We start from the raw sequence: 72,089 nt of genomic DNA, 5'->3' as shown, positions 1-72,089 counted from the left end.
TGCAAAGGACCAGCCTCCTCATTTTCCTGAGACTTAAGAGGAGGGACTTGTCCAGGGTTACACAGAAAATAAGTAGCAGAGCTAGAGCTGGGATTTGAACTCAGGTCTCGGAGTCCAGGTACCATGTTCTTTCCACCACACTCTACTGTCTCCCTGGAAGGTCACTCCTGGGGCTCTTTCTGTTGCTTCTGATACCATGAAATGATCAGTAGAACCAAATGCCTCCCCCGTGGCCAACTCTGTAGTCATTCAGTTCCTGGGGGAAGATGATCATGTTGCATCCTTGCACCCACTGTGCACATTGCCTTCTTGAATGGGACATTCCTCTAATGTGACCTTTTTATCAATATCTTTTGTTTTATGTCTTCTCTGTTTCCCATCGTCTACTCCCCTCACTCTGACCCTCTTTGAATTCTTCAGTCAGGAATCTTGGCACTAAAAATATGGGCCTTTGTTTCTAGGAGAAATTGGAAATTTCCTAAAGGTGGTCAGTTAGCCCAGTCTTCTACTGTTCAATTCTGGGCCCAACTCATTTTCCTTTTGTACTGTGTCTGTGTGTGTGTGTGTGTGTGTGACCATCTGTGTATTTTTGTTCAAGGGATTACAAAATGATAAATGGCACAGCGCTAATGACAGATGCTTAAGGAAGAAAGAGACACCCAGTGACACACTAATAGAAAATCTCTCTGTTAATGGTTCATCTAGCTACACATCATAACCTCGACTACAAATACTCCTGGATTGAATTTTGGCGGAACTTAAGCGTCCAGGAATGAAACGTGGTACCTGCGTTTTTCTCCCTTCCTCCTGTTTGTACATATCCCCCACCTCCCACAGCTCGAGTGGCAGGGATAGAGGCAGTGGGCCTGCTCGGCTTTTGGCTTTCAGGACTAATGGAAAAGACTAATAGGATTGCTAGTCTGTACTCTGGAAGTGATCTGGAAATAATGGTGGACACCCTCTCAGACTTCACTAGATGCCTCATGAGTGGGACAGGGAGTTACCTTTATGGGGAAACATGGATACAAAGGAACAGATTCAATGATCTTGCCGTCAGCGTGACAGAATGAGGCTGAACTTGCTTTCGCTCCTGAAAGGGAAAAACAAAACTGCCAGCAATCCATTTCTCTCTGAAGTTTTGGTGGACTACAGTTGAGAATTCTAGCAAACCTTTTCCAATGGTTTTCCCTTTGTCCTCTCAGAAAAATTGCAAACACGTTACATAAAAGAATCCATACTAGTCATTGGAAGGGCTGGAGGAAGGTTAGGAAGTGTCAGAAGAATGAGTGGGATCAGTGAGGGCCATGGGTGCCATATAAACAACCCAGCTTTGCAGTCTGTTCAGATCCTGCCTCGGCACTCCCAGCCTGGGCAAGATTTGAAGGCCACCCTTGCTAGAGCCTTGCCTTCCTCTTCCATACAGGGAGGGCCTGGGCCAGATGTCTTTGCAGTGGCCTTCCAGCTCTTGGGTCTATTATTTTATGATCTCCCCATCTCTTAATGTTAGTCTTTGCTCCAGATCCTAAAATTTTATGAAAAGCCAACAGGTGGGCAATGGGTAAGAGAAAGAGAAGAGCAGGACACTACGTTTATGGTTGCATGTTGATGTTTCCCAAGAGCCTAGGAAATGATCCAAAGAAGATTGCTTGTGGGGGAAAGAGATAGCTCTTTGATGTCATTTTCCCAGAGAACTCCTGGGTGAGCAAACTCCCTCTCCCAATGCTGACCAGTCAGCCCCTGTTATTCAACAGAGAGAAGCTTCTAAGAATAGATTTAATTTTCTTTCTGTCTTTGGTATTTATATCACCCACATTCCCTTAGTACATCCCCCTCCCTCTGTCAATCAGCAGTCTTATTAAAAAAGAAGAGGAAACAAACGACTCAACACAACTGACTACCATATTCCCAAAGTGTGACAGAACATGCCGTGCTCCACACCCATGGTCCCTCACCCCTCTGTGGTCATTTTTTGCCTTCTACCTATTGCAGTTGTGCTTATTGCTTCCCCATTGATATTTACTTTATTTTATAAACGCAGTTGATCCAAGTCCTTGCTTCTATGTCCTCATCATAGAGCCCACTAATATTCCATCACATCCATATATTACAGCTGCTTTCCCTACCACCTAGATGTTGTGCATCCAGTACTTTGCTCCCACAAAAATGGAATCTCTGGGTCAAGGGCAAGGACAGTCAGTTTTCTTCAGGTAGCTCCAAATCACCCTCCAGCTCTACCAACAACACCTTAGTGTGCCATCCCCTCTTTTGCCATCTGTGCTAATTTACTGCATGGTGAAACCTCCACCTTAGTTTGATTTGCATTTCCCTTTTTGTTGCCATCTAGAGAAGTACGTTGTTCATGTGTGTTCAGTGTGGTTCCTCTTGACCACTTATCTGTTGGGGTATGGTTCTGGTTGGGGTATGGTTCTGGTCTTAGGTCATATCTGATGGTCACATCCACCTCCTGCTTCTTATCCATAAAGTGTTTTTGTGGGAGATAATTAAGATTAAGGGATTTACCCAGGGTCACACAGCTAGGAAGTGTCTGAGGCAGGATTTGAACTGAGTTCCTCCTGACTCCAGGGCTGGTGTTCTATTGACCGTGCCACCTAGTTGCTCCTTAACCATGCCACCTAGGTGCCCCTTAACCATAACGTTGTTAGCCATTATTTACCACCTTGAATACGCTGGGCAGTGCTAGATGCTCTGTAAAGGGGAGATCTAAAGTTTGAACAAAAGCTTTCCTGATTTTTTGATGGAGGGATGTGAAGTGACCCCAGATGCCTATGTGTCTCAGTGTTACTTCTGGGAGGCCGGAGCAGAGAGATGTCATTGGCAGATGGGGGGAAGGGCTCCTGCAGGCCTAGTCCCAGCGGAGGTTACAGTGGAGCTGAGCTTTGAAAGGATGGCTAGGGATTCCTCTGGAAGGGATGGGGAAGGGAGATGTCTATTCTAGGTGCACGAGTGGAAAGCATGGGGCATACGTGTAGGTGATGGCCATTTTTGGTCCGAGGGTAGATTGTGTAGGGGAAAGGAATAGAAGATAAGGCTGGAAAGGCAGGAAGGCTGTAGTGGGCCTCAGGTGCTCAACACAAAAGGATCAATAAACTAACTCAGTCTTTTGACTTTGTACTCTAGCACCAGTAAAGTGCTTCACACGCAGACAATTAACAATAAATGTTGGTTGAATGAAACTCATTGAATCCAAATAATGCTTCCATTTATTAATAGCTCCTCCGCAGTACACATAAATTGAGAATGATTATAAATAGAAACATTCATCTTTCCTACTACAAACATTAACCTTGGTCCTTAATTGTATTATGTAACTCGTTCTTCAGTTTAAGGACCTAAGAAACTGTGGATATAATGTTGGGACAAGAGTCAGAAAGATCTGAATTCAAATCCAGCTTGAGACAATAGCTGCATGCCCCTGGACAAGTCATTCTTCCTGCCTCAGTTTCCTCATTTGTAAGGTGGGGATAAGAATAACACCTACCTCCCACTGGTGTTGTAAGGATCAAATGAGATAATATTTGCAAAGCACTTTGGAAACCTTAAAGTATTATATAAATGTTAGCTAGTTGATTAGTTTATTGTTGTTTTTATATGTTCAAATGTGTTTATGGCTTCACATGAGTCTTGGAAGCTCTCAGTAACACAATTTATTGTATTGCATTTAGTATAAGGCAACTTAATTTCAGGCTACATTGCAAGCAGAAGGCTGCTAAAATGCCATTAGTCACTTCTGCCATCATTGTGCAGCAAATACAATCCTTGAGGGGTCATAGTTCTAACCATAAAACTATTTAGTGAATCTCTGTCATGAATCACAAACTCAGTCACTTGACTTTCCCCAGAGTGTTATGGAGCTGTAGGTAAATAACAGGTATATGGCTTGCTTAGAGAGTCCAGTTTTGTCTGGCTAAATTTGATGAGGCTTCTATGTTTCATCCTTTTCCCACTCTCTTTCACGCTAAAAGTCATCAAGATTACACGTTATTCTGTATCATCCGGCTCCAGAATTAGGATAGACAGTGAGCACAGTTTAGAAGGAAGCAGATTTGGCTCAGGACAGAATGGGCTGGCTTGAGCCCTACCCTGAGCAATCTTAAAGAAGGTTGAATGAACACTTGTCAGGAATGTTATAGTCATTTGCCAGATGAAGGTTAAATCAGCTCAACCTCTCAGTATCTTTTCTGTGCCAGGATGATTTTGGACTGCCTCAGCCCAACTCACTGAGAAAACAAGGCTCTTTCTGGCAGGTCATCTTGACCCTGGATCCAGGCCCCACAGACTTCCCAAGACTCTGCCCTAATGTGCTCCATTTGTTTCAGAATATCTGACAATAGATCCCTTTAACTAATCTCTTTGCCCTGCTCATCCAGCCCAATTCAAAATTAGCTGGGCCTTCTTTTTTGTCCTGGAATAATTATATAGTTTTGTCTTTGTTTTTGTTCAAATTATGGAATTTTAGAAGTGATCTAATCTAGCCAATCAAAAAAATGTAATGCCTTTTTAAAAGTTACATTAATTTCTGAATATAGCCCTTCCCCTCCCTTTTCTCTATCTAGCACACCTTCTTTTGTAGCAAAGATTACAAAAGAAAAGGGGGGAAGAGGCAGTTTAGAAAAAAACAATAAAACACATGAACTATATCTGACAGTATTTGCAGTATTCCATACATGTTGTGTCTTACCTCCATAAAGCAGGGAGAGAACATCTCATCTTTTCTTCATGACCAAGTCCTGTCATTTCAATTCAACAGAATTAAAATTTGTTTTCCAATTCTTTTCGTTTATACGCAAATAGTGATTGAATAAAATATTTCTGGGTTCTGCTACAGAATTAGCTCTTTAATCACTTCAAATCATTCTCCTCATGTTTCTGAATTCTTCATGGTCATTATTTTTTAATGCACAGAAGCCGCCCCCTTGTATTCAGGTAAAACATTGTTGTTTAGCAGTTCCCCACTCTATGGACCCTTATCTTGTTGCTAATTCTTTGCTGCGACAAAAAAGTAGTATACTGAATATTTTGATATCAATCAGGCCTTTCTTTTTTATCATCCATCTTTTTGGGTCTTGGTCCCAGGAGCAGATCAGAGGTATGTACAAATTAATTACTTTCTTAATGTGATACTCCATATTGATTCCCTCAATGGTTGAAACAGTCATAACTCTCAACCACCCATGCATTTAGGGAGTCTGTCTTTCCTCAGCCTCTTCAACAATAATTCCACTCATTTGTCACCTTTGTCAATTAATGTATACTAGCTGCATTGATTTTGCTCATGTCAAAACATTTCATTCTCATTTATTCACAACCAAGTATTTGAATGTTTTCTAATTCCCTATATCCCTTTTTTAGTTAAAAATGTATGCTACACCTAGCCCATCACCTGCTTCTTATTCCATTCTCCTAATTTGTTTATATGCAGGTCACACACACACACACACACACACACACACACACACACACACACATATATATATATATGTGTGTGTGTGTGTGTGTGTGTGTGTGTGTGTGTGTGTGCGTGTGTGTGTGTGTGTATGGAAGTATTGGATTTAATGTAACTTTTGCCTAACTGCTTTTTAGTTTTTCCAGTATTTCTTCTCAAATAGGGAATTCTTCTTCAGGTAGTCAGGTTTATCTTACTCTAGGTTATTGAACTGATTTGTTTTTCATTCTTTCTTGGGATTCCTTTTTTCCTGCTTGAATCTTTAATACTCATCATTAGCACAATGATTGGTGCACAGTAGGCACTTAACATATGCAGGATTAGGATGCTTTATTCCACTTATTTCCTTTTCTGTTTTTCATCCAGTACTAAAGAGTTTTAATAAAAACACCACTTTATAATTTGAAGTTTGAAACTAATGTTCAACCTTGATTTCCATTTTTTGTCATTGTTTTCTTTGGTATATTGAACTTTTTATTCCTCCAGATAAAATTTTAAGTTATTTTGTCTGGTTATAAACCCCACTTTGTAGTTATACATATAAATATGTATGTATTTATTTACAAATTCATAAATAATTTTCCATGGTGTCATTATTTTAAGTACCCTGACAAAATCAATCATGAGCAGTGAATACTACTTCAATTATTTGTCATTTCTTTTTTCTGTAAATAGTGCCTTATCATTGTATCTACATTAATTTTGAGTGTGTCCAGACTTTTTTGCATTTCTTCATTCTTTGGAATCAGATTTCTGTTTTTTTTTATTAATTTCTCCTACATTTTGTTACTGCTATATAGAAATGCTCACAACTTTTGTCAGTTTCTTTATTTTGTTTCCATTTTTCTGAAACCATTCATTGACTTAGTTTCTTTTCTGATACTCTGGAGTTTTTGTACTGTGATTGATAAACTGTGTCTGTGATCTGAGAACTGGCTTTAGTAAGACTTAGGAAGCTTTATCACCCTGTTGGATACAGCTAGTCTTAAAGAGTATCTATTAAGTTCTATACAGGATGGGGAGAGTATCAGTGGAACAGATACCCTTAATTATGACATTCCTTCTCTGTAGTATCTTTTTTTTTCAATTTTCAATACATTTTTATTTTTCCAAATAACGTTTTGTAAAGATAGTTTTCAACATTCATTTTTGTAAGAAATTTTTTTACATTTACAAAATTTACAATTTTAAATTTACAAAAATTACATTTTTGTATTTGAAATTTTCTCCATCCATCCCTTACCGCCCCCCCCCCCTTCAAGGCAGAAGGCAACCTGATATAGGTTAAATATATACAGTTCTTTTAAACATACTTTTGCATTTCTCATGCTGTGCAAGAAAAATCAAACCAAAAGGGAAGAAACCACAAGAAATCAGAAAACAAGGGAAAAATGAAAATACTATGCTTCAATCTACATTCAGTCTCTATAGTACTCTATCTAAATACAAATGGCCTTTTCCATCCCAAGTCTATGGGAATTGTATCTTCTTTCTCAAAAGATTTTAAGAAATGTTACAGTAAGACACAAGACATCTTTTGCATAGATTATTTATTAGGAAGATATTCACAAATGACAACTTTCATTCTTTTATACTGATTCTCACTAATTTCAGAGTATGGTAAATTGAAGCTTTTCTTCAAAATTTGAAAGTATAACATAAAAATTACAGCAGATGCTTGTTCTTTCAGAAAATTTGTTGTTTACAAAGATGCTCAGACAGTAAAAGCAGTGTTAAAGAAGTTTTTATGAGTCCATGTTTCCCCAATTATCCCAGTTTGAGCTACCACAGGAATATTGGAACTATTTCCTTCATATTCATGAGATCCAGGAATGGTAAGTTCTTATGTCATGTCATGATCATTCAGCTGATCAGCAATGATCATAGAGCATGTACTCCTGCTTTTTTTCCACTCTTAGACTCTTTTTTTTATTAAATAAAATAGGATCTAAGAAATTGGAAAAATATCAAATGCTCTTGGATAGGTTGAGCAAATTTAATAAAGATGACAATACTACCTAAACTAACCTCCTTATTTAGTGCTATAAATAACTATTTTAATGACTTAGAAAAAATAACAAAATTCATCAGGAAGAACAAAAGGTCAAGAATTTCAAGGGAACTAATGAAAAAAAATCAAATGAAGGTGGCCTATCTATACCAGATTTAAAATTATATTATAAAGCAGTGGTCACTATTTGGTGTTGGCTAAGAAATAGACTATTTGATCAGTGCAATATGTTAGGTTCACAGGACAAAATAGTCAATAACTATAGCAATTTAATGTTTGACAAACCCAAAGACCTCAGATTTTGGGATAAGAATTCACTATTTGAGAAAAACTTCTGGGAAAATTGGAAACTAGTATGGCAGAAACTAGGCGTTGACTCACACAAAACACCATATACCAAGGTAAGGTCAAAATGGGTTCATAATCTAGATATAAAGAATGATGTTATAAACAAATTAGAAAAACATAGGATAGTTCACCTCTCAGATCTGTGGAGGAGGAAGAAATTTGTGACCAGAAAAGTACTAGAGATCATTATTGATCACGAAATTGATAATTTTGATTGTATTGAATTAAAAATTTATTGTGCAAATAAAACTATTGCAGACAAGATTAGAAGGGAAGCAATAAACTGGAAAAACATTTTTACATTCAAAGGTTCTGATAAAGGCCTCATTGCTAAAATGTATAGAGAATTGACTCAAATTTTTAAGAATTCAAGCCATTCTCCAGACAAATTTCAGATAAAGAAATTGAAACTCTTTCTAGTTATATGAAAAGGCTCCAAATCACTATTGAGCAGAGAAATGCAAATTAAGACAACTGAGACACCACTACACACCTCTCAGATTGGCTAAGAAGACAAGATAAGATAATGATGAATATTTCAAGGTATGTGGGAAAACTGGGACACTGATACATTGTTGGTGAAATTGTGAATGGATCCAACCATTCTAGAGAACAGTTTAGAACTATGCTGAAAAAGTTATCAAACTGTGCATACCCTTTGACCCAGCAGTATTTCTGCTGGGCTTATATCTCAGAGAGATCTTAAAGGAGGAAAAGGGACTCCAATGTGCAAAAATGTTTGTGGCAATCCTTTTTGTAGTGGCAAGAAAGTGTAAATTTAATGAATGCTCATTAATTGAAGAATGGCTGAACAAATTGTGGTATATGAATGTTATGGAATATTATATTTCTGTAAGAAATAATATGACTTCAGAGAGGCCTGGAGAAACTTACATGAACTGATGCTAAGTGAAATGAGCAGAACCAGGAGGTGACTATACACAGGACCAAGACTATATGATGATCAATTCTGATGGACATGGCTCTCTTCAACAATGAGATGATTCAAACCAGTTCCAATTGTTCAGTGATGAAGAGAGCCATCTACTGTTAGGATTACTAGGTGAGAACTCAGGTTGTCTGGACAGTGACAAGGTGAGGATTCAGGTTGACTTGACAGTTCTCTGGCTCAGACCTTTGGTTTGGGCCTTTAAAGGGAGTTTACACCTTAGGAATTCTAAGAGGAGCAAGCTCATTGGTTGGAGTACTTCTTCCTAGAAGCCCTTGCATTATCCCACGCCCATTCTCTGGGAGGATAAAAGAGGACAGCACTCCAGAGAAAGGAGAAGTCTCTGCTCTACATCAGGCTTGACGCGGCTCTCTGCAGGAAGGGAAGTCACTTCTCTGGACAAGAGTTAACGGCAACTGTCTGGAGACAACGGTTCTCTACAGGAAGAAGAATCTGTCTGAGAGATTTGAGTTGACACAGCAGATCTCCCCCCAGAGAGTGATCGGCAGCTTCTGGAGACGACAGCACGTTACAATTGGCGCCCAACGTGGGGCATGATGGCAGCCAAGGTTACATCCAGAGAATTTTAAGACATGATCAATAATGTATTTTAACATTTGACAATCATATATTTTAACAGACAGAAGAAAACAGATTAATTATACCATGATAATATACGAGCAAATTGCTAAGGCTGCAATAAAAGCTTGGGGTGTCCTCCCTGGGCAGAAAGATTGCGGAGAGGCTTTCACTAAAATAGAGCAAGGTCCCAATGAACCTTTTGCGGATATTGTGGGACGTTTGCAAATTGCTGTCAAAAGAACTATTGGAGAAAATGCAGCTACAGAAATAATGACCAGACATCTGGCTAAGGAAAATGCTAATGAGATTTGCAAAAGAATTATATGGGGATTAGACAAAGATGCTCCTTTAGAGGAGATCATAAGACGCTGTGCTACAGTGGGAACAAATGCTTTTTACACCCAGACTATGATGAATGTGGAAAGACAGAAGTCCCCCTGGCAAGGGACTTCTAGAGAAACTCGGCGATGTGGAAAAATTGGGCATCTAAGAGCTCAGTGTAGATATGGAGATACAGTGAGAAGACAGGATGAGAGAAGACCTAAAACTCCATGTCCAAAATGTCACAAGGGCCTCCATTGGGCCTCCGAATGTTGATTGACCCAGGGAAATGACAAGTGGGGCCCAGCTTCAGCCCCCCAAGTGGGGCATGATGGCAGCCGAGGTTACATCCAGAGAATTTTAAGACATGATCAATCAGCCAAAAGGCAATCAGATGGAAGAAAGGGATTGAAATTAGGAAAAATAGAGTTGTGTGCAGTAGAGACTATTGAAATACTCCCTGGAGAAGTGAAATCTGTTCCTGTTGAGCCTATGGATCCTTTGCCTCCAGGCACAGTAGGCTTGACCATTTCAACTTCTGAGAGTGCCTGCAAAACAGTGTCCATCCATACACTGATGTGGGAAACTGGAGAACGTGTAGCTAATATCCCAGTCACTAACACAGGGAGACAACGTGTGATTTATCAACCAGGAGAAGTAGTAGCATCAGGCTTATTGTTACGGACCCCTAATAAGCAACCTGGTGATAGTCGCCTAGATTCTGACTCCAATGAACAAAATCCAGGAATATATTGGACAACAGCTGTGACAGCTGACCGACCTATGCTTACTATTTATATAAATGGAATACCATTTGAAGGATTGGTAGACACGGGTGCAGATCGCACAGTCATTAGAGGTGCCAACTGGCCCAGTCACTGGCCAAAGAAAAAGGCAGACACCTACATGTCTGGGGTGGGAGGATCAATAGCAGCAGAAGTTAGTGCTAGGCCTTTGAGATGGATATTTGAAGGAGAAACAGGAGTTTTTACTCCTTTTGTGGTTGAAAAAATCCCCATCAATCTGTGGGGAAGAGACATTTTACAGCAGATAGGATTACAAATAAGCACTTCGGCTTTTTAGGCAGGGCTGCTGTTGAAGGCCTACCTGCACTTTCACCGGTTCCTATTCAGTGGAAGACTGATTCACCAGTGTGGATAGAACAGTGGCCCTTAAGAAGTGATAAAATTCAGGCCTTATTAGACATAGTGAACAAACAACTTGACCAAGGACACTTGTGGCCTTCTCTAAGTCCTTGGAATTCCCCAGTATTTGTGGTGAAAAAGAAATCTGGAAAATGGAGGATGTTAACTGATCTAAGAAGAGTAAATGAACAGATGGAAACTATGGGAACTCTTCAGCCTGGACTTCCATCTCCTACTCAGTTGCCAAGAGAATGGCCTCTATGGGTTATAGACATTAAGGATTGTTTCTATTCTATCCCTCTAGATAAGGAGGATATGAAAAGATTTGCTTTTTCAGTGCCTAGTGTTAATTTGGCTGAGCCTTATAAAAGATATGAATGGACAGTTTTGCCACAGGGAATGAAAAACAGCCCTACTATGTGCCAAATGCATGTTGCTGCTGCTCTTGCTCCAATAAGAAAAGCATTTCCAAAAGTAATATTGTTACATTATATGGATGATATTTTGGGATGTGCACCTGAGGAACAAATGTTAGAGGCATGTCTACAAAAGACCATGGAAACACTAAAGTACTACAACCTGCATATAGCTACAGAAAAAATTCAAAGACATGCTCCTTTTCAATATTTAGGATATGAAGTATATCCTAAGACACTCACAGTACAAAAGCTTTCTTTAAGAACAGAGAAGTTGAACACCTTAAATGATTTTCAAAAATTAATAGGAGATATCCAATGGATGTGTCCAGTGTTAGGCTTAACTACCAATCAACTACAACCTCTATATGACATTTTAAGGGGAGAAAGTGCTTTAAATTCACCACGCCAGCTTACAAAAGAAGCACAAGAGGCTTTGCGAGAAGTTGAACTGGCTTTATCCAATGGGGTTGAAAGAGTCACTCAAAAACCCTTGGAAATATCAGTTTTTGCTACAAAAGAGGCACCCACAGCAGTCCTTCATCAAGGAGACAGTGTGATTGAGTGGGTGAACCTCCCAGCACAACCAGAACAAAGCCTTACTCCTTACCCAGTGCTTGTGGCTAGGATTTTGTTAAAGGCTATTAAGAGAGTAACACAATTATCTGGAATAAGTCCTGAAAAAATATACACATTCTATACTAATGCACAAATTAATGTATGCTGTGAGACCATCCCAGAATGGCAAATTTTATTGGCCACCGCTCCAAATTTTGCACATGGATCTCCATTAAAGATAACCTGGTTACTACATAATTGGCGATGGATTTTTGAAGAAAAGGTTTCTGTGGTTCCTCTTAAAGGACCAACAATCTTTACAGACCCCTCCAAAGAAAATATTTGTGCTGTATACTCTCATGATTTAACCATAAAGAGAGTAGTCAGGACTCCTTGTCAGTCCACTCAACAGAATGAGTTATTTGCTATCATGCTAGCTCTTACTTATTGCCCAGGAGACGTAAATATAATTACTGATTCAGCCTATTCAGTAGGTGTGGTACAAAGAATTGCCACAGCCCAAATAAAATTTGCAGCCTCTAATATTTATCAGCTCTTTAAGGAACTTCAAGAGCAAGTGAGAAAACATCCAGGCAAGATTTATATCTTGCATGTCCACTCACATAGTGGACTTCCAGGTGCTATTTTTGATGGAAATTCAAAGGCAGATAGCCTTCTAACCATGTTAGCCAGTAGTCCTTTATTTCAGGAAGCACAAGAATCTCATTCTAAATATCATCAGGCTGCTCGAGCTTTACGTTTACAATTTGGAATCACAAGAGAGGAAGCTAGGAGCATAGTAAAAAGCTGTACAGCTTGCCTTTCCATGCTCCTACACTCCCTCCAGGGAAGAATCCTCGTGGTTTGAGACCCAATGAAATCTGGCAAATGGATGTGACCCATTATAAATCTTTTGGTCGTCTATCTTTTATTCATGTCGTGGTGGACACCTTTTCAGGATTCACATTTGCAATTCCAGCAGCAAAAGAGACAGCCCAAGTGGTCACTGAATTCCTTATACAAGCATTTGCAATTATGGGTGTGCCACAAGCAATAAAAACAGACAATGGACCTGCATATACTTCTAAACATTTTACACACTTTTGTGCACAGTATAAGATTTTACATACCATGAGCATACCCTTTAATCCTCAAGGGCAGGCAATAGTAGAGAGAAGAAACAGAGATATTAAGACACTCCTCCAAAAACAAAAGAAAGGGGGAGCCAGAGGTAGCCCTAGGGAACTTCTAAATTTAGTTCTCTATACCATTAATTTTCTAATTTTTGACAAAGATGCACTGGCTCCGGCAGACAGGTTTTATAACCCACCAGAAGGGCAGTGTCCAGTGAGAGCATCTCCACTGTCCTTAGATAATCGCCAGGTGATGTGGAGAGATACAGAAAGTGGTGAATGGAAGGGACCAGATAGGTTAACTGCCTGGGGGAGAGGGTTTGCTTGTATTTCTTCAGCAGGAGAAGGAATCAGATGGGTGCCAACGAGTCATATTCGCCTTGTCCATCAGAGAGAGACAGAAAAAGAGAAAGACCTCAAAATAAAGGAGAAAATCTAAGAAACATCTGGCACTGAAAGAGCATGGCTAATAAGAAGACTGTTAAAGAACTTTAAAAACCAGCAGGAATCATTGGACTTCCTCACACAAGATGAGACTAATGGACAATGGACGTATCGACATTTATAAGTTTTCAATTTATGATTATTTGATTATGTTATTTGTTATATACTTCTAGCATGTATTATGTTACTATGTGCTTATGTAATTTATGTAATTATGTGTAATGCCTCCCATATTGATGGATTTATGTTTCAAGGTCATGACTATCCTTTGTTCTAAATCAAAAGAAAGGGGGAGATGTTAGGATTACTAGGTGAGAACTCAGGTTGTCTGGACAGTGACAAGGTGAGAATTCAGGTTGACTTGACAGTTCTCTGACTCAGACCTTTGGTTTGGGCCTTTAAAGGGAGTTTACACCTTAGGAATTCTAAGAGGAGCAAGCTCATTGGTTGGAGTACTTCTTCCCAGAAGCCCTTGCATTATCCCACACCCATTCTCTGGGAGGATAAAAGAGGACAGCACTCCAGAGATAGAAGAGTCTCTGCTCTACATCAGGCTTGATGCGGCTCTCTGCAGGAAGGGAAGTCACTTCTCTGGACAAGAGTTAACGGCAACTGTCTGGAGACAACGGTTCTCTACAGGAAGAAGAATCTGTCTGAGAGATTTGAGTTGACACAGCAGATCTCCCCCCAGAGAGTGATCGGCAGCTTCTGGAGACGACAGCACGTTACAATCTACATCCCAAGAGAGTCCCGTGGGAGCTGAGTGTGGACAATGTAGCAATCTCACTCTTTCTGTTGTTGTTTGCTTGCATTTTTTTTCCAGTTTTATTTTCCTTCTTTATCTGATTTTCTTGTGCAGCAAGATAATTCTAAGTATGTATACATATATTGAATTTAACATATACTTTAACATATTTAATATGTATTGGACTATCTGCCATCAAGGGGAGGGGTTGCAGGGAAGGAGAGGATAATTTGAAACAGAAGGCTTTGCAAGTGACAATGTTGAAAAACTACCCATGCATATGTTTTGTAAATAAAAAGCTTTAATAAAAACAGTGCCATAAAGATTAAAAAATGGTTAATTAGATGTAAGGAAGAGAAATGGGATTGGGAAGCATGACATGAGGTAGGAGAAGAAAGGAGAAAGACACAACAAGGAAGAATGCAGTGGTGGACTGATGCAAGAGGGTAGGCCATCATTCCACAATCTTGTTGTATATATAATTGTGTATATAATCTTGTTGTTGAGTATAGTGTTTTCCTGGCTTTGCTTGCGTGAATTCATGTCAATCGTTTTAGGCTTCTTAAAAATCATCCTGTTCACCCATTTTCATGGAACAATAATATTTCATAACATTCATATGACATAACTTATTCAGCCATTCTTCAGTTGATGGGCATCCACTCAGTTTTCAGTCTCTTGCCACTACAAAAAGGGCTGCCACAAACATTTTTGCATATGTGTATCCTTTCCCCTCTTTTTGATCTCTTTGAGATACTGATTGTGATTCTGTTGGATCAAAGGATAGGCATAGTTTCATAGTTCTTTGGGCATAGTTCTAGATTGCTCTTCAGAATGGTTGGATCATTTAACAACCCTACCAACAATGGATAAGTGTCCCAGTTTTCCCATCTCCACTCCAACATTTATCATTATCTTTTCCTATCATCATAGACAATCGGGTAGATGTGAAGTGGTACCTCAGAGTTGTTTTAATTTTCATTTCTCTACTCAATGGTGATTTAGAGCATTGTTTCTTATGACAATAGATGTCTTTAATTTTTTTATTTGAAAACTATTCGTAACCTTTGACCATTTATCAATTGGGGAATGACTTGTATTCTTATAAATTTGACTCAGTTCTCTACATATTTAGAAATGAGGCCTTTACTAAGATAACAGGAAAATATACTGAAAAATGTTAGAGGGAATATGGGAAAATTGAGATACTAACACATTGTTAGTGGACTTGTGAACTGATCCAACCATTTAAGAGAGCAATTGGAAATTATGTCCAAAGGGCTATCAAACTGCATATTCCTTATGATCCAGCAGTGTTTATATGTGGCCTATATCTCAAATAGATCTTAAAGAAGGGAAAGGGACCCACATGTGCAAAAATGTCTGTGGCAGCCCTTTTTGTAGTGGCTAGAAACTGGAAACTGAGTGGATGCCCATCAATCGAAGAATGGCTGAATAAGTTATGGTATGTGAATGTAATGGAATGTTATTGTTCTGTAAGAAACAATTGGCAGGATGATTTCAAAAAGGATTGGAGAGACTTACATGAACATGAAATGAAGTGAGTCGAACAAAGAGGACATTGTACACAGCAACAAGAAGATTATATGATGATCAATTCTGACGGATGTGACTCTTTTCAACAGTGAGGTGTTTCAGGCCAGTTCCAATAGATTTGAGATGGAGACAGTCATCTGCACCCAGAGAGAGGACTATGAGGACTGAATGTGGATCACAACATAGTATTTTCACTTTTTTATTGTAGTTTGCTTGCTTTTTCTTTTTCTTTTTTCCTTTTTGATTTGATTTTTCTTAAGCAGCATAAGTGTGAAAATATGTATAGAAGAATTGCACATGTTTGACATATATCGAATTACTTGTACAAGGAAGGAGTGAGGGGAAGGAAGGGAGAAAAAAATTGGAACACAAGGTTTTGCAAGAGTGAATGTTGAAAACTATGCATATATTTTGAAAATAAAAAGCTTTAAAAATGTTTGATTTCTATTCATTTATTTTTTCAGATCATCTCTCCCCCCCCCACCTTAGGCTGGGGTTAAGTGACTTGCCCAGGGTCACACAGCTAGGAAGTGTTAAGTGTCTGAGACCAGATTTGAACTCAGATCCTCCTGAATTCAAGGCTGGTGCTCTATCCACTGCACCACCTAGCTGCCCCTCTATTCATTTATTTTTAAAAGCCTACTTTATCCCCAGGTAAATACTATAGATACTATCCTGTCTCTCCATCCTTTCTCATAAAAAGCTTTTCAAATAAGTTGTCTATATCATTATTTCTTAAGCATTCACTCACCCTTAAAATTCACATTCACAACCCCTTAAAATCTGGCTTCAGTTTCTGCCATCTTATTGAAATTATTATTTCCAGGGTCACTAATAATTTCTTAATAGTTAAGCATATTTTCCCCCTTTTCTTAGGACCATTGATTCAGAACTAGAATGGATCTTATACTTCATCTAGACCATCATTTTCATTTCATAAATGAGGAAACTGAATCCTAAAAAGGTGATCTGTCTATCCAAACACACAACAGGTGGCTTAGGCAAGAGTTGAATATAGACCTTTGACTTCAAATGAAAATTTCTTTCTACTCTGCAGCATTTGACACTGCAAATAAATTATTTCTTGAAACTTTGTTTCTTGATGTTCGTGACTTTACATTCTTCTGATTTTCCTCTTGCTTTTTTGAAAACTTCTTTGCATTTCCTTTCCTTTGCTCTTCTTTATCCCTAAATATGGACATTCCCTAAGGCACCACCAATTCTCTGTCTCCCTTCTCTCTCTGCTTCTTTTTTCTTAACTTTTCCCTTTGCATTTTTAAAATGTAAACATCATACCACTAAGGACAGAAAGATACAAAAATAGATTAAATTCCACTTCTTCCCTCTGAAGCCCATAATGGGGAGGGAGGAGGAGAAGGTGGAAATAACACCACATACAAATATATTTTTAAAAATTTGTTTTATTATAGTTTTTTCTTTACTAGATATATGCATGGGTAATTTTACAGCATTGACAATTGCCAAACCTTTTGTTCCAATTTTTCCCCTCCACCCCTTCCTCCAGATGGCAGGTCGACCTGTATGTAACATATGTAACATGTTAAATATGTTACAGTATAAATTAGATACAATATATGTCTACATGTCCAAACAGTTTTTTTTTTTTTGCCGTACGAAAAGAATCAGACTTTGAAATAGTGTACAATTAGCCTGTGAAGGAAATCCAAAATACCAGCGGACAAAATTAGAGGGATTGGGAATTCTATGTAGTGAGTGGTTCATAGTCATCTCCCAGAGTTCTTTCATTGGGTGGAGCTGGTTCAGTTCATTACTGCTCTATTGGAACTGATTTGGTTCATCTCATTGTTGAAGAGAGCCACGTCCGTCAGAATTGATCATACAGTATTGTTGGTTGAAATATATAATGATCTTCTGCTCCTGCTCATTTCACTCAGCATCAGTTCAACCACATACAAATATCACACAAAGTTGAATGTGCCGAGATTGGATTCACTACCTGACTCACTATCTACCATAGCCTCATTTATTATCTGGCTTCACATCTATGAGTATGATTCATAATCTCTATTGTCTTACTTGACCTCCAATTACATTTGTTTACTAAATATTTCAACTTAGATTTTCAACTAGCCCCTTAATTGAAGGGGCTTAATTTCAACTAGCTTGTTGAAGTTAACGACTGGTTTAACATTTCTAAACCTCACTTACCTTCCCAAACTAATTCCCTGACCTCTCTCTTTGTTTCTTTTTTAAATCATTTAATAGTTTATCTTTTCTATTACATGTAAAACAATGCTTAACATTTGATTTAAAATGTTTTAACATAGTTAAAAGTTTGATCCTCTTCATCCTCACACCCACGATGAGAAAATGATGCAAAACCATCTATCTAAAACCATCAGCAAGTATTTTATGTATTCCCAATAAGATCAGGGGTGAAACAATGTTGCCCACTACCACCATTACTATTCAGTGTTTTATTAGAAATATTAACTTTGACAATGAGAAGTTATGCAAAACATTTCTATAAAAGTCATGTCATGAAAGAAAACATAAATACCCTTCCCAAAAATCCCAAGAAAAATAAATTTTAAAAATATGTTTCAATTTGTTTTCAGATACAATCAGTTCGTTCTTTGAGTATGGATACCATTTTTTCGTTGTTAGTCCTTTAGAGAGTTGTCTTATTGATCTCTTTATTTCTGTCAGTGTAACTGCTAATCTCCAATCACTGGGCTTGGAAACCTCAGAGTCATCTTTGTATCCTTCTTCATGTCTCTTTTTACCCCTTTTCTTCTTCCCTACCCCAATATACAATCATATTCCAAGTCTGGTCAGACAAACCTCTACCAGATCTCACTTCTCAGTCGCCTCTACTTCTATTAGTTGAGGCCTTCATCCCATCTAGTCTGAGCATTTCAAAAGGCTACTAATTAGTCTCCCTAATTAGTAGGGAATAGTAAGTGATCCCTAGTACTTAGTTGGTAGTATTCCCTAGTAGTAGTCTTCTCTAATAATAATGATTAGCTTTTATATAATACTTAAAAGTTTGCAAAATGCTTTACATAAATTATTTAATTTGGTCGTCATAGCCCTGTGAAGTTTGTTGGTTTTATAGATGGCAAACCTTTAGCTGAGAAGGGCCAAGTGACTTTTCTGGGTCATGCAGCATGTTAGTGTCAGAAGCAGTATTTGAACTTAGGTCTACCTCACTTTATATATAGCTCTTCATCTAGTCCAGCTACTTCCACATAATTGCCCAAATAATCTTATAATTTCTCAAAAAAAGTTCTTACATAGCTGCTTACTTTTTACAAAATAAAATTAAAACATCTTGATTTGACTTTGAAGGTCTTCCAACAATATGGTCTCAACATAAGTCTTTAGTGTAATTTTTCATACTGCCCCTTTATGGGAACTCTCCAGTCAACAAGTCAAAATGTACTATTAAGTACCCACAATGTGTCAGGCATTGGGTTAATTGCTGGGTTACAAAGAAAGCCAAAAGTAGTCTGTGTTCACAATCCTTCATTTTAATCAAATGGGACTGTTCTTGGATACATCTTTTATCTTCCATCTTCCATTACTTCCGAGTAACCAGCCTGAAATGCCTTGTCTTTTCCTCTACTACTCAAATCCTTTTCTATCTACCTTCTATCAATTTTTAACTGTCTTTCAAGGCTAAATTATCCTCTTCTTAATGAAGTCTTCTCAGATAATCCAAGTCCAGTGATCTCTATTTCTGCTTTCATAGCACTGTCAGAATTATTCATTGACACATATTATATATGATCTTTTGACATCAAAACAATAAATATTTCTTGATTCATCTTCTATGTGCGAAGCACTATGCTGAGTAGTTTACATCTTCTAGATGAAATAGGGTACTATTTTTTTTTTATTTAGTGCTATGCTGGTCTTTAAGGCAGGAAGCAAGGATAATTGATCTATGGGGAAGGGAAAGGAGGCAGTACCTTCAAGGACAGCACCAGGTTTTCTGGGACTCAGGCAGCCTCTAGGCAGATAAAAGCAATTAAAAACAGAATTTCATGACTACATTTTTGATAAATCTACCTGTAATGTTCAGTCTAGCTTTATGGAGGTCCTTCAGATGGTCCTTTGTCTCAGCAGGATAGTCACCATGGATAGACAGGAATAGTCTAAAGTCTTTATTGTCTCCTTCACAGTCTGATCCAGTCTCAGTCTGTGTCTCTCCCAGTCTCCTCCTACAGTCTGTGACAGTCTGACAATCTGCCAGTCTGACCCAGTTTTGATATTAGTGGAGAAGTGCAGGAGGTAGGAGAGCCACCAGGAGGGTGGTCAAAGATGGAATGTCTCATTTACAGTTCTCTCAGCCCTTAAATACCTTGAATACATCATTACAGCACATTGAGCATGTGTGAACTAGAGAACCATTACATCACCATACTAAGTACTAAGTATAAGTATACTAGAGAACCATCATCTCATCAATTCCAGAGTTAACACCTTGTTGTAAGTATCCTTGTTTCAAGTATACTTCTCCAAAGTTCCGGCCCTCTACATCTACTCTTCTGGAGGGAGAAATGTGTTTTGCTCATGAGTGACATATAGATCCACATGGGTTGTTTTAAGATGGTTTGAAGGGAGGCATAAATACAATCTGTTCTACCTCTATTCAAACAAATTCTTCTTGATTCCCTCTCTCCCTGCCTGGGGTGGGGATGAGGGAATCAGGAAAAAGGAATGAGGTAAAAGATTAAGCTAGTTGCTTTGATATTCTCAGACTGGAATTGTATCTGCCTCTATATATTACTAGTTCAGTGGAATAATTGTTTTTAGTCTTAAAGAATCTTCCCCAGTCACTAACCCTTAAAAGGGAAGAGGTACCCCAAGCTTACATTCATAGATTTGACTGCCTACCAAATACCGGTGGGGATCATCACAAATAGTAAATAGTAGGCAAACGCATTTATCCTTGCAAATTCCAGAGAAGTTTGCATATTGGAAACTAACATAAAAACATAAAGTGAATAAGTTCTACTATTGACTCAACCATGACAGCAAAGTTGCTCTCATTCAAGAGAAAATTTCCCCAAATTTCTAGGGAGATAAGCAAGAAATCAACAATGTTTTGAGGAGTTGGATTTCCCCTGTCTCCAAATTTCAGATTTCTCTCTCTCTTCAAAGAGTGTGTCATCTCTTGAATCAGGAATAACGAAAAATATCTCTCCTCTTCATAAAGCTTGTATTAGCTCTTCTCATTCCCACACATAGAATTGAATCCTAACTCTCCACTCAAGGAACTGGAAACTGAGTGGATGCCCATCAATTGAAGAATGGCTGAATAAGTTATGGTATATGAATGTAATGGAATATCGTATATGAATGAAATGGAATGTCCTGTAAGAAATGATAGCAGAGAACATTGTACACAGTAACAGCAATATTATGTGATGCCCATTCTGATAGGCTCAGCAATGCATTGGTTGATATAAGACAGTACCAATAGACTTGGGATGAAAAATGCCATCTGCATCCAGAGAGAGAACTATGGAGACTGAATGTGGATCGAAGCATACTATTTTCATCTTTGAAAACCATCTTGTTGTTTGGTTTTTCCATTTTGTTTTAATTTTTCTTTCACAAAATGACAGTATGAAAATTTATTTTAAAAAATTGTACATGTACAACCTACATCAGATTGCTTGCTGTCTTGGGGAAGAGGAGATGAGAGAGAGAGAGAGAGAGAGAGAGAGAGAGAGAGAGAGAGAGAGAGAGAGAGAGAGAGAGAGAGAGAGAGAATGGAACTCAAATCTTATAAAAATTAATGTTGAAAACAATCTTTACGTGTGATTGGAAAAACAAAATACTGTTGAATTCAGAAAAAACAAGTAATTCTATTCACCAATAAAGGGGGAAATGGAGGATCTGGGTTATATAGAAGAGAACTGTCCATGGCACTTGGGTGGGAATTAGCTCAATAAAGAAATTCTATACACAAACCATTCTGCTCCAATCAACTAGCACATGTACTGGAGACAACATTCCCAGCTGAGGGGTTAGATACCTCAAAAAAGTTAACCACTGGTGACTGTTTGCGTTGTACAATGCTTCCTTACATTGCTTGCTTTTTCACAGATAGGTGCTATTTCCCAATGCCCCCTGCCACCTCACACAGGAGTGACTGTTAATAGTTTAGAATCTCTGACTCTCAATAGCTGAATGATCCCATTGCCAAATTTTCAGTGCTGATGAAATCTAGAATAACATGATTAAATTTTTCCTCTATCACCAATTTTCAGAATATGTGAATATCTTTTAACATGAATGTGTTCCCAGCAGGCTCTATGACAAGCACCAGACTGAAATGCAGAAAACCTATAATAAAGCCTGACATTTTGTTAGCAACAGCATCTTCCCCCTGCCAACACATCCCTGGACTCCTAAGGCTTTCCATTGGCCTCATAGTATAATGTTTATCTTCAAAGACATGTGCTAAATTCTTCTTTGACTCCTATTCCTTTCCCTATAGTGTCTAGCTGCCCTCCAAGGTCTAGCTATTAATGACCAATTATCCCTTTATTTGTTTCCATTTCTGTAACATAGTCCAACCATCATTTAATAAATAACTACTATGTTAAGCACTGCAGATTAAAAAAAAAACAAAGTGAAAAAGCCATCCCTGATCTCAAGAGGCTTACATTTTTTGGAATTCAACATGCAAGCAGATTATCTAAAAGTTTGTAGAGAAGTGCATGGTGAGAGCAAGAAGGCTGTAACATGTTACAAACAGGAGAATATGCAGATATACAAAGTAGATAGACAAAGAGAAAGGGACAGACAGAGACAGAGAAAAACAGAGACAGAGATAATCACACACACACACACACACACACACACACACACACACACACACACGCTGACAAACTACACAGAGAGACAAGTAGATACATAGATAAACAGACTGACATAGATAGACAGATAAACATTTATTATGGGCCAGACAATGTGCTAGGATATACAAGCAAAAAATTAAGTCTAAAGCCCTTTTCCCAAGGAGCTCTTATTTTGCTTTTGTTTTACACACACACACACACACACACACACACACACACACACACACACACACACACATATATATTGCTTTTTAATTTTTAATTCTTTTTATCCTTTTTATTTGTAAAATATATGCATAGATAATTTTCAGCATTCACCCTTGCAAAACTTTGTGTTCCATATTTTTTCCCTCCCTTCGCCACCCTTAAATGACAAGTAATCCAATATATGTTAAACATATGTAATTCTTCTATACATACAGCTGAGTGTTGGGATCATTTGAATCCCTTATTAAAACAGGATATGATAAGAAAATGGTACTAGAGACCTTTTTGTAATGGCAAGGATCTGGAAATTGAGTGGATGTCCATCAGTTAGGGAATGGCTGAATAAGTTATAGTATATGAAGGTAATGGAATATTATTACTCTATAATAAATGATGAGCAGATCAATTTCAGAAAAGTCTGAAAAGACTTACATAAATTGATGCTGAAAAAAGTGAGCAGCACCAAGAGAACATTGCACACAGCAACAAAGTTATATGATGATCAACTATGATGGACGTGGCTTTTTTCAACAATAAGGTAATTCAAGACAATTCCAATAGACTTGTGATGGAAAAAAGTCGTCCACATCTAGAGAGAAAACTATGGACACTGAATGTGGATCAAAGCAAAATATTTTCACCTTTTTTGTTGCTGTTTACTTGTTTTTTTGTTCTTTCTTTCTTGTTGTTTTCCCCTTTTGATATGATTTTTTGTGTGCAGCATGATGAACATGGAAACATGTTTAAAAGAATTGCACATGCTTAAGCTGTATCGGATTGCTTATTCTCTTGCGAAAGGGTGGGGAGGGAGGGAGAAAAATATGAAATAACTAGGTTTTGCGAAGGTGAATGTTGGAAACCATCTTTGCAATATTGGAAAAATAAAATGCTATTTTAAAAGAAGGAAGTAGAGGACCAGGCTTCAAATCTTGGTTCTGGTATTTGTTAGCTATAGGACCATGGGAAAATCACTTAATTCAGTTTAAATTCAGTTTCCCCACTTATAAAATGAGAGGACTAGAGTAGATATCTCTAACATCAATCTCAATGACTTTAAATCACCCTACCTCTGACACACTAACCACACTGCTAGAGATGAATGCTGAGCCATTATCTTTGAAATTTTTTAGAAAATTGAGAAGCATGGTAAGACTAGAGATGAGGACATGCTGTCCAATTTTTTAAAAAAAGAGCAAAGGTACCTTAGGTGTTGTGACCCTGGATATCTTAGAATCAGCCGGAGTCAGTATAAGCAAAAGTCTTTATTCTTGGTCTTTTGGGGTTGCTGTCAGGGGATTAGATCTAGCAATCTCCACACCTCCTTACTCTCTCTCCACCGCCAAAAGAATGATCCTCCTCCTACTACTCCATCCGCTGATCTCTCCTCCCTTTTCTTACCACACCCACAAATCGAGCCAGCATAGAGTTGAGTAGGGTCATCCTCCAAACATGTTAATAGAGAATTGTCCAATTGGTAATTAGCTCTAAGTGCTAGATTACCTTGCATCCAGGTCAAGTACATCAGCTCAGTTCTAACCCTTTACATCTAGCTTGGAGAGCAAGATTTTTATTCCTTGGTAAAAACACTATTACTAATAAAATAACAAAGGGAAGCTAGGTGACTCAATGTATTGACTGCCAAGTCTGGAGTCAAGAAGACCTAAGTCCAAAGCCAGCCTCAGACATTCATTATCTGGATGATCCCAGCCAAGTAACATGACTTTGTCTTCCTCAGTTTCCTCAACTATAAAAGGAATTGGAGAAGCAAATGGCAAATCATTCCAAAATCTTTGCCAGGAAAACCCCAAATGGGTCAAAAAAAGTTGGACATGACTGAAACAATTAAACAACAACAAAAAATCCACTACAAAACAGAACAAGGTATTAATTCAATAGTCTGTGTATAGTTATGGAGAAAAGTAACAGTCCTTAAAAATGTTCATGGATTAATCAAAAATATCTCATGGCAAACTAATTTGGTTTCCTTTTTTTATTTTACTGAATTATTAGATAAAGGGAATGCTGCAGAAACTAACATAAGTACCATATAGTGAGTTATCCAGGAGCTCAGAGATCATTTAATCCATTCCTCCTATGAAGAGGGAGTCCTACATTTGTCATCAAAGGACCTAGGTTTGAATCATGGCTCTTTTATTTATACTTCTGTAATTCTTGGCAAGCTGCTTAACATCTATGATCCTCAGTTTCTTTATCTGTAAAATATAAGATTTAGACCCCAACACTGGCAATCCACAGTTCTACTTTCTGATCCCACATGTCTCTGTTTTTGTTTTCAATGTTACTATCTCAAAGAGGTGTCTCTTTGATAGAACTCTCCTTTGTGATCCAAATGGAATGAAGAGGAAAAGGAAGGAGCACAGAGTCAGCCCATCTATTTCTGGATCTTGCCCCAGGGGTCCTGTTTCCCATAATCCCCACCTTTATTATCTTCCTCAACTCCTTTGCAAAGCCTAACATCATGCTGAACATTCAATAGATGATCAACAAATGATTTATTGTAAAGGGCAGGAACTTTGGAAAAACATACTTAAGGCTCAGTATGATTGATTTAAACAAGGTGTTAACAGTGGAATTGATGAGACAGTGGTTATCTAGTTTAGCATGTGAGTTCTCTAGTTCAGTATGATTAATTTAATCTTACAACAAACATGATATAATGATATAATGATTGGTTTATACTCTATATACTGTAATGATGTAATTGTAATAGAGTATATAAACTGAGACAAACTCAGCCAGACAGACTTCAAGATAGAGACTGTACTGGTGACTCTTCTGTTTTCTCCACTGAGATCAAAGCCTGTATGACGGCCCTCCAGAAAGCTAGCCGAGCCTCAGGTAATGGAGACAGACTGTGAAGGAGATAATAAAGAATTTTGGACTTTATCCCTGGCTATTCTCGTGGCAATTATTCTGCTGAAAACAAGGCTGGTCCCTAGACCTCCAGGAAGCTATCCAGAAGATTACAATTTATGTCCTAAAACAATTTGACTCAAAATCTAATCAAGAAGGAACTGTCTAACTCAAATTTTTTTTAGCCAACTCTATTTTCCTGATGTTTTTCAGTCAATAGTATTTTTTTTTCTAATTGCACGTAAAGATAATTTTTAACATTCATTTTTTAAAATTCTGAGGTCAAAATTTTTCTCCCTCCCTCCCTTCATTCCCCCCCCTTAAGAGAAAAAGAAATAAGTTATACATTGTATGATTGTTTTAAACAGATTTCCATATTAGTTATGTTGTGAAAGAAAAATCAGAACAATAGGGAAAAACCATGAAAAAAAAAGAAAACAAGACAAAACAAAACAAAAAAGATCATGAAAATATTTTATTTTGATTTTCTTTCACTTTCCATAATTCTTTCTCTGCATGAGAGTGGCATTTTCTTTTCCAAATATATTAGAACTGGATCACTGTTATTGTCAGAAGAGCTAAATATATCATATTTGATTATTACACAATGTTGCTATTACTGTCTCCAATGTTCTCCTGAATCTGCTAAGTCTTTCCAGGTTTTTCTGATCATCTGCTAATCATTTCTTATAGAACAATCATATTACACTCACATAACACAACTTATTCAGGCATTTCTCATTTGATGGGCATCCTCTCAATTTCCAATTCCTTGAACTGCTACAAACATTTTTTTAACATGTGGGTCTTTTCACTTTTATTTCTTTGGAATACAGATCCAGTAGCAGATCTGCTGGATCAAAAGGCATTCACAATTTTAGAACCCTTTGGGCATAATATCAAATTATCCTTCAGAATGACTCAATCAGTTCATAACTTGACCAACAGTGATTTAGTGTCTCAATTTTCTCACATCCTCTCCAACATTTATTCTTTTCTTTTCTTTTTTTGTCATTTTATTCAGTCTGATAGGTATAGAATGGTACCTCAGACTTGTTTTAATTTGCATTTCTCTAATCAAAAGTGATTTACAACATTTTTATATGTCTATAGGTAGTTTTAATTTTTTCACCTGAAAATTGGATATGGGAGACTAAGTACCCTGGAAAGATAGACAAGACCTTCGGAGTGGGAAGAAGAGTTTTCCTAAACTCTTATGGGCAAAACAAATGCAACAAGCATACAATATTCCTTGGAGTTATCATTTTGGGATTTATTTCAGGAGATGATCAGTGAATTCTTTAAATGGCTATTTTACCCTCTGGTTCTAAGACATCAGGACAGTTTTCCTTGATGATTTACTGAAAGATGATATCTAGGCTTTTTTTTTTAGTCAAAGTTTTCAGGTAGTCCAATTAGATTGTTTTTCCTAGATGTATTTTTCCAGGTCAGCTGTTTTTTCAATGAGGTATTTTTCATTTTTAAAATTTTGTTTGACTTATTCTTGATGTCTCATTGAATCATTCACTTTCATTTGTTCAATTCTAAATTTTAGTGAATTATTTTCTTCAGTTAGCTTTTATTTTAAAAAGTTCCTTTTGAATTTGGCCAATTTAACTTTTAAATGGTTTGTTTTGTTCATTGGATTGTTTTGTCCATTTCACAAATTCTGTTTTCCAACTAATTGGTTTCTTTCTCAAATCTATTCTGTAAGGGGTTATATATATTTTCCATTGCACTAAATCTATTTTTAAGGAGTTTTCTTCAGATAATTTCTGTGTTTCATTTTCCAAACTCTCCTGAAAAGTTTTCATTTCCTTTCCTCATTTTTCTTGTATCTCTTTTAAGATCCTTTTTGAATTCTTCCAAGAGAACCTTGTGGGATGGGATCAGCCCATCTCTGGATGGGTTCTTTGGGGCTTCATCTGGTGATGATTTGCCTTTAGTATCCTCAGGATTTATGATGTGTTCTTCTCTGTCTGCATAAACGCTATCTATGATCAGAGTTCTTTTTGCTTTTTGGCTCATTTTTTTAAAGGTTAAGGTCTGCTCTTAGGGCAAGGGGGGATTGTCCCAAGCTTCTTCTACAGGTGATAGCAGCTTAATATTGCCCTGGGCCAGTGTTGGGTGGGCCTGTATAAGTGCTGCAATATTCTGTGGTATACAGACTCACTATTTGTCTTTTGTATTTGCACTGGACGACTCACAGCGAATCTGCTTATCTGAATTGGGACAGAATAGCTAATACTGCTGTATTTTGTCTAAGAGCCCCTGTTGGATTTCCCCAGTCTGCAGACATTATGTTGCCTTAGGTCCCTGTGCTATGCCTGTGCTTATCTCCTCCCTCAGAATATTTGTGGGTTCTGTCACCCCAAAATCAGTTCAGAGGCATGAGCTGGTGTGGATTTGAGGGACACCAGGAAGAGCTCAGATAGAGACCTATTTCCCATCATATTGGCTCCTCCACACCTTTTTTTTTTAAACTGTAAAAAATCTTTATAGCAGCTTGTTATTCTAAACACCTCTGGTCCTGGGAGGTTGGGGATGTTGCCTGTGGTCTCAGGTCCTCTGTTACTTTTCCTTCTGATCTAGAATGGAATTCAAAAACTCCTCCCTCCTGTAAGCGTCCACTGCCCCACTGCTTTTGCACTCAGTGTCTGTGATGATTTCTTGGCATCCAGAGACATTTCTGGGTAGCACAGCTGGGGCTGGCATTCCTTATCAGCAGAAGTTCCCTCAATTTTCCTCTGCTCAGATGCCCAACATCCCATACTATGGGTGAATGTCTGGAACTGAGGCTGCATCCCAACCTAACTAGCCCCAGACCTTGCTATATCAGTGCATTTAACCTGGAGGTGTTTACACTTGACAGGAGCCAAACTTTCATGCTGCTATCTTTTTTTTTTTTGGATCTTATCTGGTTGTCCCTGGAGGATCACTGTTTGTCCCCTCTCTAGTTGCTTGTTATTGCTCCACCTTTGCAGTGAGATGCTAATTTATATTATTTGTAACAGGAAGCTGAGAGCTTGGACTTTTCTGACCTACTCTACCATCTTCCCAGTATCATCTCTATCTCTTCCACTTTTTTCATGTATTTCTCATCTTTTCTCAAGCCATTTGGTGATCTTAATGGGGCCTAGGCAGCCAAATAGATATCTCAATGGGACTCTGGCCTCTCTTTGGTGATTTTCGTCAAAGTCTAGCTTCAGAATGATGTTCTTGGAGAAACTACCCAGAAACATTCATTGCAATGAGATTGGAAACCCAATCAGAGCCCTTTCTCTTCCTCATAGACCCAGGAGTTGCCAGACTCCCAAGGCAGGAATATGGTCTGTCATGGATACTATATTCATAAAGAGACAATTAAGTGTAAGGCCTCTATTTCAAATTCTATGTATATGCCTGGCCCCCATGAAAGTGGCATATCAAATCCCAGATGCCAGGTGATACCGCCCCTTGTGTTACAGGTCCTCCATGAAACTCTCGTATTATGGAACAGCCCTAAACAACCATTCACCACTCACTAGAGCTTAGGCCCCACTGGGATCACCACTTCAATGCTATGACCCTATGAAGATCACTAGTACCAGATCTGCAGTCAAACATCTACAAAGTTCTAGACCACCCCCCAACAAAAAAAAAAAGAAAACAAAGAAATGAAAAAAAACCACCAGCTAAAGTCTAGCTCCATTCTGAGACCATGCACTGGTACACAGCAAGGTGCTCTAAGGCATGCTATTATGTTTTTCCTCAAAATCCATCACATTTCATCTGCTTATTTCTTTTGAGAGAATCTGTATTCATTAAACAATGTAACCTTTCACTTTACTTTTTTTAATGAACAAATGTTAATTTTCCCATCCATCTAGCTCCCTTCCCTCCCTTATATAGAAAAAAAGAAACTCTTTTTAAAAATATAAATATATATTCAAGTCGGTTCTTTTATAGACCCCATCCAAAAATATGTCATTCTGAACCCAGTCAGTTATCACCTTTTTATCTAGAGGTGCACAATGTGCATCTTTATGGGTCCTCTGCAATTATATTTGGTCATTACACTGATCAGAGTTCTTAACATTGTTTGTCTTTATAATGTTGTTAATGCATAATTTCTTCTTTACTTCTACTCACTACACTCAGCATCAGTCTTCTCTCTGAAACATTCCCTTGTATTATTCTTTAAGACACAGCAGTATTTTTAAATAATGCTTTAATTTTTAAATAAATAGAAAGATACATATAACATACATTTAAAAATATGGAGTTCTGAATTTTCTTCCCCTGTTCCCTTTCCCCTTCTATAAGATTGTAAGTAATTTGATACAGGCTTTATTTGTGCAATCACATAAAACATATTCCAACATTAGTCATGTTGTTTAAGAAGAAACAGAACAAAATAACCTCCCCCCTCTCTCTCCACCATTTTCCGCCAAAAAATAAAAAATAATATAAAAAAAGAATGTGAAAACAGTGCACTGTATTCTGTATTCAGAATCTATCAGTTCTTTTTCTGTATATGGATAGCATTTTTTTCATAATACATTTGTGTCTTAGACCCTTTTGTTGCCAAGAAGAGTTTAGTCATTCACTGCTGATTAACTTACAATGCTACTGTGTTTATCACATTTTATTGACTCTGCTTACTTCTGTTTTCACCAGTTCATATAAATCTAAGGTTTTCTAAAATCTGACCTGCTCCTCTTTTTTTTTTTTTTTTTACAACACATCTATATTCCATTACACCATATATCCCAACTTGTTCAGCCACTCCCCAACCCATCGGTATCCCCTCAATGTCCAATTCTTTGCCATCATCTAAAGAACTATTGTAACTACTTTTTTTTTGTACAGGGAGATACTTTTTGCCTTTTTCTGATCTCTCTGGAATACAGATCTAATGGTAATTTTGTTTGATCATAGGGTCTGCACAGTGTGATTGCCCTTTGGACATAGTTCCAAATTGCTCTCCAGAAAAGGTCAAACAGTTCACAGTTCCACCCACAGCTTTAATGCACTCATTAGAGTCCCAATTTCCCCACATCCCCTCCAACATTTTCCTTTTCTATCATACTGGCTAATAATAATAGATATTGAGGCGGTACCTCAGTATTGTTTGAATTTGCATTTCTCTAATCAATGATTTAGAGCATTTTTCAAATGACTAAGGATAGATAACTTTGATTTCTTCATCTGAAAACAGCCTGTTCTTATCCTTTGATCAATCATGCACTGGAGAATTGATGGACTTAATACAAATTTGACTTAGTTCTCTATAAGAGAAATAAGGTGGTTCTATAAAATTATTCCTTAGTTTTCTGCTTTCTTTCTAATAATGGCTGCTTGGTTTTGTTTGTGTAAAAACCTTTACATTGAATTTCATCAAAATAATCCATTTTATATATCCAATGCTCTTTATCTCTGTTCGGTCCTGAATTCTTTCCTTGTCCAGAGGTTTTCCAGAGAACTAATACCATGATCTTCTAAACAAATTTTCTGTCTCACTCATGTACCCAGTCTGAGCCTCTCTTGGTATACACTACTGGGTATTGGCCTATACACAGATTCTTCTATAGTTTTCCAGTTTTCCAGAATATTTTGTCCATTTTGTCATTTATCAAACACTGAATTACTATGGTCATTTACTACTGTGTCTTCTGCATCTAATCTATTCCACTGTTCCACTACTCTATTTCTTAAACAGTACCAGAAAGTTTTGATCATTACCAGTTATAATACAGTTTGAGATCTGGTATTAATAGTCTGCCTTCCTTTTCAAGTTTTACTATTAATTCTTTTAATGCTCTTAAACTTTTGTTTATTTTTTCCAGAATATTTTGTTACAGTTATTTCTAGCTCTATAAAATCATTTTTGGTAAGATAATTGGACAAAGCACAAAATAATTAAATTATTTTAGGTAGAATATTACATTGGTTCAGCCTATCCAAGAGCAACTGATATTGTTCCAATTCCTTAGATCTTATGTCATTTCTGTGAAAAATACTTTGTGTTCATATACTTCCTGAGTTTGTCTTGGCAGGTATACTCCCAAGTACTTTATAATACCACAGTTATTTTAAATGGAATTTTCCCCCCATCTCTTGCTGCTGGGTGTTGCTGGTTATATACAGATTAATAATTCATGTGGGTTTATTTTATGTCCTGTAATTGTGCTAAAGTTGTTAATTATTTAAACTATTATTCAACAATTATTCTTTTTTAAAATTTACACAGACATTTAATTAGCTTTATTTACAGAGCAGGGTTTGTTTTTTTGTTTTGTTTTGTTTTGTTTTGTTTTCCAGTCTTCAATCATGCTGACATAATAATGAGGCAAGAACACCAGTTTTAAAAGAATCTATGCAAAATTCTAAAAATAACAGATGGTGATGCTCCTGAAAAGGGGGGCAGACTGGACTACAGCAGCATTTTTCTCTCTCTACCTCAGTTAGTCAGAAGCAATTCTACTGCAGTCTCTACATCCCATGATTTTGAAGACAAGGCCACTATTACTGCATTCCTATCAAATCCCATAGCACACAGGTTTTCTATTTTTTTGGCATATTCTGGACTAGAAGCTGGTGCTCCAGCATACACGTGTGCCCAAAATCGAGCTGTCTGTTGGAACATTTCTGGATTCTGTTTGTACTGATTGGCTACTACTGCATCTTGTGGATCATCTGGTTCTGCAGCTGCCAACAAAGCTTGCAATGAGAGCAATACTGTCCTTAGAGTCATTGCTGCTGCCCATTGATCTTTCAGAATATCCAAACAAATGGCCCCTGTGACAGAACTAATATTAGGATGCCAAATTTTAGTAATGAAGCGCACCTTAGGTGGATTAAATGGGTACGTTTCTGGTATTTTTATCTCGAGTTGGTATCTTCCTCCTTCATATGGGGTATCTGGTGGTCCTGCTATTTCTCCTCTAAGTTCTGTAAAGTTCTCATCTACAAGATCTACTTTAATTTGATTTTTGTTCGTCTCCTCGCTCTTCAGCACCTCCTTGAATTCTCTCTTGATTCGCTGCACGGCAATGTTGGCCATGTCTCCTTCTGCAGCCAATTCACACTTCCGCTTGTGTCACCACCAAGACCTCCAGCTGCCGTACTCTCCTCACAGTGCAATAATTATTCTAAAAGAAAGAAAAATTTGTTTTCTCATTGTCTATTCTAATTCCTTCCAATTCTTTTTCTTATTGTTAAAGCTAACATTTCTAATACAATATTGAATAATCGAGATGATAATGAACATTCTAGTTTCATTCCTGATCTTATCCCCATTACAGAAAATGCTTGATAGTTTTAGATGTTTTAAGGCAAGTCCCATTTATTCCTTTCTTATCTAGAGCTTGCCTGACTAGGATTACATTGGGGAAGGGTTCCTTAAGTCATAGACTGTTAGAGCTGGGAGGATCCTTATGTAAAAGTGCGGAGCTTCACTGATTCCCATCTTATTCACAGAAAGTAAATATCTTGGGGCAGCTAGGTGGTGCAGTGGATAGAGCACTAGCCCTGAAGGAGAACCTCAGTTCAAATCTAGTCTCAGACACTTAAAAAAAGTAAATATCTTTCTTAGACAAGAGTAGTTATTTGAATCAATCAATCAATCAAAACCAAAAGTGCACCAGGTCTGCATCTATCTTCTGGAATGAGTCAAAAGCACTGCCTTAAAAGCATGTGGTCATGCCTTTAGGAAATTGTAGGAAAGCAAGAAAGCATCCCAGAAAAAAGAATTTCCTTGTGTTTGGCAATAGAAAGGAAGGAGCAGAGTCAAAGTAAGCTGAGCCAAGAAGTGGCAGAAATGGATCAACCAGGAACAGGAGAATGAGATGATAGGACTGAGCTCTGGCAGAGAAGGTTGATATCAGAAATGGAGACTGCCATTGTGAGCATCTCAGAGTAGAAGATCTAGGTTTGGGCAAGCAGTGTACCCACCTACCTGAGCCCTAAGGATCCAAAAAGAGGTCTGCTCCTTCCCCAACTTCCCCTCTTAATGCCTGTCTACTCATAGACACTGTAGTAATCTGCTTTCCACTTACACAAAGGATTCTAGTCATTTGAAATTTGTCTCAACCACAAAGAGGCCAGGAATAACACAAAGATAGAAATGACAGTTTATCTGATAAAGGCCTCATTTCTAAAATATATAGATAACTGACTCAAATTTATAAGAATTCAAGCCATTCTCCAATTGATAAGTGGTCAAAGGTGTTCTAAATCATTATTGATCAGAGAAATGCAAATTAAGACAACTCTGAGATACCACTACACACCTCTCAGATTGGCTAAGATGACAGGAAAAGATAATGATGAATGTTGGAGGGGATGTGGGAAAACTGGGACATTGATGCATTGTTGGTGGAATTGTGAATGCATCCAACCATTCTGGAGAGCCATTTGGAACTATGCTCAAACAGTTATCAAACTGTGCATACCCTTTGATCCAGCAGTGTTACTTCTGGGCTTATATCCAAAAGAAATACTAAAGAAGGGAAAGGGACCCGTATGTGCAAGAATGTTTGTGAAAACCCTCTTTGTAGTAGCCAGAAACTGGAAACTAAGTGGATGCCCATCAATTGGAGAATGGCTGAATAACTTGTGGCATATGAATGTTACAGATTATTATTGTTCTGTAAGAAACGATCAGCAGGATGCTTTCAGAGAGGCTTGGAGAGACGAACTGATGCTGCGTGAAATGAGCAGGACCAGGAGATCACTGTACACTTCAACAACAATACTCTATGATGATCAATTCTGATGAACATGACTCTTTCCAACAATGAGATGATTGATGCCAGTTCCAATGATCTTGAGATGAAGAGAGCCATCTACACCCAGAGAGAGGACTGTGGGAACTAAGTGTGGACCATAACATAGCATTTTCACTTCTTTTTGTTGTTGTTTGCTTGCATATTATTTTCTTTCTATTTTTTTCTTTTTGATTTGATTTTTCTTGCGCAGTAAGATAATTGTATAAATATCTACACATACATTGGATTTAACATATATTTTACCATCTTTAATATATATTGGATTACTTGCTATCTAGAAGAGAAGGTGGGGGGGAGAGGGGAAAATGGAACACAAGATTTTGTAAGGTTAATGTTGAAAAATTATCCATGCATGTTTTGAAAATGAAAAAGTTTTAATAAATAAAAAGAAAAAAATAAAATGTCCTTGTCCAAAGAGAGCTTATATATTTCAGTTAAAAAGACAAGACAGTTTATGTAGAAAGCCCAATATCTGCTTAAATGCTAGGCAATTTCCTAAGCCAAAATGTTTCATCCAAAAGAAATTCCTTAATGCTGCAGAACAGGAAAATATGTAGACTGAGGCAGGGCATTATATTGCTCTAGAGTCACTTACAAAATGAGCTCACGGTTGTTATACTTACTTAATAGATCATAGAATGTCAAGGCTGGGAACATCCTTAGATCACAGAATGTGAAATCTGCGAGCTCCCGGAGATATATGGAATGTCACAGCAGGAAGTTATCCTGGAACACAAAATATCAGAGGTTGAGAGGGTCGTGTTAGTATCAGAGAGCTGAAAGGAACCTTGGAACCCAGAAAGTCACTGTTCCTAAAGGACCTTAGACTACATATACTGGTCACACTGGAAAGTCCTCATCATAGACACATACATCACTGGGAGAGCCCTCCAGACACTGAATATCGTTGCTGGAAGGATATGTGCCTAATGTCACAGTTTGTACAAGGAATCTTCCCATTTTGAGATAGAAACTGAGATCTATTGGTATAGTTGCAAAAATGTTTAGTCCTTCAAAACTAATTAAGACCAAACTCTTCCTGCCACCATTTTACCTTGGAGAGAACCTGTGTTGTGTAGAGGACAAATGTAGTCTACCTAATAGTGGAGGCGCTTTTGGAATAAATGAATAAAAAAGCAAAAAGGAATTTTTCCCTTCCCACATGGTTCACATGAATTTATGTAACCCCAAAAGAGCTTATCCCCTACCATTGTATAAGTGATTGCTACTAGTTGGTTTGGCTCAATCACTGAAAATTCTTGTTGAGGTTACCTATTTGTTCAATGTAAATGGGAAAGGACAAACAGGCATTGAATCCCCTGTGCCAAACAGCCCAATCAGTGGACCCCCAGGATGCTTGCCCTTGGCTTGTTCAAAGATCAGGGAGTGGAATTGGGAGCCTCACACCATTTCCAGTGGAAATCCAGATCCTGTCATCCAGCCCAACTTGGTGGAAGTGATTCTCTCTGGAGGCAAAATGTAGTGTCCAGCAAGGAAGCAGCAGCTAGTTCCAATCAGTGGTTGCCATGGTGACTGGTCGTTGTCAAGGATACCTGGAATCCTGAGTAGCTGGCACTCCATTATGACTCCTTTTCAGGTCTCCATTATGATTCCTAGGCCAGGAGCAGGGGAAGGCTTCTTCCCAGCTTTGTCCTGGACAGCCAGCTGGGAGCAGATCTAAATCACCAGGGGCTGGAAATAACTACATATGTACACACAGACACTGTAGGTATTATATATTGACAGAGAACAAAACAGAGACCTAGAGATGCGGAGACAGAGATAGGCAGAGAAATAGAAATAAAGATGCAGACTGCAGAAGAACATGACTAAAGAGACCCATAAGGCAAGCTGCTGTTGCTATGCGACATGCATCAGGGAAGGGAAGAAACATCAACCCAGGCACTCTGGTGACCTCACTGCTCTCCTCCTAACCAGGAAAGAAGAAACGGGACCCAGTAAGGTCAAGTCATTCCCCAGAGTCACAAAGGCACTAAGCATCAGAGGCAAAAATTTGAACCCAGGTCCTCTGATTCCATGGCAGTTAAACTTCTTTCCAGAACATAACCCTTAATTCTCCACAAGGAAAGGACAAAGGATTTTAAGCTTGGATCAGAACTGAGAAAGATGGAAGTCTCATTTAGTTAGTGGGAAGGACAATCTATTGGAAAGAGAAAGGGCAAGTCGGGGAAGAATTAAATGGCCAGAATAATAGGAAGCAAAAAAGGAGGTTGTGAAAGGCTTTGAATGCCAAAAAAAGGATTTTCTATTTGATCGTACACACACACACACACACACACACACACACACACACACACACACAAGTTTTCAACATTCAGCTTTATAATATTTTTGTTTTTTCTCCCTTCCAACAACTCCTTTCCCTTCCCAAGACAGCAATCAATCTAATATAGATTATATGTCTAATCACATTGAAACTATTTCTACATTAGTCATGTTGTGCAAGAAGAAGCAGAACAAAAGGGAGACATGCAAGAAAGAAAAAAAAAACAACAAAAAAGTGAAAATATATACTTTAATCTGTATTCCGACTCCACACTTGTTTCTCTGGATGTGGATAGCATTTTCTATCATGAGTCTTGGAACTATCTTAAATCATTGTATTTCTGAGAAGTGCAAAGTCTATCAAAGTTGATCATCTCACAATGTTGCTGTTACTGTGTATAAAGTTCTCCTGGTTCTGCTCACTTCACTCAGCATCAATTCATCTAAGTCTTTCCGGATTGTTCTGAAATCCACCTGCTCATCATTTCTTAGAGAACAACAGTATTTCATGGCATTCCTATACCACATTTTCTTCCGCCATTCTCCAATTTATGAGCATCTTCTCAATTTCCAATTTTCTGCCACCACAAAGAGAGGTGCTAGAAACATTTTTGTATATGTGGGTTCTTTTGGTGAGAAATAACTCCACTGGACTTAGGATGGGTAAAATAAAAACTCTTTACACAACTGCATATGGTATACCATACTATAATCATCCTTACAGAAGTAAGGGCAAGCCCTTTTATCCCTGTCCCAGCTGCCAAGTTTGATTCTCTGATTCCCCATTGAGTGAGTACTACAGAGTGCACAACTTTCCGATTCACCTGCTACATATTTGTGTTTTGTTATGTTCACTTTCTACCAGAAGCATCACATGACAATTAAAAGGAGTCCTCACTCTTCCCAGAGGAGAAATCAATATTCATGAGCTCAGTGAGTATGAACATTTCAGGCAAGGCTTAACCTTTTCCCTGTTTAGCCCCCAAAGCCCCAAAGTAAGAGAGAACCTGCTGTGTCCTATTTTACTTAGCTCCTGTGCTGACTGTACATCCTTGCTCTATTTGAGCAACCCTCAATCACAAAGGCCAGATCAGGGCTCTGATATTTTCTTTTGCTTAATTTCTCTGGTTGGAGAACATAATCACATATCTTTCTATGGAAACCAAAAAACTGTTTTGTATTTCTCATTTTCTATTTTTTATGCTCTCTCGGATTGCTGGATCAAAGGGAATGGCCTGTTTTATAGCCCTTTGGGCATAGTTACAAATTGCTTCCTAGAAAGGATAAGTCAGTTCACAATTCCACCAATAATGCATTAGTGTTCCGATTTTCCCACATTCTCTCTAACACTTATTTTCCTTTTCTGTTATATTAGCCTATCTGATAGGTATGAAGGGATACCTCAGAATTAGTTTAATTTTCATTTTTCTAATCAATAGTGATTTATAGCATGTGACTATAGATAGCATTAATTTCTTCATCACAGTTTGGGAATGAGTGAATTCTCATCAATTTGACTCATTTCTTTATATATTTTAGAAATGAAGCTTTCAGGGAAATTCAAATTAAGACAAATCTGAGATACCACTATACACCTGTCAGATTGACTAAGATGACAAGAAAAGATAGTGATGAATGTTGGAGGGGATGTGGGAAAACTGGGACACTGATACGTTGTTGGTGGAGTTGTGAAAGAATCCAGCCATTCTGGAGAGCAATCTGGAATTATGCTCAAAAAGTTATGAAACTGTGCATATCCTTTGATCCAGCAGTGTTACTTCTGGGCTTATATCCCAAAGAGATACTAAAGAAGGGAAAGGGACCTATGGGTGCCAAAATGTTAGTGGCAGTCCTTGGGTAGTGGCAAGGAACTGGAAACTGAGTGGATGCCCATCCATTGGAGAAGGGCTGAATAAATTGTGGAATATGAATGTTATGGAATATTATTGTTCTGTAAGAAATGACCAACAGGATGATTTCAGAAAGGCCTGGAGAGACTTACATGGACTGACGCTGAGTGAAATGAGCAGAACCAGGAGATCATTGTACATGGCAAAAGCAAGATTATACAATGATCAACTGTGATGGATGTGGCTCTTTATAACAGCAAGATGATTCAGGACAGTTCTGATGGTCTTGTAAGGAAGACAGCCATCTGAACCCAGGTGAAGACTGTTGGGACTAAGTGTAGATCACAACAATGAATATTCACTTTTTTTCTTATAATTTGCTTCCATTTTATTTTCTTTCCCAATTTTTTTCATTTTTGATCTGATTTTTCTTGTGCAGCATTTTAATGGTGGAAATATATATATATATATATATATAGAAGTGTTGCATGTTTCACATATATTGGGGAGGGAGTGGAGGAAAGGAAGGGAGAAAATAATTTGGAATACAAGGTTTTGCAAGGGTGAATGTTGCAAATTATATATATATATAATTATATATAATTATATATTATATATATATATAATTATATATATATATATATTATATATATATATATAATTATATAATTATATATATATATGTATATATATATATATGTATATGTTTTGAAAATAAAATGGTTTAATAAAAAAAGAGTAAAAGGCCTTTATCAGGTTGTAAAAATGGTTTCCCAGCTTTCTGCCCTTGTTCTAATCTTAGCTAAAATGGCTTCATTTGTGCAAAGCCTTCTAAATTCAATATAATTAAAATTATCTATTTTGTATTTCATAATGTCTATTTTCTCTTGGGTTATAATTTCTTCCCTTATCCAAAGAACTGACAAGTAAACCATTACTTGCATTCTTAATTTACTTTCGGTATTACTTTTTATGTCAAAATCATGTACCCATTTTGATTTTATCTTGATATACAGTTGGTCAATGCCCAGTTTCTGTCACTCTATTTTCTAGTTTCCTCAGCAGTTTTGTCAAATAGCGAGTTCTGATCCTAGGCTGCCTCCTGTCCTTCCTTCAGGCTGATTTACTTCTTCAGCTAGTCTGTCTTGCCTGCCTGTGAGTGATAACTGGGTGGCAGTTGGATGAAGCTGGCTGGCCCCTTTTCTGCAGGAGGAGTTTCCCCACTGATGACTGTGGGAGGTGGGCTGGAAGCAGGCTGGCTGGTATAGAGAATGCTGCCACTGCAAGGACTCTTGTGTGTTTTGTGTGTATTGGGTAGTTGGTCAGTAGTTGCTGCTGTGGTGATGATGAAGATGGGTTCTGTCTTTCTGATGATTTCTCCCCTCCATGATGTCTGTGGTGACTGGATTGGAAGCAGATGTAGGGACCTGAAAGGATCCTTCTTTCAAAGGCTCTGGGGTACATGACAAGAGTCTATCTCCATCTAGATCTTTGAGGAGATGATGGACAAGGTGGTCGTGATGTATTCACTTATCTAGAACATGCTGTCCTCATCTTTCCCTCAATTGCCTGTGAAAGACAATAACCACCATTATCTAAAACAGTCACCAGACCTCACAGCATGCCCTGAAGCACACTTGCCAGCCACTATTCTGATCATCTATAAAATAGAGAGCAAGTTGCCATACAACTCCAGTTTCTCAAGTTTTTATCCCACTTGCATTTTCTTGATGTTTTTGACACTGCCTTTAGCTATTTTCCCAAAAATAATGGTTGAGGCTCTTGATTATTTAATAGCTTCAAACCCATCTTCTTTTTAAGGATGGCTCTGAACTACTAGCTATGAAAGAATGAATGAAAAACCATTTGTTAATAGCTCACAATATGCAAAGAACCATACTGAGCACTGTAACACATACTCTTTGACAATGCTCATTTACACATTGTGGACTGTGAAAATTCAATGTCCACAAGTCAGTCTAATTTGATGGGACTTCCCTGTATGATTCAAAGGGAAAGAAGTGAAAAAGGAAGAATAGAGCCAGCCCATCTAGCTCTCAAAATTTCCCCAGGGGTGTTGTTTCCCCTAATACCCATCCTTTGTCATTCTTAACCCCCCCACTCCTCTGAACGGGCTAACATTAGAGTGAACATTTAATAAATAATAAACAAATGGTTTGTATTCTAAAGCAATTTGATTCAAAGAAACAACCTAGCTCAGATTTTGCTTTGTCGACTCTATTGTTCCTCAAAAATTTTGAGCCTAGGAATGGTGTTCCCAATTCTCCCAACTCTTTCATGTACATATTGTTATGATTTTTCTTCTATGTGATTGTAGCATACAAGAAAGGTTATATCCCTACCTCTCTACAGTCAGAAAGAGGCTTCTTATGGACAGTGTCAGTATATCCAGAAGTCTCTGGGTTTCTCTCTTGTATCAGACTGGTAGAGGAGGCTTGAGCTCCAGAAATCTATTAATTCAGTGTTGGGATGGAAGGAGCTACTGAGTAGTCATTGGACAGTTAATAGTGATGAGGGTTGGGGTCCCTTTAAGATTTCTAATTGCCCAACCCATGACTGCCCTTGATTCACAAATCCTGGTCAAAGGCACCCTTTGAATATCTGGGCCCAGCCCCCCACTCTCAGCTCAGCTTCCCCCAGCCCTCACCTGATCTGGGCTAACTGAAAAACCCGCCAGAACTGGGTACCACCCATCATCTTCTAGGTATAAAAGAAACAAGCCGGAACGCCCTCTTTGCAGGAGCCCTCCCAGCCAATGCATGGTATCCTTCCAGCCGTGTAAGGGTCCCTGCCCGCCAACGGCCACCTTCGGCCTTGGTGTCTTTCTAAGTGAACTTTACTTCCAAATTCCTACAATAAACCTTTTATTTATCAATCTAGGTTTTTGGGCCTGTAAATTCATTTTACAGGGGACACTACGCCTCATGGGATTATCTTTGCACCGGCAAACGGGGTTCCCCCTTTCCTTTTCTTCATTAATAGCAGCAGATTTATTTTAAACTAGCACAGCATAGAAATGCAGCGATGACATTCTGGCACAGCTTCTCTGGACACAACCCATTTTTACATAAACACATCTGGCTAAATTGACAGAGGCAGCTGTTGGAGGATACACATAAGAACCTTGAAGGGGAGACTTTGGTCAGGGTACAGGCAATGATCTTTTTTTTTTTTTTTTTTGATAATTTATTAATTTTATAATTATAATTTTTTTGACAGTACATATGCATGGGTAATTTTTTTTTACAACATTATCCCTTGTATTCACTTTTCCAAATTTTCCCCTCCCTCCCTCCACTCCCTCCCCTAGATGACAGGCAATACGGGCAATGATCTACTGGAAAAGTTACTGGGATATGGAATTCAAGGAGCCATATTGGAGTCCCAGCTCTCTTACTGTTACAAAGATACTGCTACAAAGATACAATGTCTGATTTTTGTATACTGCAAGGTTAAGTTTTCTTTCACATTGTGCTTGGACTTACCTGATCTGATATTAGTTTTGACCCAAACTGCTAGTTCTTTAACAAATATCCTCCCTAGTTCAGATCAGCTCTTTTCTTATGTCCTTGTCAGTGTCTCCATTAATATTTTACTTGGTGCATTGTCTCTGGGCTTGGCTGTTTGGACACACCTGCTGGTGAGCCTCTGACATGGCTGGGTTTTTCTGATCCATGCGGAAGAGTGTGGTCATTGGTTTCTCCAGCTTCTTGGGTCAAGGGTGACCTGGCAGATAGTCTTTGTGCCGATGGTTGACCTTCTACCACTTACTCCTTATTTTTATTTGGAGCACCGGGCCACTTCTGGTCTTCATGCTCCAAACAAAGCTCTGAGAGTACAAATTGCAGGCAGTAAAGGTGTTGTGGAGGGATTGCACTTCTCTGGGAGTTCCCCACAGCCCTCCGGTGTCCAGTCCCTGTCCGTGCAGCTGTTTGATCAACACCCCTTCTTGTCAGCCTCCAGGGCCTCCTGGCTAGATACCTGTGCACCCCTCAGGTGCTTTGGGTCCCCTGGGCAATGTTCCACATTGGCAGGGCAACATCCTGGAACGTTTGAGGATGTACAAACGTCTGCCTCAAATCTGTTTCTTCATTGGATGGAGGAGTTGCCCAGCAGCAATTGCCTCATTTCCTTCAGGCCAGGGGGGAGTCAAGGGAAGACATGCATTCATGCCAGAGTGCCTGTGTCCCTCCCAGCCTCTGGCTGGGTCTTGTCTCCTCCCACCCCTCTCTCAGACCACTGATTTCCTCCTGTGCTCTTAGGGTTTTCAAGAATCCAAATCCCATTTAGGGCTTTGGGGTCTGGGCTGCTACAACTCCTGTATTCTTTCCTTATGGGGAACCCAGGAGAGCCCATCTGCCTTCCAGCTCCCCCTCCTTGTTTTCCGTAAAGAGGGTGACCTTTTGACAACCCCAAGCTGAATTCAGGTTCCTTTCCTCCTAGCCCCAGCACCTATCCTCAGGGACCTGGGACCTTGTTGAGTTGCGGGTCTTTCTGCAAAGAGAAGGTGCACTGCAGCCCACTCCCCTCATCAGGTTGGGTGTTTGTTACATTAAATCTAAACCTATATTTTGGAAGATCCATCCATTGCTCTGATCCATGAGCTCTGTATAATCCATTTGACAAGGGCTCACCCCGTATATACCTGTAGAAACTGCGGGTGATTATTCTGTAGAAGTCTTAGGCAGCCATCCCTCTTGTCTTCATACCTGGACTACTACAATAGAGACTGGTTGGCTTTCCTGCCACAGGTCTCTGCCCGCTGCAGTGTGTCCAGTCTGTCTGCTACCAGAGTGATCTTCCTAAAACACAGGTGTGCTCATGTCACCATCTCCCCACATAAGAAAATCATTTCACGGATCAAATGTAAAGGCCTCTTTATGGCATGTATAGCCCATTACAACCTGCTCCAATCTGTGCACTCTTTCTACACCCCACACTCCCCCTCCCCATTGCCTGCCATCTAATGACACCCTCCTCCTAGCTGCTCTCTGCACAGGACAGTCCATTTCCCAACTCTCGCTATTTCCACAGGCTGCCCCACCTCCATGTAATGCCCTCCATGCTTATCTCTGCTTCCTGATTTCCCGGGTTTCTTTCAGGTCCTGCTTAAAATCCCACCTTCTACACAAAGCCTTTCATGGGCTTCTTTAGCTCTAGGTACTTTGTTTTCATCTTTATTTCCACTTTTTCTTGTATACAACTTGTTTATATTCAGCTGCTTGTATATTGCCTCCCCTGATAGACTGTGAGGTCCTTGAGAAAAGGGAAAGTCTTTGGCTTTTCTTCTTAAATGCCTCACACTTATCCCTTATAAATGTTTATTGAATGAATACATGAGACACCATAGTATACTTCATCCTCAGATGGCATAAATTTTAGCCTCTTTAGAATCCTGTTCATTCTATCTGGAAAATTTTGATTACATCAAATTAAAAAGCTTTTGTACAAACAAAACTAATGCAAACAAGATTAGAAGAGAATTAACAAACTGGGAAAACATTTTTACAGTTAAAGGTTCTGATAAAGGCCTCATTTCCAAAATATATAGAGAATTGACTCTAATTTATAAGAAATCAAGCCATTCTCCAATTGATAAATGGTCAAAGGATATGAACAGACAATTCTCAGAGGATGAAATTGAAACTATATCCACTCATATGAAAGAGTGTTCCAAATCACTACTGATCAGAGAAATGCAAATTAAGACAACTCTGAGATACCACTACACTCCTGTCAGATTGGCTAAGATGACAGGAAAAGATAATGATGAATGTTGGAGGGGATGTGGGAAAACTGGGACACTGATGCATTGTTGGTGGAACTGTGAACGGATCCAACCATTCTGGAGAGTAATCTGGAATTATGCCCAAAAAGTTATCAAACTGTGCATACCCTTTGATCCAGCAGTGCTACGACTGGGCTTATATCCCAAAGAGATCTTAAAGGAGGGAAAAGGACCTCTATGTGCCAAAATGTTTGTGGCAGCCCTTTTTGTAGTGGCTAGAAACTGGAAAATGAATGGATGCCCATCAAATGGAGAATGGCAGGGTAAATTATGACATATGAATGTTATGGACTATTATTGTTCTGTAAGAAATGACCAGCAGGATGAATACAGATAGGCCTGGAGAGACTTACATCAACTGATGCTGAGTGAAATGAGCAGAATTAGGAGATCATTATACACTTCAACAACAATACTGTATGAGGATGTATTCTGATGGAAGTGGATATCTTCAACATAAAGAAGATCTAATTCAGATCCAATTGATCAGTGATGGACAGAATCAACTACACCCAGAGAAGGAACACTGGGAAATGAGTATAAACTGTTTGTATTTTGGTTTTTCTTCCCAGGTTATTTTTACCTTCTGAATCCAATTCTTCCTGTGCAACAACAACAAAAAAATTCGGTTCTGCACACACATATTGTATCTAGGATATACTATAACATATTTAACATGTATGAGACTGACTGCCATCTAGGGGAAGGAGTGGAGGGAAGGAAGGGAAAAATTGGAACAGAAGGGAGTGCAAGGGATAATGTTGTAAAAAATTAACCATGTATATGTACTGTCAAAAAATTTTTTAAATAAATAAAAAAACAAATAAAATTATATCTTAACAATTGGAAAAAATATCAGTTGCTCATGCATAAAATGAGCCAATATAATCGAAAGTACAATTCTACCTAAATTAATTTGCTTGAGTGCCATATATAAATTAGACCACTAGAAATTATTTTATAGAACTATTTATCTGGAAGATTATCAAAGGAATTAATGGGGAAAATGAGAAGGAATGCAGACTACCTATAGAAGATTGTGAACTTTATTATGAAATGTGCTGATAAAGTATCTGATATTGTTTAAGACATAAAGTAATGGATCAGTGGAATGGATTGGGTACACAAAACACGGTAGAAAATGACCATACTAATTAATTGATTGAAAAATCCTATGATCCCAACTTCTGGGCAAGAACTCCATATTGGACAAAATTTTCTGTGAAAACTGGAGAAGAGAAACAAGGTTTAGACCAATATCTTAGGCAGTATACCAAAAGAATGGGTATATGATTTAGACATAAAGGGTGATACCATATGCAAATTAGGAGAACATAGAAGTATTTACCTGTCAGATGTATGGAGTAGGGAAGAATTTACTATCAATCAAGTGACAAAGAGCATAATGAGATATAAACTGGGTCATTCTGATTACATGAAATGAGAAGAATGTAAGTCTTCCCCAGTGCAGAAACAGTCAAACAATATTAACAGGCAGTTTACATTGAAGAAATCATAGCTACAGATAGTCTTATGAAAAAATGCTCTAAAGAATTATTGATGAGAAAAACGCAAAGTTAAAAGAACTCTGAGGTACCACTTCATAGTCATTAAATTGGCCAATATGACAGAAAAGAAAAATGATAAACATTGAAGGGGATCAGCAATACAACTATTAGGTCAATATCCCGGGGAGATTTAAAAAGTAAAAAGACTTACTTGTAAAAAATATTTAAAGAATTTCTTTTTGTGGTGACAAAGAATAGGAAGCTGAAGGAGGCCCACCAATTGGGGAATAACTAAACAAATTGAGATATATGAATGTGATGGAATACGATTCTGCAATAAATAATGACAGGGTTCAGGAAATTTCAGAAAAATCTGAAAAGATTTTTCTGAACTAATGAAAAGAGAAGTAAGAAGACCCAAAAGAATGTGTTACCCAGTGACAGCAACATTGCAAGATGATCAATCAAATCAAAGGAATGGCATTCTTTGAAGCAACACAGAGTTCTAAGACACTTAGAAAGGAATCATGAGGAAATATCTTATTCATATGCAAAGAAAGAACTGATGGAGCTTGAATGCAGACTGAAGATTGTGATTTTCATTTTATTTTCTTCATGGTTTCTTTCTTTTGGTCTATTTCTTCTCCCACAACATAACTAATAATAGAATATGTTTTACATGATTACACATAAGTAGCCAACTATCCTCTTACAGATGGAGAAGGGGGGAAATTTGTAACTGAATATTTTTGAAAGAATATGTTAAAATTTGCCTTACATGTAATTGGAAAAATAAAGTAGTACTTAAAATACTATTGGGTCATAAGGAATAACAAAGGGGGTAGTTTCAGAAAAATATAAGTATTCGCATGCTGAAAGAAGTGAGCAGAAGTAGAGAACAGTTTAGGCAATAACTGCAACCTTATAAAAACAATGTTAAGAATTCTGATCAGCATAATGACCAAGTATGATTCCAGAAGACCCAAAAGGATGCATATTGTACACTTACAGGTGACAGACTCATTCAAGGTATAGAATGAGACTTGTTTTTGGATGGGGCCAAAAGGGGAATTTGCATGGCTTGACTGCATAGTCATATTTTTATAATAGATTGGTGTTTTTTTCTTCATTGTACAAGGGAGAGAAGGAAGCTAGAGGGGAGAGAAAATTAACACTTATTCACTGGAAAAAATAAAATGAAAAGTTGCATTTTAAAAAGATTATGGATTCCATCAAAAGAAATGAGCAAGTGAAGGGAAGGGATAGATTTTGAGGAAAAAAGTAATGCCATCAAAATCCTTGCTGGGTTCCTGTGTGCCAGTTGCTTTTGACTAGAGTTTAATGGGTATTTTTTGTTTTGTTTTGGTTTGGTTTGGGTTTTTTTTTTTTTGGAGGAAAGGGTCTAGGACTCTGTAGATAGTCTAAGTAGAGGTCTGGTAACCAATTAGGGATCTGATGGGGACCTATCAATTTAAGAGATAATCAAGTGATAGGCTACAGTGAATGGCTCTGTCATGACTGGGTTTCATGACCCTCAGAAAGTCACATACCTCTCTGGGCCTCAGATTGCTTATCTACAAAATTAAAAGGAAACTGATTCCTGGGTCTCTAAGGTCCCTTCCCTATTAGCCTTCAAACACACACAGGTGGATGGAGACTACATTAAATTCTTGGGCAAGGGATTCTTCCCTTGTTCCAGTGCTTCTTGAGTCCTCAGTGTAACCAAAATATCCCAGCTTGCATGCAGAGTCCTCCAGTCTTTCTGGGGCATGGACATGATTTAGATGTGCTAAATTTTACATCGAGGGAAGATTGTCTGAAGTATTCTAACCTGCCCACAGAACTCCTGTGTGAAGCAGGGGTGGACAGGGGGCATCACATGGACTGAAGGTGTGGTTGTAAATGGTCTCTCATGTGATGACATCAAAGAAAAAGACATTAAGGGGTGGAAAAAGAGGAAAGGGGAAGTATAATGGGACAATTAGGTCACATGAAGAGATGCAAAAAACCCCATTACAATCAAGGGAAAGAAGGGATGAACATTGTCTGAAGCTTGATCTAATCAGTTTTGGCTCAAAGAGGGAATAATTTAATCATTCAGTTGGGTATAGAAATTTATCTAAATTTATAAAGAAGTAGGAGGAAAATGAGGAAAAGAAAAGGATAAAATAGAAGGTAGAAACACTAGGGAAAAAGGTAAGAGAAGGGGGAAGGGTTGATAGAAGATAAGGTTGTAAGTGGAGTGAGTAACAAAACACTATTAAGAGAAGGAGGCAGGGGTGAGAGGAGATAAGGTAATGGGTTGAGTGGGTACAAAAATCATACGACTTAGGACAGGTTGGAAAGAAAGAACAAAAGTATATACAGGGGAGAAAATAGGATGGAGGGAAATAGAGAGCTGGTAATCATAACTGTTAATGTGAAAGGAATGAACTCTCCCATAAAACAAAAGCAAATAGCAGAATGGATTAAAAAACAGAATCCTACAATATGCTGTTTACACAAAACACATTTGATATAGAGAGACACATTCAGAATAAAGGTAAAAGGCTGGAATACAATTTATTATGCTTCAGCTGAAGTAAAAAAAGCAGTGATAGCAATTCTGATCTCATCAAGCAAAAGTAAAAATATATCCTATTAAAAGAGATAAGGAGGGAAAGTACATCTTGATAAAGAGTGCTATAAATTATGAAGTAGTATGATATTAAATTTGTATGCATCAAGTGGTAAAGCAGGCAAATTCCTAGAGATTTTAAGCCAGTTACAGGAAGAAATAACCAGCAAAATTATTCTAATAGGGGACCACAACCTTCTCCTCACGGAATCAGACAAATTTAACCACAAAATAAACAAGAAAGAAACTAGTGAGTTTAATAGGATCCTAGAGATCTAGATATGATAGACCTCTAGAGAAAATTGAATAGGGACAGAAAATAATATACCTTTTTCTTGGCAGTACATTTCACCTACACACACACACACACACACCAAAAAAAAATTCACCATGTATTAGGGCATAAACACCTTACAATCAAATGCAAAGAAGCAGGAAAAGTAAATGCTTCCTTTTCATATCACAATACCATAAATATTATATTCAATAAAAGACCAGGGAAATATAGACGAAAAAGCAACTGGAAATTAAATAACCTTAATTCCAAAGAATGAATAGGTCAAACAAATCACAGAAACAATCCATAATTTCATCCAAGAAAATGACAATAATGAAACAGCATACCAAAATCCATGCAACACAGCCAAAGCAGTTCTTAGGAGAAATCTAATATCTCTAAATAGCTATGTGGATAAAACAGAGAAAGGAGATCAATGAATTGGACATGCAACTAAAAAGCTAGGGGAAAAAAACAAATTAAAAACCCTCAATTAAATACCAAATTAGAAATTTTGAAACTTAAAGGAGGGAGTAATAAAATAGAAGCTAAGAAAACTATTGAGCTAATAAACAAAGCTAAGACTTAGTTTTAGGAAAAAACAAACAAAACAGATAAAACTTTGCTTAATTTGATCAGGAAAAGGAAAGAAAGAACAAAATCACCAGCATCAAAAATGAAAGAAGTAAACTTCCCACTAATGAAAAAGAAATTAAAGCAATAATTAGGAGATATTTTGTCCAACTCCATAGTAGCAAGTCTTAACAATCCAACCAAAATGGATGAATTTTTGCAAAAATATAAATTACCTAGGCTAACGGAAGAGGAAATAAAATATTTAAATAATCCCATTTTAGAAAAAAGAAATCAAACAAGTTCATTAAGAAGTCCCTAAGAAAAAAATTAAATATCATATAGATGATTTTGATTATATAGTAAGTTAAAAAGTTTTTGTATAAACAAAACTAATACAGATGAGAGTAGAAGCAAAGCAATAAACTGGGAAAATATTTTTACATTTAAGAGTTCTGATAAAGGCCTCATTTCTAAAATATATAGATAATTGACTCAAATTTATAATTCAAGCCATTCTCCAATTGATAAATGCACAAAGGATATGAACAAAAAATTTTCAGATGAGAAAATTAAAACCATTTCTACTCATATGAAAAAGTGCTCTTAATCACTATTGATTAGAGAAATGCAAATTAAGACAACTCTGAGATACCACTATATACCTCTCAGATTGGCTAAGATGACAGGAAAATAAAATGACAAATGTTGGAGGGGATATGGGAAAACTGGGACACTAACACATTGTTGATGTAGTTGTGAATGGATCCAGCCATTCTAGAGAGCAATTTGGAACTGTGCTCAAAAAGTTATCAGACTGTGCATACCCTTTGACCCAAAAGTGTTACTACTGGGCTTATACCCCAAAGAGATCTTAAAAGAAAGAAAGGAACCCACATTTGCAAAAATGTTTGTGGCAGCCCTTTTTGTAGTGGCGAGAAACTAGAAATTTGAATGGATGCCCATCAATTAGAGAATGGCTGAATAAATTATGGTATATGAATGTTATGGAATATTATTGTTTTTTAAGAAAAGATCAACAGGATGATTTCAGAAAGGCCTGGGGAGACTTACATGAACTGACACTAAGTGAAATGAGCAGAATCAGGAGATCACTGTACACAGCAACAGCAGTATTATACGATGATTAATTGTGATGGACTTGACTCTTTCTAACAATGAGATGATTGAGGCCAGTTCCAATGACTTTGTGATGAAGAGAGCCATCTACACCTAGAGAGAGGACTTTGGGGACCGAGTGTGGATCACAACATAACATTCTCACTTTTTTGTTGTTGTTTGCTTGCATTTTGTATTCTTACCCATTTTTTTCCTTTTTGACCTGATTTCTCTTATGCAGCAAGAGAATTGTATAAATATGTTTATATGTTTTATTTACCATATATTTAACATATATAACATATATTGGATTGCTTGCCATCTAGGGGAGGGAATAGGGGAAAATTTGGAACACAAGACTATGCAAGGGTCATTGTTGAAAAATTATCTGTGTATATATTCTGAAAATAAAAAGATTTCAAAAAAATACACTAGAGAGCATAGAAATAAATAGAGCATTCCTTAACATAATAAGCAGTATCTAAGATCTACAGCAACCAATATTTGTAATGGAGAGAAGCTGGATGCATTCCCAATAAGATCAGGAGTGAAACAAGGATGCCCAATATCACCATTATTATCCAACTTTGTACTAGACATGTTGGCTTTAGCAATAAGAAATATTTAGCAATAAGAAAAGAAAAAAATTAAATGAATTAGAATAAGCAATGAAGAAATAAAACTATCACTCTTTGCAGATGATATGATGATATACTTAGAAAATGCTAGAAAATCATCCAAATGCCTACTGGAAAAACTTCACAACTTTAGCAAAGTTGCAGGACATAAAACAAACCCACAAAAATCATCAGTATTTTCATATATTACTGACAAAGTCCATCAGCAAGAGTTAGAAAGAAAAATGTCATTTAAAATTACTGTAGGTAATATAAAATACTTGGGAGTCTACCTATCAAGATAAATCCAATAACTCTATGAACACAGTTACAAAACACTTTTCACACAAATAAAATCAGATCTAACAATTGGAAAATATCAATTGTTCATGGGTAGGCTGAGCTAATTTAATAAAAATGACAATTCTGCCTAAATTGATCTATTTGTTCAGTGCCATATCAATTAAATTGCCAAAACATTATTTTGTAAAACTAGAAAAAATAATAACAAAACTCATCTGGAAAAACAAAAAGTGAAGAATATCAAGGGAATTAATGAAAAAAAAAAAAAAAACTACAAAGGATGGTGGCTTAGCAATACCAAACCTAAAATTATATTATAAAGCAGCAGTAATCAAAATCACTTGGTAGTGGCTAAGAAACGGAGTGGTGGATCAGTGGATCAGATTACACAGATAACCTAATAATTAAGGCCTATAGCAATCTAGTATTTCTAAAAACCCTAAACTCCAGCTTCTGGAATAACCACTCAATATCTGGCAAAAAAAATTCTGGGAAAATTGAAAAAAAATATGCAGAAGCACAGCACAGATACATCTCTCACATCCCATACCAAAATAAAATCAAAATGGATACACAATTCGGACATAAAGTGTAATACCATAAAGAAATTAGGAGATCAAAGGATAATTTACCTATCAGATCTTTGGAGAAGAGTGGAGTTTATGACCAAAAAGAAATAGGGAGTATCATGAAAGGCAAAATGGACAATCTTGATTACATTACATTAAAAAGTTTTTTTTTTCACAAACAAAACATAGAAACAAGATAAAAGGGGAGAAAAAAGTTGGGAAAACATCTTTAAAGTCAGTATTTCTGATAAAGGTCTTATTTCTAAAATATATAAAGAACTTTATTAAATTTATAAGAATACAAGTTATTCCCCAATTGATAGTCAAAGGATATGAACAATTTTCAGATAATAAAATTAAAGCCATTTATAGATATATGAAAAATGCTCTAAATCACTATTGATTAGAAATGCAAATTAAAACAACTCTGAGATACCCCCTCAAACCTCTCAGATTGGCTAAGATGATAGGAAAAGATGATAAATGTTGGAGGGGATATGGGAAAACTAGGACACTAATGCATTGTTGGTGGAGTTGTGAAATGTCCAATCATTTTAGAGAACATTCTGGAACTATGCCCCAATGGCTATAAAACTGTGCATACTTTTTGACCCAGCAGTGCCATTATTGGACCTGTGAAGGAAATCATAAAAGAGGGAAAAGGACCCACATGTGCAAAAATGTTTGTAGCAGCTCTTTTTTTTTGTGGTAGCAAAGAATTGAAAAATTAGTAGATGCCTTTCAATTGGGGAATGGTTGAACAAGTTGTGGTACATGAAGATAATAGAAAATTGTTCTTCTATAAACATGATAAACAGGGGGTGGAGTCATGATGGCAGAGAGCAGCTAAGTATCTATCTGACTTCCTCTGAATTTAACTCTCAAATTAACAGCACATTAAGCTTCTGAACTGGTTTTGGAGTGACAGAATCCACAAATATTTGGAGTACAACAAATTTCCATACAAAGATACTTTGGAAGAACTTCAGAAAAAGGTCTGTTTCAATCAGGCAAAAGGAAAGGCTGCCAAGCCCATATTGCAGCACAAGGAGCCCAGGGCAGAAAGCCAGGATGGGTAATGAGGGCACCCAGAACTGGAGAATCTACTGTGAGGCTCTTAGGCTAAATTGCAAGCAGATGGTTCAACAGATTTGCTATGAGACACCCAAAAGCAAATATAAAAAGCAAATTGTGAGCCAATGAACCCAGGAAGAATACGAGACATGGGTGCACTTACCCAGTACCAGAAGTCAGTCAGCAGAACTGCCCCAAAACAAAATAAAGCTGCTCATCCCTTTGACTTAAGAGCAAGCAGACCTCAACCTTAAAAAATGAGCAAAAAGCAAAAAGAACTCTGAAGCAGTTTATAGAGAAAGAGAAGAACAAAACTCACACCTTGAGTATGCTAAAGGCAAATTAGATCCAGAGAAGCCCCAAAGGATGATATGACTTGGTCCCCATTTCACAAGGGTCTTCTGGAAGAATTCAAACATGATCTTAAAAGAGAGAAGAAAAATGGGGAATGGAAATGAGATCTTTGCAAGAGGCTATAAAAAAGTAAAAACAGAAATTATCTGGGGAAAATTCCTTAAAAAATAAATGTGATGAAATGGAAAAGGCAAATAACACCTAACAAAATAGATAAGAAATCAATTCATTGAAAAAGAGAATTTGTGAAATGGAAAAAAAATGTAATGAACAAGACACCTCAATTGATCAGCAAAAGGAGATTTTAAAAAAGGCTAACTGAAGAGAATAATTCACTAAAAATTAGAATTTAACAAATGGAAGTGAATGACTCAATCTTGTCCTCTCAGAACTAGATAAATCAAACCACAAAATAAATGAGAAAGAAGTTAAGGAGGTAAATAGAATCCTAGAAAAATTAGGGATGGTATGTGCAAAAATGTTTATGGCAGCCTTTTTTTTAGTGGCTAGAAACTGGAAAGTGAAGGGATGCCCATCAATTGGAGAACAGCTGAATAACTTGTGTTATATGAATGTTATGGAATATTATTGTTCTGTAAGAAATGGCCAGCAGGATGAATACAGAGAGGTTTGGGGAGACTTACATGAACTGATGGTGAGTGAAATGAGCAGAAGCAGGAGATCATTATAGACATCAATAATAATACTTCATGATGATCAATTCTGATGGATGTGGCTCTCTTTAACAATGAGAGGAACAAAATCAGTTCCAATTGATCTGTAATGAACAGAACCAGCTACACCCAGAGAAAGAACACTGGGAAATGAGTACGGACCATAACATAATATGTCCACTCTTTCTGTTAATGTTTGCTTGCATTTGTTTTTTTTTTCTTCTCAGCTTATTTTTACCTTCTTTCTAAATCCGATCTTTCCTGTGCAACAAGATAGCTGTATAAATATGTATACATATATTGTACTTAACACATTTAACATGTATGGGACTACCTGCCATCTAGGGGAGGGGTTGGGGGGAAGGAGGGGAAAAGTTGGAACAGAAGGTTTTGCAAGGGTCAATGTTGAAAAATTACCCATGCATATGTTTTGTATATAAAAAACTATAATAAAAAACAAAATTTTAAAAAAACCCAGAAAAATTAGGGGATAAACCTTTGGAGAAAATTGAATGGGATACAGAGAGGAATATACTTTTTTTAGGCAGTATATGGAACTTATACAAAAACTGAACATGTATAGTAGGGCATAAAAACCTCAAAATCAAATGCAGAAAGGCAGAAATAGTAAATATATTTTTTGAGTTATTATTCAATAAAAATTACATGCAATAAAAATCCAGTGGAAAATAGACCAAAAATTAATTGGAAATTAAATAATCTAATCCTAAAGTATGAGTGGATCAAATAACAAATCATAGACACAATCAATAATTTCATCTAAGAGAACGACAATGAGAAAAAATACCAAAATTTGTGGGATGCAGGAAAAGCAGTTGTTAGGGAAAATTTTATATCCGTAGATGCTTACTTGCATAAAATTAAGAAAGAAAAGATCAATGAATCGGGCTTGCAACTAAAAAAGCTAGAAAAAATAACAAACTAAAAACCTGTAATTAAATATCAAATTTTAAATTTTGAAAAAAGTGAGATTAATAAAAGTCAGAGTAAGAAAACTATTAAATTACTAAATAAAACTAAGAGTTGGTTTTAAGAAAAAAACAACAAAATAAATAAATCTTAATTAATTTGATTAGAAAAAGGAAAGAAGAAAATCAAGTTGATAGTCTCAAAAATGAAAAGGGAGAACTTTCCACCAATGAAGACAAAATTAGAGCAATTATTAGGAGTTACTTTGCCCAACATTATGCCAATCAATTTGATAACCTAAGTGAAATGGAGGAATACCTACAAAAAATATAGATTGCCTAGATTAACAGAAGAGAAATTAATTATTTAAATAGTCCCATTTTATGAAAAGAAATACAACAAGCTATTAATCAACTCTCTAAGAAAAAAACCTTCAGGGCCAGATGGATTTACATGCAAATTCTACCAAATATTTAACGAACCATTAATTCCAATACTATACAAATTATTTGGAAAAAGAAAGAAAGAAAGAAAAAGAAACAGGAAAAGAGACTTCTAGGGACTGAGCCAAGATGGTGGAGACAACACATGTTTTTCTCTGATCTTCTTTACAACCCTCACAACAATTACAAAATCCAGCCTCTGAATTAGCTCTGGACTGGCAGAACCCACAAATATTGCAAGTACAACAAATTATCAGCAGAAGATAATTTCAAAGATTGCCAGAAAAGCTCTGTTTCAATTGGAAATCGGAGGGAGACAGCCAGCACAACCAGCTGAGTACAAACACCAGCACAGACAGCTCAGAGACCCAGAATAATGTAGACTCCGTGTGGCAGAGAATCTATGGGGAGGAATCTACAGTAATCTACAGCAGTGTTGGCCACTCTGCCCTAGTTGCAAGATCGTAGAGAAGTAATAAAATATCCAAACAAACACAAAAGATCAATAATGAACCCTAAAACACCAGAATCTTAGGGGACCTGGCCATACCCACCCAGCACCAGGAGTGAATCGGCACTGACCCAGCACTGATTCAGCATAGCTGCTGTTGCTTGGAAGGCCTCCACCACCCTAAAAGCAGACCTTAACTCCTTTTTAAAAAATGAGTAAAAAAGTAAGGAGGACTCTGATGATATGGTTAAAGAGAAGAACAGATTTCAAACCCTAAAGAGACTAAAAGCAGATCATCTTCAGATGAAGTGCCCATCACACAAGGCTCTCCTAAGAAGAAATTTAAAAGGATCTTGAAAGAGAGCTAGAAGAAAATGGGGAAAGGAAATGAAAAGGTTACAAGAGGGTTTGCCAACACAGGAACTATCTGAAGAAAATTCACCACAAAACAGACTTAGTGAAATGGAAAAAGCATATAACTCATTAAAAGATAAATTTGATAAAATGGAAAAAGCAAACTCACTCAAAAACAAAATTTGTGAAATAGAAAAAAAAATTCCATGGAACAAAACAACTCATTTAAAAATTCAACTGGACAATTAAAAAAGAAGTTAAAAAATAAATAAAAAAAAAACTCACTAAGATTCAGAATTGAACAAATGGAAATGAATGACTCAATGAGACAAGAATCATTCAAGCAAAACCAAAAAAAATAGAAAAAAATGTAAAATACCTAATTGGGAAAACAACCAAGCTGGAAAGTAGATCTAGGAGTGACAATCTAAGGATTTTTGAACTCCCTGAAATACATGATGAATAAAAGAGCCCAGACACTATCTTTCAGGAAATCATCAAAGAGAACTGCCTGGATATCATAGAAAGAGAAGGCAAAATGACCACTGAAAGAATTTACCAAACGCCTCCTGAAAGAGACCCAAAAATTAAAACCCAAGGAATATCATGGCTAAATTTGAGAACTATCAGACCAAGGAAAAAATACTGCAAGCAGCCAGAAAGAAACAACTCAAATACCGAGGAGCCACAATAAAGATTACTCAGGACATACCAGCTTCCACTTTAAAGGATTGAAGGGCCTAGAATCTAATATTCCAAAAGGGGAAGGATCTTGGAATGCAGCCAAGAATAAACTCCCCCACCAAACTGAGCATTTTCTTTCAGGGAAGATGGACATTCAATGAGACAGGTGAATTCTACTCATTTCTGATGAAAAGAACAGAGCTAAAGAAAAAATTTAACCTCCAAATGACTCGAGAAGCATAAAAAGGTAAAAAGAACTCTTGAGAACTGTATTTCAATTATGGGATATACACAGAGAGTACATGTATAATTTGATTTTTCTGTTATGATATAAAAAAGAAACTAGAGGTGGAAAGGGAATTGTAACAGAAAAAAAGGGGAAATGGAGGTAAAATGAGGGAAATTACATCTCAAGAAGAGGCAAAGAAAATATTATAATTGAGAGAAAGAAAAGAAGTGATGAATATATAAATCTTACTCTCATCAGATTTGGCCCCCAAAAAGGATATTAGATATATCTGGTTTCACTGAGAAACAACTCTCATCTTATAAAAAAGTGGGAGAGGAAAGGGGAAAAGGGAAGAGGTAGGTTAAATAGAAGGGAAAAGAGAAATAGTAGGGGAAAGGTATAAGAAAGGGCAAGAGTCTCAAAAGGGGGAGGACTGCTTGAGGCAAGTAGTGCTCATAAGTAAAATACTGAGGAGGAGGGAAAGGGGAAAAGGTAAGAGAAAAGTATGATTTGGGGATAATAAGATGGCAGAAAATACAGACTTAGTAGTTTTAACTGTAAATGTGAATGGGGTGAACTCTTCCATGAAACATAAGCAGAAGCAGACTGGATTAAAAGCCAGAATCCTACAATATGTTGTTTACAAGAGAGACATTTAAAGCAGAGCAATATATAGAGAGTATAGGTAAAAGGCTGGAGCAGAATCTATTATTCTTCAGGTGAAGTAAAAAAAAAAAAAAAAAAAAAAAAAAAAAAAGCAGGTATAACCATCATCATCTCGGATCAAACAAAAGCAAAAATTGACCTAATTAAAAGAGATAAGGAAGGAAACTATATCTTACTTGCTAAAGAATACCAGAGATAATGAAGCAATATCAATATTAAACATAGATGCACCAAATGGGATAGCATCTAAATTCCTAAAGGAGAAGTTAAGAGTTGCAAGAAGAAATACACAGCAAAACTATTATAGTGGAAGATCTCAAAATTACTCTCTCAGAACTAGATAAATCAAACCACAAAAGAAATAAGAAAGACATCAAAGAGGTAAATAGAATACTAGGAAAACTAGATATGATAGCTCTTTGGAGAAAATTGAATGGAGACAGAAAGGAGTAGACTTTCTTCTCGGCAGTTCATGGAACCTATACAAAAATTGACCATATATTAGGACATAAAGATCTCAAAATAAAATGCAGAAAGACAGAAATAGTAAATGTAATTTTTTTTCAGATCACAATGCAACAAAAATTACATTCAATAAAGGGTAAGAGGAAAATAGACCAAAAAGAAAGTGGAAACTAAGTAATCTCATCCTAAAGAATAAATGGGTGAAACAGCAAATCATAGACACAATCAATAATTTCATCCAAGACAATGACAATAATGAGACAACAAACCAAAATTTGTGGTATGCAGCCAAAGAAGTAATAGGGGGAAATTTTATATCTCTAGATGCTTACTTGCATAAAATAGAGAAAGGGAAGATCAATAAATTGGGTTTACAACTAAAAAAGCTAGAAAAAGAACAAATTAAAAACCCTAATCAAATACCAAACTTGAAATTCTAAAAATAAAAGCAGAGATCAATAAAATTGAAACTAAAAAAAAAAAAAACTATTGAATTAGTAAAACTAAGAGTTGGTTTTCTGAAAAAAAAAAAACAATAAAATAGATAAACCTTTAAGTTAATTTGATTAGAAAAAGGAAAGAGGAAAATCAAATTATTAGTCTCAAAAATGAAAAGGAAAAACTATCCACCAATGATGAAGAAACTAGAGCAATTATTAAGAGTTACTTTGCCAAACTTTATGCCAGTAAATTTGACAACCTAAGTGAAATGGAGGAATACCTACAAAAATATAGATTGCCCAGATTAAAAGAAAAGGAAATAAATTACTTAAATAGTTGCATTTTAGAAGAAGAATTAGAACAAGCTATTAATCAACTCCCTAAGAAAACATCTCCAGGACCAGATGGATTAACGTGTGAATTTTACCAAACATTTAAAGAACAATCAACCCCAATACTATATAAACTATTTGAAAAAATAGGGAATGAAGGAATCTTACAAAATTCCTTTTATGACACAGACATGGTACTGATACCTAAACCAGGTAGGTTGAAAAAAGAGAAAGAAAATTATAGACCAATTTCCTTAATGAATATTGAAGCAAAAATCTTAAATAAAATATTAACAATGAGACTACAGATAATCATCCGCAGGATAATATACCACAACCAAGGAGGATTTATACCAGGAATGCAGGGCTGGTTCAATATTAGGAAAACTATTAGCATAATTGACTATATCAATAACCAAATTAACAAAAACCATATGATCATCTCAATAGATGCAGAAAAAGCATTTGCTAAAATCAAACACCCATTCCTATTAAAAACACTAGAGAGTATAGGAATAAATTGACTTTTACTTAAAATAGTCAGTAGCATCTATTTAAAACCATCAGCAAGCATCATATGTAATGGGGTGAAACAAGGTTGCCCACTATCACTATTGCTATTCAATATTGTATTAAAAATGCTAGCTTTGTCAATAAGAGAAGAAAAAGAGATTAAAGGAATTAGAATAGATAATGAGGAAACCAACTTATCAAACTCTTTGCAGATGATGTACACTTAGAGAACCCTAGAGAATCAACTAAAAAACTACTAGGAACAATTCATAACTTTAGCCAAGTTACAAGATACAAAATAAATCCTCATAAATTATCATCATTTTTATATATTACCAACAAAATCTTGCAGCAAGAAACACAAAGAGAAATGCAATTTAAAATTAACTGTTGAGAATATAAAATATTTGGGAATCTACCTATCAAGGCAAAATTAGGAACTATATGAACACAACTACAAAACACTGTCCACACAAATAAAGTAAAATCTAATCAATTGGAAAAATATCAAGTGCTCATAGGAAGACTGAGTAAATATTATAAAAATGACAATACTATCTAAATTAATCTAATTATTCAGTGCCATACTAATCAAACTCCCAAGAAATTATTTTACAGAGTTAAAAAATTGATAACAAAGTTCATTTAGAAGAACAAAAGATCAAGGGTTTCAAGAGAATTAATAAAAACAATGCCAATGAAGGTGGCCCAGCTATGCCGGATCTCAAACTACATTACAAAGCAGTGGTCATCAAAACCATTTGGTACTAGCTAAAAAATAGAGTAGTTGATCAGTGCAATAAGTTAGGTTCACAGGATAAAATAATCAATGACTACAGTAATTTAGTGTTTGACAAACCCAAAGACCCCAGCTTTTCAGATTAAAAACTCACTATTTGACAAAAACTGCTGGGAATATTGAAAACTAGTATGGTAGAAAGTAGGCATTGACCCACACCTAACATCATATTCCAAGATAAGGTCAAAATGGGTTCATGATTTGACATAAAGAGTGATATTATAAACAAATTGGAAGAACATAGGATAGTTTACCTCTCAGATCTACAGAAGGAAGGAATTTGTAGCCAAAGAACTAGAGTCCATTATTGTACACAAAATGATTAATTTTTGATTGTATTAAATTAAACATTTTTTCATACAAACAAAACTAATGTACACAAGATTAGAAGGAATAAACTGGAAAAAAATTTACATTCAAAGGTTCTGATAAAGGTCTCATTTCTAAAGCATAGAGAGAATTGACTGAAATTTATAAGAATTCAAGCCATTCTCTAATTGATAAATGGTCAAAGGATATGAATAGGCAATTTTCAGATGAAGAAATTAAATCCATTTCTAGCCATATGAAAAGGTGTTCTCCATCACAATTGATAAGAAAAATGCAAATTAAGACAACTCTGAGGTACCACAACATACCTCTCAGATTGGCTAAGATGACAGGAAAAGATAATGATGAATGTTGGAAGTAATATGGGAGAATTGGTACACTAATACATTGTTGGTAGAATTGTGAAGTGATACAACCATTCTGGAGAGTAATTTGGAACTATGCCCAAAGGGCTATCAAACTGTGCATGCCCTTTGTTATTACTGGTTTTATATCCCAAAGAGATCTTAAAGGAGGGAAAGGGACCTGTATGTGCAAAAATGTTTGTGCCAAACTGGAAGAAGAAACTGGAAACTGAGTGGATGTCCATGAGCTGGAGAATGGCTGAATAAGTTATGGTATATGAATAAATGTTATGGAATATTATTGTTCTATAAGAAACAATCGGCTGGATTGTGTCAGATGGGTCTGGAGAGACTTATATGAACTCATGCTATGTAAAATAAGCAGAACCAGGAGATCATCATACACAGCAACAAGAAGTTTATATGATGATCACTTGTGATGGATGTGGCTCTTTTCAACAATGAGATGATTCAGGCCAGTTCCAATGATCTTGTGATGAAGAGTGCTATCTATACCCAGTGAGAGTGTGGATAACAACATAGCATTTTCACTCTTTTTGTTGTTGTTTGCTTGCATTTTGTTTTTTCTCATTTTTTTCTCTCTTTGATTTGTTTTTCTTGTGCAGCAAGATAGTTGTATAAAAATGTATTCATATATTGGATTTAACATATTTTTTTTACCATGTTTAACATATAATTGGATTGCTTGCCATCTAAGTAAGGGGGTGGGGCAAAGAAATTGGAACACAAGGTTTTGCAAGGGTTAATGTTAAAAAAAGTTTCCATACATATGTTTTGATAATAAAAAGCTTTAATAAAAAATGATAAACAAGTTGCTTATAGAAAGGTCTGGAAAGATTTACAGGAACTGATGCTTAGTGAAACAAGCAGAACTAGGAATACACTGTATATAGTAACAAGAATTTGTGATGATCAACTATGAAAGACTTAGTTCTTCTCAGTGGTTCAGTGATCCAAAGGAATCTCAATAGACTTTGGAGCGAAAATGCCATCTGCATCTAGAAAATGAACTAAAGAGACTGAATGTAAATCAACACATGCTATGTTCACTTTTTTTTTTCTTTGTTTTTTTAATCTCTCCCATGGTTTTTCCCTTTTGCTCTGATTTTTCTATCCCAACATAAACCAATGTGTGTTAAAAAATAAATCTTACTACAATAAAAAAAAAAGAAAAGCCAAAGGGAAGAGGCCTGAAAAGATATGGAAGCCCTGCTCTGAAACAACCATATGAAGCACTTCAGAAAGGAAGAAGGGCATAGGGCCCAGTCCTGATTCCAAACACTTCTGGCTACACTCAGTCTAGGCCAGATTCCTTCTCCTTTCCTACAGCCAGACAAAAGCTGGTGAACTCCCCCACTCTGGCCCTCTCTTCTCCTAGCACACACAGGCTCTAGCAGGACAAATCCAATGGAAGCCACACAATTTCTCTTGAAGGTAAAACTAGATGGCAATCCCCGGCAAGGTCAAAATCCCTGGAGAGTTTCTAGTCTGAGCACTCCCCACCCCTTCCTTTGTATTTAAAATGAACTAATTAAAAATGATAAAAATAATAAATAGTTATTAACATTCTTTCATTTTAAATTTTGAATTCAAAATTATCTCTTGCCTTCTAGCCTCTTCTTCACCCACTGAGAAGCAAACCAGGTCATATCAGTCAGAAATGTGAAATCATAACAAGCTTATTTCTATATAAGCCATATCAAAGAATCAAGAAAAATAAAATGAAAAATAATATATTTCAGTGTCCATTCAGAATTCATTAGTGCTCACTGTTGTGGATAACATTTTCCCATCAAGAGTCCTGGGGAACAAGGTAGCCATATCACTAATTTTGAAAGATGTGAGGTGATACCTCAGTGATTTTCATTTACAATTCTCTAAAAATTAGTGATTTAGAACATATTTTCTTATAGCTATAGACATTTTTTCATTCTTTGATTTTGTGTTATTGCTGAAGGAAGCCCCACTCCACTGAAACAGCCTTTGGATGGAAGGGCCAGAGTTGGGAAGCAACACATATCCCTCACCTTCCAGAGCCTACCTACACCCTTACTGTAAGCCATGGGCACTATCCAGGGTAAAGGCAATGGGTATTGAGGTGGCCAATGAGGAGGAAGAAATTGTTCACTGTATGTAAGCTTGTACCCAGGAGAGTACCATCCTTCAGCTGTTTTGCCAGGGCTCCCATGCCCAGCTCTGGTGGAGGAAGTCTTGAATCAATGTTCCTTTATCACCTTTATCACTACTTGAAGGGAAAGGTCCTTCCCTATGGTGGTGAGAGGGGAAAGTCGCCTCTAGACTCCTAACTCTGCAAGCCAGGTCCCCTAACATACTCTAGGGAATCCTAGTCCTTGTCATTTGCCTTACCATAGGGAACCATAATTGTTCTGGCTTCTTCCATCCACCTTCAACCCTTTCCATCAGCATTGTCCTCCACAATTAAAGTAGGAGCTCCTTGAGAACAGACTGTTTATGTATATGGCACTTGGAATCATGGCTTTTGGTACATAGTAAGCACTTAACCAATGCTTTTCATTCATTTATTCATTATTTTTCAATTAAACTTCTAGAGTTTTGAGCCTTGGGAGCCTGGGTGCTTGTCAGGAATACTCATAGTGCTGGTGGGAGTGGATTACTAAATGCTGAAGTTCCCATATTACCCAGCGCTGAGCTCAGAGACATGAAAGGTCTTTAAAGGTATCTGTATCCTTCACTGTAAGAGGGAGCTGCTGACCAAATGTCATTGTCCATGTCCTTCTTTTGAGACAGGGCAAACACATCAGAGACTGGTTTTCAGAGGACAAAGGGACCAAATCCTCAGCTTCATGGCAGATCAAGAAAGTGAGGTCTCCTAGAGGGCACAGGGATGTGAGTGACTCAGACATTTTGTGTGTGTGTGTGTGTGTGTGTGTGTGTGTGTGTGTGTTTGTGTGTGTGTGTGTGTACTTGTGTCTGGCCAATGCTCCATGCCATAACTGCTTTACCCAGGGGAATTCAGGTTGCATTCACACAAGAATGGGATGGAGTCTGAGGTACGCAGCAAAGGACCAGTCTTGGAGCCAGGAAGATCTGGGTTCATGGGCTTCCTACTGGTTTGACCATGTGACCATCAGCAAATCATTTCACCCTTCTGTATCCCAGTAAACTCTCCAATTGCTTGCTGGTTGCTATGAGCATCAGGCCTCTCTAAACTGGAGTGCCTCACACTACAGAAATCACAGGACTTGAGAAAATAGCTATGTAGATGAAGAATGGTAGGAACAAGTGGTGGAGTAAAAAGGAATTTCCTTTTAATCAGGTAGTGTTGATGGTTTATTTTTGATTGTAGGATTAAGCTTCCTTCTTTAGGAAAATTTAATCCTCACAGATAAACCAAATTAATAAAAATATGCTCTTATGTCTAGGTTACCTATAGATTTAGTGACTACAATGTTAAGATGGAAATCCTGAAAATAAAACATGAGATTAAGAACATTTTTTTAAAAATCAAACCAAAAATTAAAAATAGGTGTTGGTTTTATGAAAATACTAACAAATTAGATTAATTGCTAGTTTAATTTAATTAACAAAAACAAAGAAGAAAACCAAATTACCTGTCTGAAAAATGAAAAGGTAAATGTATAACCAATGAATATGAAATTAAAGCAATGCTGAGGAGTTACTTTGCCCACTCATATGCCGGCAAAAGTGACAATCTGCATGAAATGAATGAATACTTATGTATTCCCACATTGATAGAACATAAAACAGAAAACTTAAAGAACCCTATCTAGAAAAACAGAAATTGAACAAGGTATAAATGCGCTTCCTAAGAAAAAATTCCCAGATCCAATGGATTTGAAAGTTAATTCTATTAAACACTGACAAAAACATTTCATCTCAAAGGTCTATAAAGCATTTTTTAAAAAACAGGTAAAGGAGTCCTATCAAATTCCTTGTATGGCACAAATACGGTTTTGATATCTACATAAGGGTATGGACATTGATAAATGGTTGCTAGAACTGTGAAATGACACATCCATTTTGGAAAGTAATTTGGAATTATGCAAAGAGAGTAACAAGCATATCCAAAGTTTTTAATACAAAGGGTTTACTACACTCCCATCATCAAATTTAAACCAAAAAACCTACCTATCAAAATATTTATAATAACATTTTTTCTGACAGCTATTAATTAGAAACAAAGTAGATTCTCATCACCTGGAGAATGATTAAACAAGTAATGGAATATGAATGTCATGGAATACCACTAAGGAGCTGTAAGTAATGACATATGGGTTGAGTATGGAGAAGTACAGAGTACAGAGAAGTACAGAGTACGGAGATGTGAAATGAAGCAAAGTGAATTAAGCAGAGCAAAGAAAACAATATATACATACATACATATATATATATATATACAGGGCAATTATGACAATTTAAATGAAAATAATGAGAGAGCAAAAAAAAAAAAATACCTGTAACAAAATGTTAAAGATCAAGTGGGACTGAGAAGGAACTATGAGAAGACACCATCACCCTACCGCGTCTAGGAGGTGAGAGGTCCACAGGAGTTACACACTGCACACCTTTTTCCTGAATGCATCTGTCTTTTGTGCTTCCTTTTCTTTTCCTCTCTAAAACAAGAAATACTATTTGTCACATGGCACGGGTCTCAAGGATGGGGAGAAGAAGGGATACATGAGATACCCTATTGATGTAAGAAAGAGAAAACATCAATAACATTTAAAAAAAATACGTCAAGAATCTCAATGGTTATAATGGAGAGGGAAAAGGAAGAAAGAAAAGGGTTTGAGTTAGTGATTATCGGTGGCAGATCTGAAATTATACAACAAGTCAGTGACTATGAAAACTGTTTATTTTCTGTTTCGTCCTGTCTGGCTTTTCCTGACTCCATCTTGGGTTTTCTTGGCAAAAATACTGGCGTGGTTTGCCATTTCCTTCTGCAGTTCATTTGACAGATGAGGAACTGAGGCAAACAGGGTTAAGTGACTTGTCCAGGGCCACATAGATTTAATCTGAGGAAAATGAGTCTTCCTGATTTCTAGTCCAGGGGACACCTGGATGCCCAGAAAACAACTGGAAATTGTTTAAAAAAAAAATCGAAAGGTGATCAAAGGAAAAGCTAATGTAAGCTACGTATAGAAGGAAATAAAAACCGTGTTGAATTCATCTAAACATAGCAGTGGGTGAGGGGCACACTGATTTTTTAAAAAGCAGACAGGAAAAGTAAGTGAAAAGCTAATTGTCAAAAATCTGATAGCACATCAGCACCTCACGTCATCTAGCAAAGAAAACTACAAAGAGATGCATGTATTAAACGGGAAAGAGGAATCAAGAGCAAATCGGAAAGGTGAGAAATTGCTTTTCAATCTATGGACAGGGGAGGAAATCATGAGGAGCACTGTAAGTAAACTGGACAATCTGGCTTCTGTGAAGAAATGCTTTTGCACACATAGATAAAATAGTTAAAAAGAGAATGGTAACAATTAAGTGGGGGGGGGGAACCATCTTTGCAGTCAAGTGTTCTAAGGACTGCTGCTTATGCAGGATACAGAAGGCAGGGATGCCAATTGACAAGAGCCATTGCTCAGGAGGTGAACATTTTCAGAGGAAGGAAGCCAACGACCAAATGCGCCTAATCCCTGGTGGTGAGAGAAGTGCACGTTGCACACTTGTCTCCTGTCAGTTACAATCCCAGAGATCCGCAGGTTCCGGGGCTGCTCCCTTTATCGGTTCCAGAGCAAGATCCATGGAAACGCCCCACCGAGCAGGTACTGGTTCAGACCAGAACAAAATGAAATGCACCATTCCGTTAAATGACACCAAACAAAATGGGGGCGGGGACAGGGAAGAGTTCCCGGATGGTCTCCTCCATCCTCAGCCCCAAACCAAGTAAAGGACCACAGCAAGGGGGGAGGGGAGAAGGGAGGGCGGAGATAGGAACGTCCACCTGGGGAGGGGAAGGGAGGGAGGGAGTGTCCCCAAAGGCTTCTCCCCGCTGCCTCCACGGCACCCCCGCTCAACCCCCGAGCGCCCGAGGCCCGGCCCCCGCACAAAAACCTGGGCAGGCAGGAGCAGAAAGACCCAGGGACACACGTGTGCGCGCACACACATACGCATCCACACCTGCACACTCACACACACACGCGATCCCACCTGCACACACAACCCGGGCATAAACAAAGGTGCTGCTGCTCCTCCCCGCCCCCATCCCCGCCCGCACATATTCCCCTGCGCACTACCACAAGCCGGTTTGGGTTGGGGGAGATTCAGGAGAAGAATGAAGAGGGGACAGAATAGGGGTGTGGGGGCGGTTCGGAACGGCAGAAGGAGGAAGGGGGGACTTACTTCCTGGATCCCTGGAGACGGAGGGAGGGGCGTGGTGGGGGAGGGGAAAAGCAGGGGGTTGGGGGCAGGCAGATCTCCAGCTGCACGCAACCTCCCCTCCAGACTCCTCCTTCTCCACCTCCTCCTCCTTCTCTTCCTCTTCCTCCTCCTCTTCTCGCACCCCCAGCCCCTGCCCCTCCGCTCCCTCCCCCTGCCCTTTCCCCTCCAATAACCAGGATGGACCAAAGTCTAGGGTGGAGGGACAGACGCAGTGACGTCAGGAGAGGGGCAGGGCTTGTCTCTGCCCAGAGCAGAAGAAGGAGGGAGAAGAGAGGGGAGGGGGCTCGGTGACGTCAGGCCCAGAGAAGTTAGGAGCCCCCCGCCTCAGTCTTTCCTCTCCGCCGCCGTGGGCAGCCGGGCGAGGGGAGGGGCGGCGGGGCATCGTCCGCTTGGAGGAGGGGCCGGGCCGAGCGGGGTCCCAGGTCGCCTAGTAGGGCAGGCTGCGGCTGAGGTGGGGTCCGAAAGAAGGCTGGCCCGGGGTCCCCAGAAAGGAGCCGCCCAGTAGCTGCAGCAGCCACAACCTCCGAATGGGACTTGGATCCCGGACCACCCCCGGAGCAGAGGCGGAGATCTGGGGGAGGGGCGGCTGACAACCTCCTTCCCCCAGGCAAGGGGACGCGAGGATGAGAAGGGGTCGGGAGGCCCGCCCGCCCGCCCGCGTGCCCCTGGCCCAGCCCCGGTGGAAGGAAATTGGCAGCAATTGCTGCCGGCCACCTTCCCTCTCCAGGAAAGGACAGTTGAGGCACGAGACGGGGATTCTTCCAGGCCCAGGGGACCCAGAGCACCTGAGGGGGCCCAGACATCCAGCCAGGAGCATCTGGAGGCTGAGAAAGGGGCATCTACCAGACAAGTGCAGGGATAGAGGCTGGGCACCTGAGGGATGTGGGGGACTCCCGCACAAGGGACATCCCTCCAGTGACCCCTTCCCGGCCCGCGATTTGTACTCTCAGAAGCTTGTCTAGATCTTGGAGACCTTAGCCCCCCCTCCCCCCATAAAGACAGGCGATAGGTGATGGAGGGTCCGGGGTCAGCCCAAAGGCTGTGCCCCAGGTTACCCCTACCCCAAGAGACCAGTGGCCATGCTCTGATGCTTGCTGGACAGAGACCTCAGACACTCACCAGCAGGTGAGAAGGAAATGAGCAAGCAATCCAGCCCACAGGTTTTGCTCCAATCCAAGTGTTACTGTAGTCCGCTTAGAAGCAAAAAAACTTGGAGGAAAAACATACAAGAAAAGGGTTAATGCGACTTAATAAGGATACTTGTTAAATAACTGGCCATTTTTGGGCAAGACTTTACTAGTGTCAAATCAGGAAATCCCAAACATGGTGCAAAAGAAAAATTAACCTTGCAGTGTACAAAATGAGACTCTAAGGAAGACTGGAGATGTATCTTTGTATCAGTCGTAGAGCTGGGACTCCAATCTAGCCCCTCTGACTCCATATCTCGCTAATCTGGCCCCTGAGCCATGGTCTCTATGCCAAACAAAGCATCTCTTTCAAGTCTCTTCTGTGTGTGCTCTATCTGCTGCCTCAGTTCCCTCTTCAGCCAGTCTTCACTTCAAGTCACCAAATAAGTCCAGAGGCTTAAATCTCCAGCTCAAAGAATGCTCACAGTCTGCTTTGTCCAATCCCTTTCTGCTGCAGAAGAAAAAAACTGAACCCAAGAATAGTGATGGGAGTTTTCTGAGGTCACATAGCCAAAATAAATAAATAAATAAATATCCACAGCTAGTAAGAGAGAATCTGAACGGAGATTTTCCCCACTCAGAATGAAGCAGTTTTGCCATTGGATTGGGCTGCTTCTTTTACTGCCATCTCCCTATTGTACCCTCATCTCTCTAATTGTTCTAAGACTAGAAGGATGAGGGGTAAGTTGCTTTTTTAAGTGCCAAGACAAAAGTCATTTCCAAAAAAAAAAAAAAAAAAAAAAACTTATCCAACTTCACCTCATTAACATTAACATTCACTTATTGGTCTTAATTGATGTCTTTGTCCGAATTCCTGTCTACACCGTACTCTTTCTTTATCACTTCAGCACCCTGAAAAACTCTGGCAAATATCCTTTCAGTAAACTGTCATAGGCATCAGGACAAAAGGTGGACATGGTAGCACAACCATGGGCAGCGAGGTGGTAGAATATACATAGAGCACTGGAACTGCCTATTGTTTTCCAGTCTTTCCCACAGATTTATTATAAAGTGAATTCTTATCCCAAATGCTGTCATTGGATTTATCACATACCGAGTTATTTTTGTTGATTACTGTATCTTGTGTACCAAGTCTATTTCACTGAGCCACCATTCTACTTCGTAGCCAGTACCAGAGAGTCCATACTCTTTGTAATAAAATTTTATAATATAATTTGCTTTATATATATAGTTTGATAACTGATCTTGCTAAGCCACCTTCCTTTGTAATATTTTTCATTAATTCCCTTTATACTCTTGTTTGATCTTTTATATTTTCAGATGATTTTTGTTATTTTTTCCTAGCCCTATCAGAATTGTCATTTTTACAACTCATCCTACACATGAGCAATTCATATTTTTTCCATTTGTTTAGATCTGACTTTGTGTGGAAAGTGTTTTGTGATTGTGTCTTTATAGTTTGTGTGTTTGTTTTGGCAGATACATTACTAAGTATATTATATTGTTTACAGTTATTATAATGTATTTATCTTTCTTTTTTATTTTTATTTTTTTGCTACTGGACTTTGTTGGTCATATAAAGAAATGCTGATGGTTGATTTGTGTTTATCTTGTATCCTGTAACTTTGCTCAAGTTGTGTTTATCTTGTATCCTGTAACTTTGCTCAAGTTGTTAATTGTTTCAAGTAATTTTACTTGATTCTCTAGGGCTCTCAAAGTACACTCTCATATCATCCGCAAAGTGATAAGCTTTGTTTCTTTATTGCCTATTCTAATTCTTTTTTTTTCTATTTCTTTTACTTTTCTTATTGTTGGGGCTAACATTTCTATTTCTGTAATGAATAATAGTGGTGATAATGGGCATCCTTACTTCACACCAATTTTACTGGGAAGGCTTCAAGTTTATGCCCATTACTGATGATGCTTGCTGATCTTTTAGGTAGATATTGCTTATTCTTTTAAGGAACAATCTTTTAATCCGAAAGTCTCTCGTGTTTTAATAGGAATGGATCTTGTATTTTGTCAATTTTTTTTCAGCACCTATTGAGATAATTGAGACAATCATATTATTTCTGTTGCTTTTCCTATTGATATGGTTAATTCTGTTGATGTTTTTCCTAATACTGAACCAACCATCTATTCCTTGTATAGGTCAACATATACCATATGGCCAGATAAATTCAAAACACTCCAATGATTTAGACATAAAGGGTGACACAATAGGGGAATTAGAAGAGCAACTTTTACCTGTAAGACCTATAGGAAAAAGAAAAATTCATAAGCAAGCAAGAGATAGAGAACATGTTAAAATGCACAATAGATAATTTTGATTGTATTAAATTAAAAATCTGTAGCAAAACAAAACCCATGTAACCAACAACAGGATAGCAGAAAACTGAAAAACAATCTTTATAGAAAGTATCTCTGAAAATATCATATTTATGTTCTCCATTGTTGACCCAGTGACTGATGGGTTGGAGAAAAAAATCCCTATACCTTAGATTGTTAGAGTTGAGAGTATCCTTATGCTTCACCAATGATTCCAACCTCTTAAAAATAAATAAATTTCACCCTTAGGCAAGAACAGTTATTAATTGAGTCAATTAATTACAACCAAGTGAGAATAGATCTTCTGGAATCATTCAACAGCATTGCCTGAAGGAATTTGGTCTTACCTTATGGACCTGAATGAAAGAGAAGACTCATCCCAGAAAAAAATAGAAATACTTAGGGTTTAGAAGTAGCGAGGAAGGAATAAAGTCATAGCAACCTGAGCAAAAAACAGGTAGACTTGGGATGACCAGATCAGGAGAAAAGGACGAAAGAACTGAGTTCGGGCAGAGAAGAAATACTTCTAAGATGGACATTGGCTTTATAAGCATCTCAGGGTGGAAGAAGTCTGCTCCTTCCCCAACTCCCCTCTTAATACCAGTGTAGTCACAGACATTATAGTAACCTGCTTTTTAGTTGTGGAAGGTTTCTAGTAGGTTGAATTTTACTTCAACTGGAAAAGGTCAGGGATAAAATAGAGATAGATATAAATGTCACTAAGTAGAGAGCCCAACCTCTGGCTAAATGTGAGAAATTTTACTAAGCCAGAATGTTTCATCAAAAAGAAATTCTTGAAAGTTTCAAAAGAGGGAACTAACTATGTCTCCTGAGGCAGAGCATTATTTTCCACCAGGTTCACTTTCAAAATGAAGTCATGATTGTAAGGGGATGTTATGTTCAGATAAAAGGTCACACAATATGTCAGGGCGGGTAATATCCTTGGATCATAGAATGTGAGATCAGGGTGGACTGAGAGATAAGAGCAATGTTGGAAATCATAGCTGGAAAGTCCCTAGAACACAAAACATCAGAGCTTTGGAGGGTCATGTTAGTACCATAAGATGTCTGAGCCTAAAGGGACCTTGGAACCCAGAATTTCACTGTTTCAGGGACATTTTTGACTATATATAGACTGGACACACTAGAAGTGTCCTCAGCATACAGACAGACAGAGCTAAGAGGGTCTTAAGCACACTCACTCAT

General features: G+C 37.6%; 1 pseudogene; it reads right to left on the bottom strand.

Moving 5' to 3' along the window:
- Positions 1–31,863: 31,863 nt before the first annotated feature.
- Positions 31,864–67,465, bottom strand: LOC141549257 (ubiquitin-conjugating enzyme E2 K pseudogene; annotated as a pseudogene).
- Positions 67,466–72,089: the final 4,624 nt, after the last annotated feature.

Source organism: Sminthopsis crassicaudata, chromosome X (genome assembly GCF_048593235.1).
Source record: "Sminthopsis crassicaudata isolate SCR6 chromosome X, ASM4859323v1, whole genome shotgun sequence".
Classification (NCBI taxonomy): Eukaryota; Metazoa; Chordata; class Mammalia; order Dasyuromorphia; family Dasyuridae; genus Sminthopsis; species Sminthopsis crassicaudata.
This window is presented reverse-complemented; position numbering and strand designations above follow the sequence as displayed.